Here is a 70,947-nt window from a genome sequence, read left to right as displayed (position 1 = left end):
AAAAGATAGGGAGAAAGAAAAAAAAAAAGATTAGGGAAGAGAAGAGGGTAAAGGGAAAGAAACGAAGGAAAGAGAAGGGTAGCGAAAAAGGAAGGGGGAGAGAAAAGTGAGAAAAGCAGGAAGAGAGGAAGAGAGAGAGAGACTGTAAGAGACGCTGTGACCAGGTGTCCTGGCGAGCTCCCCCTCCCCCCCACCCCCACTGCACAAACCTTAAAAAAAAAAAAAAACTTATCCACCACTTTCTGATTTAAGGCCATTGCTGCCGCCTCCGTTTGCGCCTTCCAGGGCCCAAGAGTTCCCCACTTTGCCCCCAAAGCCTCTCAAAGTGTTGCCTAAGCCTGAGGAAGATAAAAAGTTTTTTGAACAGTGGAGATTTTAAAACAGACTGCGTGCACAATATGCAGAGCACGCTCTTTGGAGAAAACCCCCTCAGGGGGGGTCTCACCCAGGCTAAGAAAAAAGCGGACCGGTAAGGGGATTTAGCAACAATTTTAACCCCAGACTTGCGGTTGCTCCGATTCCAATGGGAGTGGCTGGCCCCCTGCCTGAGGGCATTGTAGGACTTGTGCTAGGGTATAGCTCGCTTTCTTTTCAAGGAATTTGGGTGGTGTATGGTGTAGTAGATTCAGATTATATTGGAGAAATTAAAAGTTTTGATCTCGCTGCCTACCAAAACTGTGCAAATTAATAAAGGTCAAAGAATAACACAGTTTTTGCTTTTACCTTATCAGGCAGGAAAAAACTTGACTTCTCAAGCTAAGAGCCACAGAGCATTTAGATCTAGTGATCTAGCCTTTTGGGTGCAGGAAATTACAGCTCCAAGGCCTTTAAAAGATCTTTTAATTCAAGAAAATAAACTGTCAGGGCTATTAGACACAGGAACAGACGTCTCTTAACATTGCTGGGAAAGACTGACCCAGCTCCTGGCCAACACATACTACTGAAAATGAGTTGAGATTAGAGAAAGTGATATGCGGGTTGGGAATGCTGTAGAGAAAAAGGTGAGGGAGAGTTTAAAACCTTGAAGAATAGTGAGTTCCCCGTTGCTGGAAGTATTCAAGCAAAGATTAGATGGTTGCTTGTCATCTAAAAAGCTATAGACCAGATTTAGGTTACAAAACGATAACTGGAGAAGCTTATTAAGATGTTGTGCAACACCTGTTTACTTGCTTCTCATATTTAGGTCGGCCAAAAGTTTTAAAAAACTGATAATGCCCCTTTGAAGCTGTGGAGAGATTGTTTACTAACTTTAAATGATTTCCAAAAATTATTAGGGGACATTAATTGGATATGCCCACATTTAAAACTGACTACTGCAGATTTAAAGCCTTTGTTTAATTGCTTAAAAAGCGATCCTAATTCCAGTTCTAAGAGAAAGTTGACTAATAAGACAGACGGCTTTTGTTAAAGTAGATGAGACTTTAAATGATCAGTTAATTAGGATTAATATTACCAAAAGATGAGATTAAATTATTCTTCCCACAAAACATACACCTACAGGATGCTTGTGACAAAAAGGCCCATTGGTTCCATCTACCAGTGACCCCAAGAAAAATAGTTTTATCTTATCCCAGCTCAGTGGCACAATTAATTATAAAAGGAGGAAAAAAGAAGTGTGGAACTTTTTAGAAAAGAACTAGCAAATATAATAATTCCATTCAATAAGGATCAACTACAAGTCTTTTACAATATAGTGATTGGCAAGTTGCCCTGATAGATTTCAGGGGTCAAATTTTGTTTCGTTTGCCCTCAAGCCCCCACAGTCGTTAAAAGTTCAAAAATGTTAGATTGGCAGTTTGAGGATACCTGTGGAACTTTCCAACCGTATGTAGTTCCTACGCTCCCCTTTACCCTATGGGGGAGGGACGTGCTGTCTCAAATAGGAGATACTCAGAGAAGGGTTTTCTCAATTTCTTAGTTATCAACAGGTGGTACAATTAACAATACTTTATATATTGTTATAAATACGTAATATAAATATATTTGCCTAACTACAGTTTGCCTAATTAGGTATGGGTATAAATAAAACATAATAAAGGTATACCTAATTCTATTTATAGATCTATACTTACTTAATTTGTATATAAATCAATATATGTATTATATATATACTGTATAAATGTATATTGCAGTAATATAATGTGTGTGGCTGATATTAGTTGGTATGGATTGATGTGCTGTGATGATATATGTTCTGTATGCTGTATAATTATATATGTGTGACATGTATTATTGCAGTACATTGGTTTGTGTTGGTTGGTACTGGCTGTGTGCGTGTTGTATTGCTGTAATATATATGAATTAATATATTAATTATAAGATTAATTCAAGTATATTGATTTATATATATTGTATGTCAATAAGTTTATACTTGTTGCCATATATAAATACATTTTACATTTAGGTATATCTGTATACCAAAATGAGATAAGGAGGTTATACATTTATTATTTAAATTTATAGAGACCTAAACTAAACATTAGACCTAAATTAACATATCTCTAAATTTATGTTGTTAAAATGTAAATTTTAAAAAATTTTAAAAATTAAATTGACAACTGCTTGATAATTCCTTTGCAATAAAACCCCCATAGGTGTAATTGGGGTGGCCAGACAAAAAATTGGTTTTATAGCAAAACAGCCCCCTAGAGTGGGTACATCTTCCTGCTCAAACTAAAACTGTAGTGGCTTCTTATCCGGGATTGATAGCTACTTTGATATTAAAGGAAAAAAGCGGAACATTGAATTATTTGGTAAAGAGCCATCAGAAATTGTAATTCCATATAATAAGGAACAACTTGATGCTCTTCTAATGTTTGAAAATTGGCAGATTGCTATAGGAAACTATTTTGGTCAAAATTTTTGCATCATTTACCCTCGCATGTTTTGCTGAATTTTATATCCAGACATCCAGTTATTTTTTCTGTCAGATGTAAACAATCTCCTATTCCAAATGCTCAAATAGTTTTTACTGATGGGTCAGCAAACGGTAAAGCCTCCATAGTTACTAAAAATCACCAAAAAGTTTTAGAAACACGGGAAACTTCATCTCAAAGCGCTGAAATAACAGCAGTCATAGAGGCTTTTCCTATGTTTGCAGATGAGGAATTTAACCTTTATTCTGATTCTCAGTATATTGTCAGGTTGTTTCCACATATTAAAACTGCGGTTTTGTCTGAAAATAAAACTACCATATTTCATTTGTTAACTAAATTACAGCAACAAATTTGGAAAAGAAATAAAATATTTTTCATTGGACACATTCGGGCTCATTCCAGATTGCCCGGCCCTTTAAATGCCTTTAATGATTTGGCTGACTTGTTAACCAGAAATACAGTGGCTACTGTGATTGAGGAGGCCAGAGCCTCTCACTCACTTCATCATCAAAATGCTACTGCTTTAAGATATCAATTCCAAATTCCCAGAGAGACTGCTCTAGAGATAGTGCGTTCTTGCTTACACTGCCCCACTGTTTATAATAGTCTACCTATGAGAGTTAATCCTCGCGGTCTTAAGCCCAATGTACTCTGGCAAATGGATCTAACTCATGTTTCTTCATTTGGAAAACTGTCCTCTGTTCTTTAACGGTAGACACCTTTTCTCATTTTATTATTGCAACTGCTCATACAGGGGAAGCAATTAAAGATGTAATACAACATCTCTTTACTTGTTTTTCATATTTGAGCCTGCTAAAAGCTCTGAAAACTGACAATGCTCCTGCGTCTAAGTCTTTTCAGGAATTTTGTATAAAGTTTCAAATTAAACATAATACAGGCATCTCTTATAATCCCCAGGGACAGGCCATTGTTGAAAGAGAGCATCAAACATTAAAAATCCAAATTCAAAAACTAAAAGAAGGGGAGTTTAAGTATAGTTCTCCCCATCAAATCTTGCAACATGCTCTTTTCGTAATAAATATTCTAAATACTGATCTAGCTGGACTACTGCAATGCTTCGTCATTGGTGCCTGGAGCAATTAAATGCAAAACCATTAGTCAAATGGAAGGACCTCCTCTCAGGACAATGGAAGGGTCCTGACCCATTATTAACTAGCGGTCGAGGATGTGCTTGTATTTTTCCACAGGATGCAGATTCTCCAATTTAGATCCAAGACAGGTTGATTCGCCACGTTGCAGACCCCCAGACATCCAGTTCCCCCATTGCTTCGATCACAAAAGAGAAGCCCGCCAGAAGGGGAGGCAAGATAAACATCGAGATCCTGGCACGACCGACGGGGCTGCTGCAGTGCGAACTCCAACCAGAAAATAATTCTACTTATTCTGTTTTGGCTTGTCTACCCTCTCCTTATGTTTTTCTCTTTACCAATGATTCTGGAAAACTTAATGTACATGTGACTTTCACTGGTGGACCCAATGTAGTGACTTGTGAACAATGCATGCTCTTATCTTGTTTAAACCCTCAATATAATGTTTGCTCCTTTGTAGTGTTACAACGTCCACCTTATCTTATGATGTAACCACTTATTGATATGTTAACTATAGTCTTGCTGTGTTACAACAACTACAAGATTTAATGTGATCATGACAATTTGTGGGTACTTATTTTAGGAATATCAGCTTTAATAGCAGCAATTACTTCTGTTACTGTGGCAGCAACATCATTGACTCAACAAGTGCATACTGCCCAATATGTTGATACCATGTCTAAAAGTGTTTCTTTAACTCTAGCAACACAGGAAGCTATAGATAAGAAATTAGAGATGAGAGTAGACGCCTTAAAAGAGGCAATAATGCATATTGGGACTGAGTTACAGGCTTTAAAAGTGAAAATGGCTCTGTCTTGCCACGCTGATTACTGGTGGATATGCGTGACACCTTTAAAGGTAAACGAGACAGATTATGAATGGGAAAAAATCAAAAATCGTATCTCAGGTGTTTGGAACAGCTCTGACATTGGCCTGGACTTAGGGAAATTTCATAATCAAATACAGACCCTGGAACACTGTCGACTGGATTTTACCACCGCTGGAGCAGCTAATGACTTTTTTCTCACCTTCTCTAACTTTTATTTCTGGAAAAAACATTCTGTCTAATATCTTTAGTTCTGCTTCTCATAATCATTCTTCCTTGTATTGTCAGGATTCTTCGGCAGAACATTCAAAAGCTCGCGACTGAGCTGCATCTGGCTGTTTTAAGAAATAAAAAAGGGGGAGATGCCGGGAGCCGGCATATTGCATATTGAGTGCATATTGCATATTGAGTGCAGCACTTTTCAGGATCTGGAATAGCTCAACTGGAATTCTATCACTGCCGGTAGCCAGCGTGAGGAACTCCGCCCATGACAAAGGTCATGAGGAAGGAGGCTCGGCATACGCAAAGGCGGGATCGAGCTTCAGGAGTCCCCCTGGAAATTCTCGAGCATATACCCCCAAAACCAGAATCTGCCCACTTTCTGCTTTGTGCTTTCACCTACACCTCTGACTTTACGCGGGGCTGTCCCCCACTACCTCTCTGAAAAAAGTTAGCTTACAGCTCCAGTTAATAATTCCTGGGTGTGACAGTGTTTAACCTACAAACTCCTTTGGAAATCCTCTAGCCTGCCTGAATAGGTTTTTCCGGCCTCATGTGATTGTTCAGAGCCTCCCAACTGTGAGAGGCAGGAGATGTTCTAAACTGTCTAAACACAGATTCTTTTGAGTAGTTAAAAGATTGATTAGAAATTGTATTGGTGAAGGGATTTTCACTTGTTGGGCCAATGTTTGCTGCTAAGTTTCCATATCCCTTACCTGCTGTGTCCCTGGCAGTGTATTGGTTAATATAATTGGTGTAAATAGTAGCTTTAATGTTTGTAACCTGGGACCCTTGAGTTAATTCTTTTTCTTGTTGTAGCCCACCACACCTTTGCGCTGTAGGAATGCAACTGTATCTAATGCTTTTGGAGGGTGGCTCCTGACCAATCACCTTTAGAGAAAAATAAGTTTTCTGAAGAAAAGGTCTTAAAATGTTAACAGGCCTCCGGGCCAGAAGATGATGCAAATCACCTAAGCTTTTGCATATGATAAGTTTGCAGGAAGAAAGCCTGGTTTGCTGCAAGACTCTACCCCTTCCCCCATTATCCTCTGTGCATAACTTAAGGTATAAAAACTACTTTGAAAAATAAAGTGCGGGCCTTGTTCACCGAAACTTGGTCTCACCATGTCGTTCTTTCTCTTACCTTCTGGCTGAATTATTCAGCCTCTTTTCTGCACTAAATTTCCTCACTGAGCTATCCTTATTTCAGCCTCTTTTCTCCACTGAATTTCCTCACTGAGCTATCCTTATTTCAGCCTCTTTTCTTCACTGAATTTTACTGAGCTATCCTCATTCTATTACTCTTTATATCCTTAATTAACATTTAATTAAGCAATTGTTTCCTGATCTTCGCCTACGCCGTCTCTCCTTCGAATACCCTGGATCAGCCGGGGCTGGTCCCCGGCAGAACAGATAACATTTTTTTTAAAGATAGCTACAAGAATTAAAAAAAAAAAAAAAGAAATTTTTAAAGAGGTATACTTGAGTAGCAAGGTACAAGAAGGTCCTTACAAAAAACAGCCATATATTATTATTGCTCTCATAATATTATAGTGACTCTCACACTAAGGGGAAAGGGCCAGTGCACAGTTTGGAAAAGCACATTCTTGGGTTGGTGAGAGCCAAGGAGGGTGACAGCTATCAGCAGATGAAATTAAGCAACTTATAGTTTGGTTTTTCCAGTAGTCAAGTATGGATGTGAGCTTTGGACTGTGAAGAAAGCTGAGTGCTGAAGAATTGATACTTTTGAACTGTGGTGTTGGAAAAGACTTTTGAGAGTCCCTTGGACTGCAAGGAGATCCAACCAGTCTATTCTGAAGGAGATCAGCCCTGGGATTTCTTTGGAAGGAATGATGCTAAAGCTGAAACTCCAGTACTGTGGCCACCTCATGTGAAGAGTTGACTCATTGGAAAAGACTCTGATGCTGGGAGGGATTGGGGGCAAGAGGAAAAGGGGACGACAGAGGATGAAATGGCTGGATGGCATCATGGACTCAATGGCTGTGAGTTTGAGTGAACTCCGGGAGTTGGTAATGGACAGGGAGGCTTGGCGTGCTACAATTCATGGGGTCGCAAAGAGTCAGACAGGACTGAGCGACTGAACTGAACTGAACTGAACTGATAGTTTGATTTATCTGTGTAGCAAATGAATGTCCAAGAGGAGAAAAAGAAGCTAAGAAATGTTGATATAAATCATCAGATTTATCCAGTAAAGGTAGAATGGTTTTCCTCAGAAAAAAATGAAATAAATAGTGTTTAGTTTGAAATATTTTATTTTCATGTTCTTTGTAAAAACATCAATAAATATTTAGATTTCTCTTTTCTCAGACATAGAAAAGCACTGCATAATTAACATGAAACAAGGCATTGTGCCTTACAAGAAAGACATAAAATGTCCAAAGGGTATTTAGAACATTGTAGCTCTTAAAGTTTCAACATGAGAAATGCTGACAACATACTGTGAAATCATTTCAATAAATAACTAACATTCTTTTAAACATTTACAAACACATGCATTTACAAAAACATTCACAAAAACATGTATCCCCCCACCCGACAATGAGTTCACTATCTGTTTCGATCCTCCAGCTTCTGCCACAAGGGCTGGCATAATGTGGGCTCCTCAGAAATATTAATTTCATGACTGGCAAACATTTGCAAACCTTCTACTTCAAACTCAGTAAGAATCAGGACTAAATAAACTTTTTTTCTCATAAAATAAATAATACCAATAATGACAGGATGTGCAAGTAGATTTGATCACATCCTTAATCATGTCACATGTAAATATTAACATAGAATCTTTGAAACCCAAGCAACACATAAATAAATAAATAAGTAAATAAGTGGAAGAACCCTCCTAAGAGATGTTCAAACATATTAAGCCTGATCCAGGTGGCCTTAGGAGCTGGTGATTCCTCTTTTCCCTCTTTGATTTCTGTAGGGGCAGGGTCTACTTCTGGAACAGCCATCCAAGAGCTTCTGTTTTCCACCTGGTCAGTTAGAGCTGGCCCTGCAGGAAGAAAAGGTTTTCCTTAGTAGCTGCTCCAGAAGACTGAAACAGCACTCTTCTCCTTTCCCTCTCCCTGGGTTCCAGAGATTTCTGAGTCCAGTCTTCCCAGCCTGGCATCAAGTGGTTACTGCCTGCCACCTGCTATACTGTGTGGCAGATGCCTCTAGGCTCTCTGATACTCTTATTTAGGAATGGAGGTGGGGCCTGCAGTACTCACTGTATTATTGGCTACAAATAGCCAATTCTATTTGATGCTGAAGCTGACACTCCAATACTTCAGCCACCTGATGGGAAGAGCTGACTCATTTGAAAAGACTCCGATGCTGGGAAAGACTGAAGCCAGAAGAAGGGGATAACAAAGGATGAGATGGTTGGATGGCATCACGGACTCAATGGACATGAGTTTGGGTAAACTCCGGGAGTTGGTGATGGACAGGGAGGCCTGGAGTGCTGCAGTCCATGGGGTTGCAAAAAGTTGGACACCACTGAGCGACTGAACTGAACTGTCCAACAGCAGTGAGAATTTTCATGAAAGCAGTTTAACCCACATTCATTTGAATGGGGAGAGTCAAAGGCCATGATGGAAAGCATTGGCAATGTTCTTCTGGCATCAGAGCAGATTAATGACCTTAATGGCAAATTTAATTCTGAAATAGTGGTTTTTCATTCCTTCAGCTAAATCCTAGGTTTCTCTGATATAATTTTCAGCAGGCAGAATGACTCTAGTCACACGATGAATAAAAACCACAACTCACTAGTTTAGCATCTTATCGATGATTTTCTTAACCATGGGAGCGGCGGGGTTGAGACACACTTCCTGACCAGTCTTGAGAGTGGCTCTGCAGAGAGAAGGAAGAATCTACGTGAGTTGGGTGGCCCATTTGGGGGTCGGGGTGGGGGCATCGGCACGGTGGGTGGTGATGACGAGGACAGCAACGGAAGTGACACTTACATGACTTCGGTTTGGTCGCAGTGGGGGCCGGGGGTTGTCACCTTCACGCTCTGGATGTTCTTGAGGTGAATCCCCTGCAAGGTCTGCAGGCACTGGCAGCGCAGTTCGTTGACCACGGGCGCCCCTGCGGGAAGGACAGAGTGGGTTAGGGGCTGTCCTCACAGGCACCCACCCACCCCCGTCCCGCCCTGGGGATCCGGGTCTCACCTGCTGCGCGCCGGCCGGCGGCCACCAGGAGCAGGAGCAGCATTGCTGCGCGGAGGAGCCGGGGGGCGGAGCTCGCGGCTGGAGCCATGGGTGTCTGCTCGGAGGGTCTGTGTCTGCGGCGGCGGGAAGGCTGGCGGGAGCGCTGGCTGAGCGGGCTCTGTGGCTCCCCGAACCGAGTGAACCCCTTTTATCCTGATCAGAAGGGCGTTGCTAGCCCCGGGGTCAGGGAAATTCCCGGTCCGGAAGGAAGGGGGCCCCGCCCGCCTCACGCGTAGTCAGCGCACTGAGGTGTCATCCCTGTACCCAAATCCCCACGCGACGGTGAGTCTCCCTCCACCACGCTGGGGCTCCAGCCCAGATGGGGGCTGTGCGTCTCAGGCCACCCTGGTCGCGGGGCAGGGAGAGGGGAAAGCTCTGGGAACACTGGGGAGAGACCCCCACAGGGTTGGGGAGGTGGTCTTAGAGACTTCGTTTTCTTTACTTCAGACTGGGGGAATTAAAGAGAAGTAAGCATGTAGATATTGTTTAGTTATCTATCCTCTGCTTCTATATATTTCTGCCTCTCTATATTCAATTTTGCTTATTTCATACATGAGAACTGGGATCAGTGTCAAAAGCTGAATTCTGGGTTAATTTCAGTGAAAGTTGAGGGCTGTAAAACGATCTAGTGTTTTGTGTTCTGTTCAACTCAATATTCTCTTAGCAACACTGGAACTTCCAAAATTTGAGGCAGATCTCCTTTTCCACCTAAGAAGGGTTCAGAGTTGGTCTGGGAATATGGGGTTGGTGGTCACTCTGAAGCTGTGGGCGAGCTGGTCGGGGTCTCCTCTTCTGGTCTGTCTTTGGACAAAATAGCGCATGGACACAAAAGAATGCTTTCTGCAGCATAGCACCCTTACACGGATGTGTGCTGATGAAATAAAGAGGAAAACACACATAAAATCCTGTTCCATTCACTGAAGGGGGAACATCAGTGTTGGTCCTCCTTTTTCTTGAAATATTGATGTCTCTCTTTTCTGACCAGAAATTTCAGTTTTTTCACCTGATGCCTTTACTATTTTTTCATCAGAAGTTTTAGAGCTCTTACATTGACTCAACATGAAGTCTAGAGGTTGAAGTGTAGTTATCCAGGTTGGCTGAAGATGCTTTCAAACTATAGTGTTGGAGAAGACTCTTGAGAGTCCCTTGGACAGCAAGGAGATCAAACCAGTCAATTCTAAGGAAAATCAATCCTGAATATTAACTGGAAGGACTGATGCTGAAGCTCCAGTACTTTGGTCACCCTATGTAAAAAGCCGACTCATTGGAAAAGACTGATGCTGGGAAAGATTGAGGGCAGGAGGAGAAGGGGCACTAGAGGATGAGATGGTTTGTTGGCATCATAGAGTCAATGGATATGAGTTTGAGCAAACTCTGGGAGATGGTGAAGAACAGGGAAGCCTGGCAGGCTGCAGTCCATGGGATTGCAAAGAGTTAGACACAACTTAGCAACTGAACAAAATTTCCAGATTAGATTCAGACCTCCTGGAGACATGGAATACTATAGGAGTGGGAAAAGAAGAAAAAAGTGGCCTCTGGCCTAGGGACAGGCATCTAGGAACAGGGCTCTGGGCAGCCCAACTCAGTGGGTGATAACTCACATCCCACAGCCAGCCAGCCTATAGCGACAGCACTTTCATCGCTATCTATTACCTACACACAAGGCTGTATATTGTGCTTATTTAACTTATATGCTTATTTAACTTATATGCAGAGTACATCATGTGAAATGCCGGGCTGGATGAAGCACAAGTTGGAATCAAGATTGCCAGGAGAAATTTCAATAACCTCCGATATGCAGATGACACCACCCTTATAGCAGAAAGTGAAGAAGAACTAAAGAGCCTCTTGATGAAAGTGAAAGAGGAGAGGGAAAAAGTTGGCTTAAAACTCAACATTCAAAAAACTAAGATCATGGCATCCAGTCCTGTCACTTCATGACAAATAGATAGGGGAACAATGGAAACAGTGACAGACTTTATTTTGCAGGGCTCCAAAATCACTGCAGATGGTGACTGCAGCCATGAAATTAAAAGACACTTACTCCTTGGAAGAAAAGCTACGACCAACCTAGACAGCATATTAAAAAGCAGAGACTTTACTTTGTCAACAAAGGTTTGTATAGTCAAAGCTACGTTTTTTCCAGTAGTCATGTATGAATGTGAGAGTTGGACTGTAAAGAAAGCTGAGCACCGAAGAACTGACGCTTTTGAACTGTGGTGTTGGAGCAAACTCTGGGAGACGGTGATGGACAGGGAAGCCTGGTGTGCTACAGTCCATGGGGTCACAAAGAATCAGACACGATTGAGAGACCGAACTGAACTGAACTAAACCTACACAGTGTTAAACGTTTCCTTGCTCACCTCACAGTGGTTATGAGAAGTGAGTTAACATGTGTGAGAGTTGACTGGGAATAAATGCCTTATAAATATTTGTAAACATTTAAACAGATAAAATAGAAATAGCTTTTTTCAATATAACCTAAACACAAACTCTGTTTTAAATCTTACGATAAAGAAAAAAAAGGTAATAGAAATGTTCACCTCTCAATTTTTCTTTTTATATTTAAAAAATTTCTGTATTAGTTTTTTTGAAAAGAATGCACAGTTACACTCTATTAGGAGATGCACGTACATGGGATTTGGGTGGTTTTGCTTGTTTGCTTTTTGTTGCTACTTTTCAGATCTATCATTGCTTTATTCTGTAGCCTTGTTTTCAATCACTTCATCTGTTAGAAAGGAGTTTGAATTCAATACTCTTCACCTTATTTATTGGAAAAGTCTTATTAAAATAAACAACTGTCTTTAAAAATATTCTAGTGTTTTTCAGTATGATCCTGAAAGAAAAACCTGGGACATTAAAGGAGTATTAACATTTGTATTGAAAGTGAAAGTTGTTCAGTCTGTCCAGCTCTTTAGGACTGCAAGGACTGTAGCCTTCCAGGCTCCTCTGCCCATGGAATTCTCCAGGCAAGAATACAGGAGTGGGTAGCCATGCCCTCCTCCAGGGGATCTTCTCAACACAGGGACTGAACCCAGGTCTCCCGCATTTGGGGCAGATTCTTAACTGTCTGAGTCATAATATTTGTTTTAAGCAATAGAAATGAAAAACAATATAAAGGCTATAAAATATGGTGACAAGCTCAGGAATAATTGAGAATTTGTGTTATTTCTTCCCTTGTTATCAATTATTTTGGGGGATTTCATGGGAAACAAGCCAGGTATACAAAAGTTAGGCTTTAAAAGTTGTAAAATGTATTGTTTTGTTTTCTAATTATAAGTAATGCAGGCTCAGTTTCTAGAGTTTATAAAAGTCAGAAAGGCATGAAGAGATTATTTTTCCTCTAATCTCTCTTAATTTTTGTCTACAGCACAAATTTAACAAGTCACTGAAAATTTGCTTTTTTTCTTCAACAAACATGGTAGCTGACAAGTTATAAGAGTACACAGGGTTCTGGGTGAATACGAAAGCGGCTGTTTAATTTATTTAGTTGTCACATACCATTGCCAAGTTACTAAGCCTCTGTACCCACCCCAAAATGCAGCACAATGATTTGGTGCCAAATTCCAGGCTCTCTTCTAAGAGTTATACAAATATTGACTCATTCAATCTTTCAAACATCTCTGTGAAGGTATTTGTTATTATCTTTGTGGTACTTTTTAAGGTTACAAATAAGGAAACAATTGGAAAGAGATTAAGGAACTTCCCAAAGTTCACAAGATATTGAAACTTGGGACTCTAACCCAGAGGAAATGACTTTTAACCATTGTGCTATTATAACAATGCTCTGTGATATATAATTTAAAATTTTCAGGGGATTTCCCTTGTGGTTCAGTGGTGAAAATACCTCGCTTCCAATGCAGGGAACATGGGTCCCATCCTTGATTGGGAAACTAAGATCCTGCATGCTGAGTGGTGTGGCCAAAAAAAAAAGTTATTTAATTAATTAACTAAATAATTTTTTGGACTTCCTTGGTGGTCTAGTGGTTAAGAATATGCCTGCCAATGCGGGGGGCATGGCTTTGACCTCTGGTCCCGGAGGATTTCACATGCTATGGGGTAACTAAGCCTGTGCTCCACAAGAGAAGCCACCGAAATGAGAGGCCCACACACCACGACTAGAGATAGCCCCTCTTACTGCACCTTGAGAAAGCCTGCATGCAGCAACGAAGAATCGGCGCAACCAAAAAACAAAAACATTCAGAGAGGAGTGGTTTTAAAAAATTTGTTTATAATTCCACTAGCTGAATGTTTCAAATTTACTTATTCTGAAATGCAAAGACAGTATACGACAAGATACCTCCACAGTTTGATTTCACTAACAGCGTAACTGTCTACTGTGGCATTGATCTAGCCTGAGTGTCCAATTCTGGTAAAAATAGTAACTTTACCATAGAGAAATCTGGCAAACATTTTCTTATCTAAACAATTATGTTGAAGGTTAATATCATCAGTGTGATGTCATGTGGATATCATGGATTCTCTGATATGATGTGATGAGAAAGGCACTTCACCTCTTTGGTCTTCCTTCCAAAGGGTCACATGGTTTTCAATCATAAGGAAAACATTTTTCAAACCTAAATTGAGGATTATTAAATAGCAGACTAGCATTCTCCATAAATTTCAAGATCATGAACATTGGGAAAGACGGAGAAACTGTCACAGGCCAGAGGAAAATATAGAGACGTGACAACCAAATGCAATGTGGTAACCTGCATTGACTCCTGGGACAAAAAGAGGACAATAAGTGAGAAAACTGTTGAAATTCATATAAATTAGTAGTAGTGTGCCAATGTTGGTTTCTTAGCTTTGACCAGTGTACCACAAGGATGTAAAAAATGGTACAACAAGGGAAAAATGAATGAAGGGTACCCCAAAGCTGTATTATCTTTACAACTTTTTATAATTCAAAATTATTTCAAAATAAAAAGGTTATTAAAAAAAATTATCTTTCTAGATACCACTACAATGTTAGAATAGTTAGAATACCACTACAATGAAATCAGTAGATATGTATACTTTACCTGATAGCTTCCTAGAAAGGGAATTAAATTTTTTGCTGAGTTCGTATTTGCTTAAATGTGGGAATCCAGAATATCTGCTGTCCTGTTTTTGACACTTCATCATGTTTCACTGACTTAAAAAGTTTGTATTCAGCATTAATCATGCTGTCCAAATCTCTCATCTATTTCTTGTAACTGATGAAAAACAGTAAGTGTTTGCTATAATGGTCTCTGGACCCAACCCAGAACTGACGTAAATGAATGTGTTCAGGGGAAGTGGGACTCCAGTTTATCTATGCTGCTGCTGCTAAGTCGCTTCAGTCCTGCTGGACTCTGTGCGACCCCTTAGACGGCAGCCCACCAGGCTCCCGCGTCCCTGGGATTCTCCAGACAAGAACACTGGAGTGAGTTGCCATTTCCTTCTCCAATGCATGAAAGTGAAAAGTGAAAGTGAAGTTGCTCAGTCGTGTCCGACTCTTAGCGACCCCTTGGACTGCAGCCTACCAGGCTCCTCCATCCATGGGATTTTCCAAGCAGGAGTACTGGAGTGGGTTGCCATTGCCTTCTCCTCAGTTTATCTATGCTAAGTCACTTCAGTTGTGTCCAAGCCCACCAGGCTCCCCCGTCCCTGGGATTCTCCAGGCAAGAACACTGGAGTGCGTTGCCATTTCCTTCTCCAATGCATGTAAGTGAAACATGAAAGTGAAGTCGCTCAGTCGTGTCCGACTCTTCTCGACCCCATGGACTGCAGCCTACCAGGCTCCTCCATCCATGGGATTTTCCAGGCAAGAGTACTGGAGTGGGGTGCCGTTGCCTTCTCCACAGTTTATCTATAGGAGCTGCCAAAAAAAAAAAAAGGCGGAGGGGTAAAGTAAATGAAGCATGCCAAGAGGTAGCCAGCATCTATAAATCATATAGAATTTGACTTCTGGGAATGACAATCAAAATCACTTGTTTTTGGAAATGAAGTAAAAAGATTTCTTTTGTGGTTGTTATTATTTTCTCCTTCATATGCCACTTGAATTCACGAGATCCTTATCAACCCAAATGCAGAAATATTTATAAGCAAAGGAATGCTTAGTCTAGTACAATAAACAAATTTATTTTCTTGTTTGAACAAGTGCCTCTTTAAGCCAATTAACTTTTGCAAAAGTTGAAGACCAGGTTTTTATGCACAGTCTTTAAACCCATGAAAGCCACGACTCCTAAATAAATAAAATGAATTTTAAAATGGAAGCTTCAATGGTGAAATTCTACACCAAGCTCCAGAAGATGATGAAGGACAGGGAAGCCTGGTATGCTGCAAAATATGGGGTCGCAAAGAGCTGGACATGACTGAGCGACTGAACAACAAAGCAATACCAGCATTTTGCAAATATGTTTTATATTTTTTAGTAGGATACATTTCCTCACAATATAACAATGTTTTAAAATGTAGCAGAAGATATAATCATTAAAAACGAAATATCTTTAGTTTTTCTGTAATGAGAAGCCAAAAGTGGACAAACCTAGGTTTAATAATCAATGTGTCTATATTTTATCTTATTTGGAAATGATCTAGGTAGTCAATGAAATTTTATCATTCAATTTAACATAGCAAAACTTTCTTTTTTATTAATTTTTATTGGAGTGCAGTTGCTTTACAATGTTGTGTGAGTTTCTTCTGTACAGCAAGGTGAATCAGCCATATGTATACATATATCCCCTCTTTTTTATATTTCCTTCCCATTTAGGTCACCCAAAAGCACTGAGCAGAAGTCCCTGTACTATATAGTAGGTTCTCATTAATTATCTATTTTATACTTAGCAGTGTGAATAGGTCAATCCCAATCTCCCAATTCATCCCACCAGTCCTCCCCCCACGCCCAGTATCCATACACCCATTCTCTGTGTCTCTATTTTGGCTTTGCAAATAAGTTCATCTTTATCATTTTTCCAGATTCCACATATAAGCAATATTACATGATACTTGCTTTTCTCTTTCAGACTTATTTCATTCTGTATAACAGTCTCTAGGCCCCTCCACACCTCTGCAAATTGCACAATTTGATTTCTTTTTTATGGCTGAGTAATATTCCATTTTCTGTTTTTGTTTGTTTTTTTCATCTTGTTAAAGGGGTCTTAAAGCTGGTCGTTATATTGCACTTCTTTATATCCATTTATAATATGGTCTCTATAGGGTAAGACAATTGCTTAGGATGAGAGCACTCAAACAATTCTTTTTTCAAATATGGAAGCTTTTCCAGTTCAAAAGATCCATCATCTGGCCATTGATGAGTGGGATATAGTAATCTCAATAGTGACTCAGACCAATAACCCTTTTTATGGCTTAACCAAGGAAACAAGAGGCATCCCACAATACAGTGGGGAAAAAAAAGTTGCTGTCCTCACAAGATCCAGAAAATTAATTTCCAGTTAGCTTAAGAAAGAGGAGGCCTTCCTTGTCACAGGTGGTAAGAACTATGTGGTGAAGGGACTTCCCTGGTGGTCCAGTGGTTAAGAATCTTCCTTGCAATTCAGGGAACATAGATTCCATCCCGTTAGGGAACTAAGATCCCCATGCTGAGGGGTGACTAAGCCTGTACACAGCAACTAGAGAGAAACCTGCATGCTTCAACAAAAGACCCGGCATGCCACAGCTAAGACAAGTCACAGCCAAATAAATAGATAATTAAAAAAAAAATTATATAATGGAAACAGTGTCTCTGGTCATTCATGGGAATGTGAGATGCCTTCAACTGTAGATGCATTAATCTGTGACAGGGGGCAGGTGCTACTGGAATGGGACTTTTCCAGTACTTGACAAAGCAATGAAGATTTAGACAACAAAGGCCACCTATGGACTGGGACCCTTTAAGACAAGCTCCTAATGGCTAGAATGGCCAGATGAAGAGAATGCTGCTTGTGACTTCATGTCTTGGAATCCCAGTCTGGGATGCACACTGGTACATGTACCTTCTGGATGGTAGAGGTCAGAGACAACACTCTCCATGGTCACAAAGCCATGTTCTCTGGCAAGAAGAACAAAAGGAAAGGAAAACCTCATTGCTTTTTACATAGGGGACTCACAGCAAATTTGCCTAAATAGATGCTAGTCTGCTGAGCACGGTGAACTCATCACAGTTCTATTCTATTCATTGCATTTTTCTGTTCACTGCATTTATTCTGTCTATTCATTTATCTCTTCAACATTTGTCTTTCACTCATAAGTATGTGTATGCTCAGTTATGTCTGACTCTTTTGTGACCCCATGGACTATAGCATGAAGCTCCTCTGTCTGTGAAATTTTCTAAAAGAGAAAACTGGAGTGGGTTGCCATTTCTTCCTCCAGGGGATCTTCCCAACCCAGAGATTGAACCCATGTCTCTTGCATCTCCTGCATTGGCAAGCGTGTTCTTTACCAACAGTACCACCTAGGAACTAAAGTAGGTTCTAAATTAGTTTGCAAAGATGAGAATAACAAAAAAACAAAAGCAGATACTCCCACTACCAAAAACAGTACTCTCCCACTACCAAACTCAGTCCATGGGAGTATAAAAAGGAGTCGCCTGGGAGTCTGTGATAGCACTGTATAGAACTTTATAGGAACTCAGAGGAGGGAGTATCTGACTCTCCTAATTTTTTTTAATATTTATTTATTTATTTTGTTGGGCCAGGTCTTTGTTGTAACCTGGAGTTTGTCATCAAGGCCGGGATACATAGAGAGCAGGAGGACAAGCATGGCCCAGACACCCGTCACTCAGGAGCCGTTTCAAATGTCCTCTCCATCAGAAATCTCACAGTTCATCTAAGTGTTTACCTTGGCCCTGGATACAGATCACATTGTGGGGACCACTGGTTCACAAGCTGGGTTCTATGCTCTCCAATAATACTATCATACCTTTTACTCTTTCTATCCACATCTCCAATGTGAGTTGGGTCCATACTCATACTAAACATTCAGTAAATGTTTGCTGAAATAATGCATGAATAAAAGGTTTTAGGCCACTATCCCTGAGAGCAGGACACTGGGAAACTATCCTTAAATGATTGCAACAGCCTAGATTTTCTTACTTGCTTTTACCTGATTTGTTCACTCAGCATTTGACCACTCAGCCTTTGAGTTTAACCACTCTGGACATTTGGCAAACCAGGATGGGCCAGAGTTTGTATTCCAGTGAAAGAACTTGGGCAGCCAGAAAAATGAGTCTGAACCAAAGACTGTAGAAAGTCCTGAGCCCACATTCTGCCATCAAGTCCAAAGAACACAAGTAAGACCCATCAATATGTTCAAAGTCAGAGGGCCTGAGCTGCTCAGATCTGGAACAAAATGGGAGCAATGTCAAGAATATATCAAAAAGACTTCCTTGTCAGCCCAATGGTTAAAATTCTATGTTCCAAAGGTGGGGGGCATGGATTCTCCTGGTCAGGGAAGATCCCTCATGAAGCACAGTATGACCAAAAAAAAAAAAAAAGAATACAGCAAGGGAGGTCCTGATTAATTGCTACAAATAGAAGTGTAGTATGCTTGGCCTTTATGGGCCATTGGCCTGAAGGTAAATGGGAGGATCCAGGTACTTAAAGTTACAAGGTCTGGTTAGGAAGTGAGTGTATAATAGCTATTTATTCCATATACTTTCTTATTCAATTTGTTTATAAGATAGTGATAGGTGTAGTAGGAGATATAAAGCTGGAAAAAGTCCAACTTCTAAAATAAAATTCTTTTTATAGCTTATCTGTTTTATTCTGCAGTGGTTCAGTTCAGTTCAGCTCAGTCGCTCAGTCGTGTCTGACTCTTTGAGACACCATGGACTACAGCACGTCAGGCCTCCCTGTCCATCACCAACTCCTGGAGTTTATTCAAACTCATGTCCATTGAGTTGGTGATGCCATCCAACCATCTCATCTTCTGTCATCCCCTTCTCCTCCTGCCTTCAATCTTTCTCAGCATCAGGGCCTTTTCCAAGGAGTGAATTCTTCACATCAGGTGGCCCAAGTATTGGAGTTTCAGCTTCAGCATTGGTCCTTCCAATGAATATTCAGGACTGATTTCCTTTAGGATTGACTGGTTGGATCTTCTTGCAGTCCAAGGGACCCTCAAGAGTCTTCTCCAACACCACAGTTCAAAAGCATCAATTCTTCAGTACTCAGTTGTCTTTATGGTCTAACTCTCACATTCATACATGATCACTGGAAAAACCATAGCCTTGACTCAGATATGATCAGAACAGATCAGTTGCTCAGTCGTGCCTGACTCTTTGCGACCCCATGAATCGCAGTACACCAGGCCTCCCTGTCCATCACCAACTCCCGGAGTTCACTCAGACTCATTTTCTTTATAGTCTAACTCTCACATCCATACATGCCCACAGGAAAAACCATAGCCTTGACTAACCGGACCTTTGTGGGCAAAGTAACGTCTCTGCTTTTCAATATGCTATCTAGGTTGGTCATAACTTTCCTTCCAAGGAGTAAGCATCTTTTAATTTCATGGCTGCAGTAACCATCTGTAGGGATTTTGGAGGCCAGAAAAATAAAGTCTGACACTGTTTCCACTGTTTCCCCATCTATTTCCCACGAAGTGGTGGGACCGGATGCCATGATCTTCGTTTTCTGAATGTTGAGCTTTAAGCCAACTTTTTCACTCTCCTCTTTCACTTTCATCAAGAGGCTTTTGAGTTCCTCTTCACCTTCTGCCATAAGGGTGGTATCATCTGCATATCTGAGGTTATTGATATTTCTCCTGGCAATCTTGATTCCAGCTTGTGTTTCTTCCAGTCCAGCGTTTCTCATGATGTACTCTGCATATAAGTTAAATAAACAGGTTGACAATATACAGCCTTGACGAACTCCTTTTCCTATTTGGAACCAGTCTGTTGTTCCATGTCCAGTTCTAACTGTTGCTTCCTGACCTGCATACAAATTTCTCAAGAGGCAGATCAGGTGGTCTGGTATTCCCATCTCTTTCATAATTTTCCACAGTTTATTGTGATCCACACAGTCAAAGGCTTTGGCATAGTCAATAAAGCAGAAATAGATGTTTTTCTGGAACTCTCTTGCTTTTTCCATGATCCAGCAGATGTTGGCAATTTGATCTCTGGTTCCTCTGCCTTTTCTAAAACCAGCTTGAACATCAGGAAGTTCACGGTTCACATATTGCTGAAGCCTGGGTTGGAGAATTTTGAGCATTACTTTACTAGTGTGTGAGATGAGTGCAATTGTGCGGTAGTTTGAGCATTCTTTGGCATTGCCTTTCTTTGGGATTGGAATGAAAACTGACCTTTTCCAGTCCTGTGGCCACTGCTGAGTTTTCCAAATTTGCTGGCATATTGAGTGCAGCACTTTCACAGCATCATCTTTCAGGATTTGAAATAGCTCAACTGGAATTCCATCACCTCCACTAGCTTTGTTCGTAGTGATGCTTTCTAAGGCCCACTTGACTTCACATTCCAGGATGTCTGGCTCTAGATGTGTGATCACACCATCGTGATTATCTGGGTCGTGAAGATCTTTTTTGTACAGTTCTTCTGTGTATTCTTGCCACCTCTTCTTAGTATCTTCTGCTTCTGTTAGGTCCATACCATTTCTGTCCTTTATCGAGCTCATCTTTGCATGAAATGTTCCTTTGGTATCTCTGATTTTCTTGAATAGATCCCTAGTCTTTCCCATTCTGTTGTTTTCCTCTATTTCTTTGTATTGATCACTGAAGAAGGCTTTCTTATCTCTTCTTGCTATTCTTTGGAACTCTGCATTCAGATGATTATATCTTTCCTTTTCTCCTTTGCTTTTCGCTTCTCTTCTTTTCACAGCTATTTGTAAGGCCTCCCCAGACAGCCAATTTGCTTTTTTGCTTTTCTTTTCTATGGGGATGGTCTTGGTCCCTGTCTCCTGTACAATGTCACGAACCTCATTCCATAATTCATCAGGTACTCTATCTATCAGATCTAGGCCCTTAAATGTATTTCTCACTTCCACTGTATAATCATAAGGGATTTGATTTAGGTCATACCTGAATGGTCTAGTGGTTTTCCCTACTTTCTTCAATTTCAGTCTGAATTTGGCAATAGGGAGTTTATGATCTGAGCCACAGTCAGCTCCCAGTCTTGTTTTTGCTGACTGTATAGAGCTTCTCCATCTTTGGCTGCAAAGAATATAATCAATCTGATTTCGGTGTTGCCCATCTGGTGATGTCCATGTGTAGAGTCTTCTCTTGTGTTGTTGGAAGAGAGTGTTTGTTATGACCAGTGCATTTTCTTGGCAAAACTCTATCAGTCTTTGCCCTGCTTCATTCCGTATTCCAAGGCCAAATTTGCCTGTTACTCCAGGTGTTTCTTGACTTCCTACTTTTGCATTCCAGTCCCCTATAATGAAAAGGACATCTTTTTTGGGTGTTAGTTCTAAAAGGTCTTGGAGGTCTTCATAGAACCATTCAACTTCAGCTTCTTCAGCATTACTGGTTGGGGCATAGGCTTGGATTACTGTGATATTGAATGGTTTGCCTTGGAAACGAACAGAGATCATTCTGTCGTTTTTGAGATTGCATCCAAGTACTGCATTTCGGACTCTTTTGTTGACCATGGTAGCCACTCCATTTCTTCTGAGGGATTCCTGCCTGCACTAGTAGATATAATGGTCATCTGAGTTAAATTCACCCATTCCAGTCCATTTCAGTTCACTGATTCCTAGAATGTCGACATTCACTCTTGCCATCTCCTGTTTGACCACTTCCAATTTGCCTTGATTCATGGACCTGACATTCCAGGTTCCTATGCAATATTGCTCTTTACAGCATCGGGCCTTGCTTCTATCACCAGTCACATCCACAGCTGGGTATTGTTTTTGCTTTGGCTCCATCCTTCATTCTTTCTGGAGTTATTTCTCCACTGATCTCCAGTAGCATATTGGGCACCTACTGTCCTGGGGAGTTTCTCTTTCAGTATCCTATCATTTTGCCTTTTCATACTGTTCATGGGGTTCTCAAGGCAAGAATACTGAAGTGGTTTGCCATTCCCTTCTCCAGTGGACCACATTCCTGTTGGCAAAGTAATGTTTCTGCTTTTTAATATGCTGTCTAGGTTGGTCATAGCTTTTCTTCCAAGGATCAAGTGTCTTTTAATTTCATGGCTACAGTCATCATCCGCAGTGATTTTGTAGCCCAGAAAAATAAAGTCTGACACTGTTTCCACTGTTTCCCCATCTATTTGCCATGAAGTGATGGGACTAGATGCTATGATCTTAGTTTTCTGAATGTGGAGTTTAAGCCAACTTTTTCACTCTCCTCTTTCACTTTCATCAAGAGGCTTTTTAGTTCCTCTTCACTTTCTGCCATAAGAGTGGTATCATCTGCATATCTGAGGTTACTGATATTTCTTCTGGAAATCTTGATTCCATCTTGTGCTTCCTCCAGCCCTGGGTTTCTCATGATGTACTCTGCATATAAGTTAAATAAGCAGGGTGACAATATACAGCCTTGACATACTCCTTTTCCTATTTGGAACCAGTCTGTCCCAAGTCCAGTTCTAACTGTTGCCTCCTGACCTGCATACAGATTTCTCAAGAGGCAGGTCAGGTCATCTGGTATTTCCATCTCTTTAAGAATTTTCCAGAGTTTGTTGTGGTCCACACAGTCAAAGTCTGCAATAGTAGATCATTTATTTTTCTGTCAGTGGCATGATTATCTGATGTTATGATCAGTCTATAAATATTTAAAATCATTTAGTTAACACTGAAAACTATTCAATATATTAACTTTTGGCAGGGATTTTTTTTTTGAGGTTTATTCGGTTTTAAGAATGTTTTTGTAAATTTCTTTTTATCTCTATTTTCTTAAAATTGTTTCCTGAGCTTTCTGAAAGTAGTACTCACTAAATAAATGACAATAGGATTGCCAAAATTGCAAAAGAATAAGGAAATGAGAAAACTTTTCTTAGAAAGAATCACATAAGAAATTTATTTTGGAAATGAAATCATCATTATGACATTAAGGTATTAACGGAAACAAAACTTAGGAAGCCAGAAGATGAATGTAAGTAAATTGCAAAAGAAAATAGCACGCATAGCAGAAAGATTTCAACTAGGAAAATTACGACTCATCATAAAAACTTGACATTGAGAATAATGTCCATGGTATTTTCCAGTGTTCATTATTTTCCAATTTTTTAGCCAGAAATATTTTTGCTTTTATTTTCACTTTCCAGGCTTCTTCCATATACTCAGGTAATCTTGGAGACAGAGGATTCTGAATGATATTTATTTCACAGAGGTGGCTCTGCTACTGTATGATCTAGCTAGTTCATTGATTGACATTTCTGAAGTGGTTGACGGTATTAAAGAAATATGAGACCCAACTAGGTATGGTGGAAATTATGGCAGATGTAGAGAAAGTATGGCTTTGCTGTATTTTAAATATGTGTATATTACATATATGTATGTTACATATGTTTATCTTATGCATCAAATGTGAATATCAATGATCAATAATGTCTAATAGCACATATTATAGCATCTGTGTGTTATTGAACCATGTAGATGTACAGATGAGGGGAACTCTTAAAAGTTTCTCTAACAGTTATAAATGCAACTAACAAAAAAATTTTATAAATCATTTACTGGGCAAATGCATGAGTGTGTTATGATGTCTGTGGATAGTTTAGTGAAATCTCTGAGGTTAACAAGGTCAGGAGTTGGGAAGATTCAGCCAACTCTCTATTGGAAGGTGCCTTATCCAGCACCCCGCTGCACCATTACACAATAGTACTAACTGTGCTTTTGTTTCCTCCATGCAGTTAATATCTGACAATCATTTATTTAGCACCAACACAGTCAGGCATTTTTCTGGAAGTGGGAATGAAGAGAGGTTAATGGGCATGACCCTTACTCCTTAATCTAAAAAAGGGAAACAGATAAATAATCACAGTGCAGTCTGGTTGTAATTCTAATGAGAGTGTACATAAATTGCTTTACTTCTTTTTGCCCAGAAGATCCTATCATCATCCCTAGAATTACCAGAAAAAGAAGACTTTTTCCCCAAACAGCTGATAAGTGCGACCTGATTGTCCCCATGCAGCTCATTCACCGCCCTCCTTGCAAGTTTATTACCTCTCACCGTAACACAGGCTAGTAATACCATAATCTCTTTTTTATGTTTGCCTCAGCAAGGAAATAAATATTTGACAAGGTTGTATCCAAAGTTTATTCCTTTACCTTGCTTTCTTTACTAAATAGACAGTGAAGCCAGATTCCCAATCAATAGATGTTCTGTGGATTTTATAATCTTGTAGATATGCTGGTTGATAAACATTATGGTTTTATTATTTGATTTTCTTTTAGTTGTTACCACACAGGGAAAATACAACTTGTGCCTATCATATTAACAGGTTGCTATGCTATACTGCAAGGAGATCCAACCAGTCCTTTCTGAAGGAGATCAGCCCTGGGATTTCCTTGGAAGGAATGATGCTAAAGCTGAAACTCCAGTACTTTGGCCACCTCATGCGAAGAGTTGACTCATTGGAAAAGACTCTGATGCTGGGAGGGATTGGGGGCAGGAGGAGAAGGGGATGACAGAGGATGAGATGGCTGGATGGCGTCACTGACTTGATGGACGTGAGTCTGAGTGAACTCCAGGAGTTGATGATGGACAGGGAGGCCTGGCGTGCTGCGATTCACGGGGTCCCAAAGAGTCGGACACGACTGAGCGACTTATCTGATCTGATCTGATGCTATGCTAAGTCACTTCAGTTGTGTCCGACTCTGTGTGACCCCATAGACGGCAGCCCACCAGGCTCCCCCATTCCTGGGATTCTCCAGGCAAGAACACTGGAGTGGGTTGCCATTTCCTTCTCCAGTGTATGAAAGTGAAAGTGAAGTCGCTCAGTCGTGTCCGACTCTTAGCGACCCCATGGACTGCAGCCTACCAGTCCATGGGATTTTCCAGGCAAGATCTGCACTCAAATTTTGGATTATGGTTCTGTGGGGGAGGGGCGGGCAGGTACAGCTTTTTGACCACATTCTTAATGGGTTGCTTCTTAGTTCAAGGATTGTGGCCACCACTGTTTGCAAATGATATGTGCTCTAGGGGTAAAACTCTAAAGAAAGGGAAGAAAAGTAGCTTTTACTTATTAAGTTCCAATTTTGACTCAGGCCTGGGATGGTCCTTTCCAGAGTCCTGTGGGGTGGACATTACTACCCTTGTTTGGCAGGTGAGAAAACTGGGGAAACTCAGGGTCACACAGAGTCAAAAGATGTAACCCAGACTGTCTTATTCAGAAGCTTGCTGGGTTAAAACCAGCAACCACAAAAATAAAGAAGAATCACACAGGATGAAGAAATAAGTATGAAACCACTAATTAAATTCAGTGAATGTCTTTGCTTCTTTCCCAACATGTTCTAGAAAGCAGGTACTTTTGGCCCTCAATTCAGTTTTCATTAGACCCCCAAACCAAGATGCATGTGGCTGAAGCAGAATGGACAAGGGATATAAGTAGAAGCTGTAAAGGACATAGAATCTCTACAATACAGAAAATTACCTACTTGGTGCTACATCTTCCCCTCAAATACTGGCATTCTCATGGGCTTCTCTGGTGGCTCAGATGGTAAACTTATCTGCCTGCAATACAGGAGACTCATGTTCGATCCCTGGGTTGGTGAGATCCCATAGAGAAGAAATGCAACCCTCTCCAACATCCTTGCCTGGAGAATTCCATGGACAGAGGAGCCTAGCGGGCTACAGTCCCTACGGTTGCAAAGAGTTGGACATGACTGAATGACTAAACTAATACTTTCACTTTCATGGCATTCCCAAAGACTTCATTACCAGATCAGGCCTGGAGACAGAGATTGAAGGCAGATGAGGCAAGGAGATTTAACAGTTCTGCTGATTCTGAGCTTTCTTGACCCTACTGACTTGCCAAGGCATCTTGAGAAGCACAAATTAGAGTGTGGAATGTTAAAACTTGACTGTTTAATCAAAGATCTAGACAATGTTTTTCGGAGAAGGCAATGGCACCCCACTCCAGTACTTTTGCCTGGAAAATCCCATGGACGGGGGAGCCTGGTAGGCTGCAGTCCATAGGGTCGATAAGATTCGGGCACGACTGAGTGACTTCACTTTCACTTTTCACTTTCACGCACTGGAGAAGGAAATGGCAACCCACTCCAGTGTTCTTGCCTGGAGAATCCCAGGGGCGGCGGAGCCTGGTGGGCTGCCATCTATGGGGTCGCACAGAGTCGGACACGACTGAATCGACTTAGCAGTAGCAGCAGACAATGTTTTTAAACTACAAGTTATGATCCATCAGTGGATTATGAAATCATTCTATAGGCTTGTGACCAACATTTTTTTAAGTGGATAAAATAGGATAGGGGTTTCAAAGAGCAAGACATGGGGTCCTCCAAAGCACAAATCCTTTCTGTGCCCCCTATTCTTGTTTGTAGGAAATAGGTTTCATTCAGCCTCCTAGACCTTCCCTGAGTTCCAAAGTTCAGATTCCAACAAATGTTTACGGGCATGGGAGGGGATGCAGAAACAAAGGAGGAGCAGTCAAGAAACAATAATGCAGTCATGGGGCAGGGTCCTGGTTCCTCTTCAAGTAATATATATATATAAATACCTTTGAGTTCTTCTGCAGGAACTAAGGCCCCCACCCAGGTGGAGGATGGTAACTTCATACTGAACCCAAGATTCCTGGAACACCACCATGCTAACTCACCACTGACCAATTGGAAGAAAGTCCGCACACAGGGGAAGATAATGAAGACTTTGACCTCCTTCCTCAAATGATTCCTCCTCCCTTTAGAATCTTCAGAGCTGATTTTTGAACACAAGTTCACCTTCTCTGCAGGTTGCCAGACTCTTGAATGAAGTAACCTTTCCTTTTCCAACCAACACTCGACTCTCAAATATTGGCTTTTGAGCAGTAAGCAGCCAAACCTGAGTTTGGTGAGAAGTATAGAAAATAAAACATCAAAATACAATACTTGTACAAAACAAGTATAAGTATTGTAATGTAAACTTATTTTAGGCACTTGTGTCTAACACTGAATACATGCATATACAGTCTGCATGTGTGTAAATATAGTGAAAGTGAAAGTGTTAGTCACTTAGTTGTGTCCTACTCTTTGCACACCCATGGACTGCAACCCCATCCTCTGTCCATGGAATTCTTCAGGCAAGAATACTGGAGTGGGTTGCCATTCCCTTCTCTGGGGATCCTCCTGACCCAGGGATCAAACCCAGGTCTCCCAGATTGCAGGCAGATTCTTTACCGATTGTCTGAGCCACGAGCATTGCCCCATTTGTATATAAATCGATGCCAGATCACATAGGTGTATTATTTCCCTGGCCATGTAAAAACTTATTTTATTACCCCAAATTGAAATAAGAATACTTCCTAACAAATTTCAACATGATGAAGTAATTATTGTGTTCCTTTTATGATTGTGTACAATAGTATTTTATTGAAAATTAACATTTTACGTTATAACAGTATCAAATAACTAATATTTTGAAAAATAGAAAGAGCATCTTTGAGTAGTGAAATTACATAAAAAATTTTTTTTCTCCTTATTTCCTCTGTATTTCTATGTTATCTACAGTGAGCATGCATTCATTGCCTTTTATAATGATAAAAAAATATGAGTATATCTTTATAACCAACTAAGACCTCAATACTCCGTGCACTCAAGAGGAAGTATTTTTTACCACAAAGGCCTTAAAAGGGAAAAAAAATGCAAAAGAATATCCCAGAGCCAAATACCCTTTGGTGGCTTTGTTTGTTGATAGGGTCTATGGCTGTAGTAAGCGCCTAGTTTGTGGACAGTTTCTGCTGACTAATTCCTGTCAGAAAAAAAAGAAAGAAAGAAAAAAGTTCAAGTCCATTCAATCTTTATCACTCCATGAATGTTTGAACAGCAGGTAGCTACAGTAAATTGTTACCTGATTGCGACTTCCTGGCAGGAAAGCCCTCTCTCAGCACCATTGCTGATAAAGGCGGCAGCTTGAAAGTATTTTCAGGATGGTTAGCCACGGTGATTCTGAAGGGAGGATTAACTAGACCCCAGAACTGGAGGACTTTGTAAAATTGTTTTGGTCCTTTGGCCCTTTCAGTCATACTTAGGAATTACTGAATCCAACTATCTATGTTTTTTGAAGCAAGCAGTAAAAGAAAAACAGGCAAAAAAAAAAAAAAAGTATTTTACCATGAACACCTCATTTCCAATGTATCCTCTCCCAAAGTTCATTTAGCTTCAGAAACATGTTGCTCTTACAACTTGTTTTTATAATTATCACCAAGAATCACTCTGTTAAATGCCTTATTCGGCACTCCAAGCTGACGGGAATTGTGTGTTAAGAGCAATATTGATAGAAATAATAATATCTGTAATAGTTGCTAATTTTTAAGTACAGACTACATAAGAGGAGTTATGCCAAGTGTTCGCATCATCTATTTGGTCCCCACAATAATCTATGAATTAGACATTCACCCCATTTCATAAATGGGGAAACTAAGGCCTAGAGGGCAAGTGAGTATAGCACATCCTGTGGACCGTGCTAAGGACTTTGGACCTGGAAGATAATTTGGGTGAAGATGCACAAGGTGGACCAAAAATGAAAAGCACCAAATGAGTGAAACTAGTTGAAAGACCTCTCCTTGTGGACACTCTAGTTCTGCAGAATGATAAACATGCTGAGGACCTAATGGTCCTGTGTCTTTTTTATTTTGTCATCTTGTGACTGTTTCATTCTTCCTTTTTCCCCTTGGCAAATACCTATACCACCTCCAAGAGCTGGTTCTGGGGTCAGTTCCTCTCTGAAAAATGTGCTTGTGTGAGAGGCAGCCCACCATGAAAGCAAGAGCACAGAGTTGGAAGTCTGACCTGCTCAGACTTCAGCAAAGTGGTCTTGAGAGACTCAGTCTTTCTGAGACTGTTACCACAACTCTAAGATGGAAATAATATTACCTAGCATGCAAAGTGGATATGGAAATTTAGATGATACTCTGAAATACTTTATAAACCTCTGTAAATAGTATCATTTGTGCTAAATTGCTTCAGTCGTGTCCAATTCTTTGAGACCCTTTAGCCCCTTAGGATCCTCTGTCCATAGGATTCTCCAGGCAAGAATATGGAGTGGGTTTCCATGCCCTCCTCCAAGGGATCTTCCCAACCCAGGGACTGAGCCTAAGTTTCTTGCTTTTCCTGCATTGGCAGGTGGATTCTTTACCCCTTGCACCACCTGGGAAACCCAGTGTCTGTTTAAGGAGGTTGATATCTCAAAGCCTTCTCACTTCCCCCACCTCAAGAAGACTGAATAGGGCATTCTCCACTTTCTCTTAGCAGTCTAAGCCTGCCTCTACACAAACACTGCCACCTTAGGTTGAAATGGCATTAGGTCATGAGGCAGAGGAACCAGAGATCAAATTGCCAACATCTGCTGGATCATCAAAAAGCAAGAGAGTTCCAGAAAAACATCTATTTCTGCTTTATTGACTATGCCAAAGCCTTTGACTGTGTGGATCACAATAAACTGTGGAAAATTCTGAAAGAGATGGGAATACCAGACCATCTGACCTGCCTCTTGAGAAACCTATATGCAGGTCAGGAAGCAACAGTTAGAACTGGACTTGGAACAACAGACTGGTTCCAGATAGGAAAAGGAGTACGTCAAGGCTGTATATTGTCACCCTGCTTATTTAACTTATATGCAGAGTACATCATGAGAAATGCTGGACTGGATGAAGCACAAGCTGGAATCATGACTGCTGGGAGAAATATCAATAACCTCAGATATGTAGATGACACGTACAGAGGTTTACCCACTGGGCTCCCAGGGAAGACCCCAAGAACTGTTTTTTAACATTTCATTTTTGTGAAATGTCAACATTATCAAAGGACCAATAATGAGTAAAATATCTTAATTTCATGCTCTGAAATATATTTCCATTAAGTAGTAGAGAATTCTAGTTTCATTTTTATCAATTTTCTATCCTAGAGTGCAGTATAAATTTTAAGGGGATAAAAGCAGAGTCCACTATATTTAATTTTTTTTAGAAAAGCAGCCCAGAAAGTTTAACTGCAATTAATATTTATTGGCAAAGTTAATTGTGACATTAATAGGTAAATAAGTAGTTATTAAGAAATATAATCATGGAAATATGCAAATTGTATCAGCCAACATATACTAAGTAAAATCAGTCTTTATTAAACCAAATCTTCTTTCAAAATATATTTTTGCTTAAAATTCTGGAGATTTTTCTTCATATGAAATTGTGATGTCAACGTTATTTCTTTGCTCTATTGAGGCATGCTATCAAAACTTCATTTCTTTTATTTATGTAGAGTTTCAAGGACAATAAAAACATTAGATGATTTGTTTTCCACAAGTAGATTGAAAATTTAAAAAAGAAGAAGAAACATTTTCTATAGCAAAAGTAGAGATTTAGGCAACTAACTCTTCAAAAGCCTCTTGATTATTTTCTTATACAGAGGATTCTGCTGGTCCAGGCAAATTTTCCTTCCCGTCTTCAGCGTAGCTCTGTCAGAGAAAGAAGAGAGGTGCGTTTCAGTCCTCGGGGTTTGAATTTAGAATTAGACTGGCGGGGAGGCGGCGGGGTTTAGAGGGACGGTAGGGAAGGGGAGAGCAGAGGGTGGGCACGAAAGCAACAAGTTCCAGGACTCACATCAGTTGGGGGCTGGGGCAGTGGAGCCCGGCCCCGATCACTTCCAGGCTGGAGATGTGCCTGGGGTTAATCCCCGAAGTGGTCTTCAGGCACACGCATTGGAGGTCCTCAGACTCTCCACCTTCAGAGTCCGCTGGGAGCGGGACGAAGGTGGCAGGGAATGAAGACTCTGTGAATAGTCAGAGGGACCTTGGGGATCTTCTCACTGCCTTGGACCTTCATTTCCTCACCCACAAACCACATCCCTCTGAAAGAGTGTTGCCGGCTAGGTGATCGAGCGCACCGGCCAGCACGTGGCACCGCGCCTTCACACGTAGCAAGCGCTCGGGAAATCCTAGCTGGGATCCGGAGATTACGGACTCCGTTCCTGGGACTTCCCGGACTCTCTGCTGCCCTGGACCTCTCCCCGCCCTGCTTCCATCAGCGCTCACCTTGGGCCAGGGCGATGGCCGGCAGAAGCAGCAGCCCCAGGAGCAGCAGCCCCGGGCTGGACCGCGGGCGGCAGGCGCGGGGTCCGACTGCCTGGTTCATCGCGCTCAGGAGTGCCAGCCGGAGCCGAGAGCCAGCGCAGGGGCTGCAGGGCTGGAGCTCCGCAGACTCGTGGTTCCCCACCCTCTCCAGACCCGTTTTATCCCCGCCATCTGCACGCTTCTTCGGAAGCTTGGGGTGGAGGGTGGGGAACCGCGGTGCGGAAACAGACACTTCTGCAGAATTCGGCTCTGGACAGACAAGATTAAGCAAGAAAAAAGAAAAAAAGCCAGAGACCAGCAGTCTTACTGGGAGCTGGTGGCAGGATCCGACCCCCACCCTGAATTCACATACATTCGTACAGTCAGAAACAGTACTTCAACCTTATAAAAATGTCTTTATTATTCATCTATTTATTGGCTGTGCTAGATCTTCCCTTGCTATGTAGGGGCTTTTGCCAGTTGAGAGCAGGGGCTACTCTTCCTTGCAGTGCTGGGGGAGCCTCTCATTACAGTGGCTGCTCTTGTTGGAAAGCACCAGCCCTAGACACAGGGGGCTGAGTAGCTGCAGTGCACTGTGCGTAGTTGCCCTGCAGCATGTGGAATCTTCCTAGATCAGGGATGGAACCTGTGCCCCCTGCATTGGCAGGTGGATTCTTAACCGCTGGATGACCAGAGAAGTCCCTAAAAGAGTCTGTTTTCTTTGTTATGCGCAATAGTAGAGTCACTCTGCAGTCACTGTTTTGCAATTTGTGCAGCAGGAGTTTCTGTTTCCTTCTCCCAACTGCCTCCTCAAAAACTGCTCCTTCACTTCTGTTTCTTGTGGATGACCATTGAGTTGAACCTGGCAGTTGTATGTCTGCAAGATGTGTGTTTTGTCATGGTATTCTGCTGCTAAAAAGTTGAATTTGGTCTCTAGGTGAGGACTTGGTTCCAGAAGTTAGGTGGATGTGGAAAACTTCCTCAGACTCTTGAATGGGATCTCCCCAGCTTTATCAACCATCAGCCAATACATCCTAGGAAGCAAAATCTGTTGTTCTCATAAGTCCTCTTATTCTAAGAAGAATTGTAACATGACTATTTGGATTCATTCTTTATGTAAAAACTTTACTGCCCAGGTATTTCATCATTTTGCTCACCCTGAAAGAGAGACCAAGAAGAGTGTTCAGGTTTTCCAGCTCCTGCTGCCCCCAGGGACAGGGTGAGGTAGGCTGCACCATTGGCGGGAGTAGTGGTGCTCTCAGGAGGACACAGAGCATCTGGGAGCTGACTGTGGAAAAGAATGCACCAGAATCCTGCACAGAAAAGTTCAGGGATCCATGTGGACTGATCTCTGCTGGCCTCAGCCTGCAGCAGCTTGAAGTAGGGTTTCAGTTCCTGGCCAGAGATTAATCAGGTGGTGGTGGGGAGAGCATCAAATATTTGGTCAGTGACAAGGCACTGGCTTTTCAGCTTTGCACAAAAAAATTCCCACAAAGAGGAAAAGTAGTGAAACAAGTGAAGTGTTTCTTAGGAAGAAAAAAAGAGTAGAGTATATGTGGATAGACACACAGGTGGACTCAGTGAGAGGGTCTTGCTCTCCTGGTAGTTTAAATCACTTACATGGGGCATTTCTTCCAGGTTTATTTTGGCCAATCATTTTTATTTTCCTGGTTCAGAGTCTGTATTTGGTATATCTCACAATCCTCCCATGTGTATGCATGCATCAATTAACCAAGATGGATTCTGCTGAAGATGTCTATGGGTAGTTAGCATCACTTAATATGGAAGGGCACCTCCTCCCTTTTTGACTTCCAAGGAGCCTTTCTGTATATGCTGCTGCTGCTAAGTCACTTCAGTCGTGTCCGACTCTGTGTGACTCCATAGAAGGCAGCCCACCAGTCTCCCCCGTTCGTGGGATTCTCCAGGCAAGAACACTGGAGTGGGTTGCCATTTCCTTCTCCAATGCATGAAAGTGAAAAGTGAAAGTGAAGTCGCTCAGTCATGTCCAACTCTTTGGGACCCCATGGACTGCAGCCTACCAGGGTCCTCTGTCCTTGGGATTTTCCAGGCAAGAGTACTGGAGTGGGGTGCCATCGCCTTTTCCTTCTGTATATGACTGTAGCTCAAATCATAAACTCTTATTGCAAAATTCAGACTGAAATTGAAGAAAGTAGGAAAAACCACCAGACCATTCAGGTATGACCTAAATCAAATCCCTTATGATTATACAGTGGAAGTGACAAATAGATTCAAGGGATTAGACACAGTGCCTGAAGAACTATGGATGGAGGTTCATGATATTGTCCAGGAGGCTGTGATCAAAATCATCCTCAAGAAAAAGAAATGCAAAAAGGCAAAATAGTTGTTTGAGGAGGACTTAAAAATAGCTGAGAAAAGAAGAGAAGTGAAAGGCAAAGGAGAAAAGGAAAGATATATCCATCTGAATGTGGAGTTCTAAAGAATAGCAAGGAAAGATAAGAAAAACTTCCTAAGTGAAGAAATAGAAAGGAAAACAATAGAAAGAAATAGAGGAAATGCAAAGAAATAGAAGAAAACAATAGAATGGGAAAGACTAGAGATCTCTTCATGAAAATTAGAGATAACAAGGGAACATTTCATGCAAAGATGGGCACAATAAAGGACAGAAATGGTAGGAACCTAACAAAAGCAGAAGATATTAAGAAGAGGTGGCAAGAATACATAGAAGAATTATACAAAATAAGATCTTAATGACCCAGATAGCCATGATGCTGTGACCAGTCACCTAGAGCTAGACATCCTGGACTGCAAAGTCAAGGCATCACTATGAACAAAGCTAGTGGAGGTGATGGAATTCCAGTTGAGCTATTTCACATCCTCAAAGATGATGCTGTGAAAGTGTTGCACTCAATATGCCAGAAAATTTGGAAAATTCAGCAGGGGCCACGGGACTGGAAGAAGTCGGTTTTCTTTCCAATCCCAAAGAAAGGCAATGCCAAAGAATGTTCAAACTACTGCACAGTTGAGCTCATTTCACATGCTAACAAAATAATGCTCAAAATTTTCCAAGAAAGGTTTCAACAGTAAGAGAACTGAGAACTCCCAGATGTATAAGCTGGATTTAGAAAAGGCAGAGGAACCAGAGATCAAATTGCCAATATCCATTGGATCATAGAAAAAGCAAGAGAATTCCAGAAAAGCATCTACTTTGCTTCATTGACTATGCCAAAGGCTTTGACTGTGTAGATCACAACAACCTGTGGAAAATTTTTCAAGAGATGGGAATATCAGACCACCTTACTTGCTTCCTGAGAAATCTGTATGCAGGTCAAGAAGCAGCAGTTAGAACTGGACATGGAAAAACTGACTGGTTCCAAATTGGGAAAGGAGTACCTCAAAACAGTATATTGTCACCTTCCTTATTTAATTTATATGCAGAATACATCATGCATAATGCCAGACTAAATGAAGCACAAGCTGGGATCAAGATTGCTGGGAGAAATATCAATAACCTCAGATATGCAGATGACACCACCCTTATGGCAGAAAGAGAAGTGGAACTAAAGAGTCTCTAGATGAAAGTAAAAGAGGAGAGTGAAAAAGCTGGCTTAAAACTCAACATTCAAAAAATGAAAATCATGGCATCCAGTCCCATCACTTCATGGAAAATAAATGGGGAAAAAATGGAAACTGAGAGACTTTATTTTCTTGGGCTCCAAAATCACTGCAGATAGTGCCTGCAGCTATGAAATTAAAAGACACTTGCTCCTTGGAAGAAAAGCTATGACCAACTTAGATAGCATATTAAAAAGCAGAGACATTACTTTGCTGACAAAGTTTCGTCTAGTCAAAGCTATGGTTTTTCACATGTATAGATGTGAGAGTTGGACCATAAAGAAAGCTGAGTGCCAAAGAATTGGTACTTTTGAACTGTGGTGTTGGAGAAGACTCTTGAGAGTCCGTTCAACAGCAAGGAGATCAAACCAGTTAATCCTAAAGGAAATCAGTCCTGAATATTCATTGGAAGGACTGATGTTGAAGCTGAAGCTCCAATACTTTGGCCAGCTGAAGCAAAGAACTGACTCATTGGAAAAGACCCTGATGCTGGGAAAGATCGAAGACAGGAGGAGAAGGAGACCCGAGAGAATGAGATGGTTGGATGTTATCACCGACTCAATGAACATGAGTTTAAGCAAGCTCCGGGAGTTGGTGATGGACAGGGAAGCCTGGTGTGCTGCAGTCCATGGGGTTGCAAAGAGTTAGACACGACTGAGCGACTAAACTGAACTGAGTTCAGGCAGGGCTCCTGACTTAGAGAATGAGAAATATGTGGCCTCTCATCTTCTATGTGGGCAGGGCCCAGCCTCCTCCCTTCAGCCTTCTTGCTATTTTTGTCTTGGGGTATCAGTCCACAGAAAACAAACTCTAACTGTTTGCTCCAGGGCTTTTCTATCTCCTGCCTCAAGACCATCTTCCCTTCCCTTAGAAAGAATGACTTTGGTTTTGATTAGGGAAAAACACACCCTCATCTCAAAGCCAGAGGCTCTCTGTCATACTGATTAACTGTGGTGAACGGCCTTGGAAGCCCACTGCATGGACCAAGCTGACCTCTTAAGGCTCAGCAGGACCTGACCTCTGCAGGGATGTGCGCTTGAATTCCTAGACCTGGAATGTGCTTTCTCTTACTCTCTCTCTTACTCTCTCATCTAGCTAAGTTCTACTCATATTTCTAATGTCAGCTGAAATATTACCTCCCCAGAGGGATCTTCCCTGACAGCTAAGCAATTCATGTTCCCTTTTGTTGTCATGTAGCACCCACTGCTTCTCCTGTTTGTCACAGCTCGTATAAACACACACACGTGATACTCACACAAGACATGCATATATATTTAAATGTGTTTAAAATGGTTTCTCTTCCTAGATGAAAAGTTCCATGAGCTGTGAGATAGTATTGTCTATCACTATTCTAACTCCCTGTTAAAAGGAAAAGTGAAGTGTTTTTTGCTCCGTCATGTCAAATTCTTTGAGACCCCCCTGGACTATAGCCCACCAGGCTCCTCTGTCCATGGGATTCTCCAGGCAGGCATACTAGAGTGGGTTGCCTTTCTCTTCTCCAGCTCCCTGGTAGGGAATCAATATAAAGCACTGCATTAGTGAAGATGATGAATGTTGAAAACGATAATGATGAGGCTTTGACATATTCAAGTGCCATTTCTTTGTGCAGTAGGAGCATACCTCTATACGAACGTGTGGTTGTAATGATTTGTCAGCCTGTCTGCATCTCCCACCAGACAGTTATCTCTTCAAGGACAATTCTCCATAACTTATAGGTCTTTGAATACCCAGCATCTTCACAATGGCTAGTACAGCATGTGGTGTAAGTCATATGTATTTATGGAACTGAAACTTGAGATCCCATTTGGGTTAGCACAGAGGGAATGGATAGAAGAGTGTTTAGCATACGGATGGGCAACATACTGGATTTGTACAATCTGACCCCCAGGTTTCAATATGTGCAGTGTAAAGAAACTCAGGGAGTAATGGCAGTTAACTCATTCTTTCTCTGCATCTAAATAGAATAATTCAATATGTGCACACAAAAATAAAAGACATATGCACAGTGAAGAGGTATTAGCATAGTGTAAAAACTGTGTCATGTCCCAGAAGGTGGCCCTCCTGGATTTCAGTAGGAGATCCTAGAGAAATGAATGAGTTGCTGAGCTATTTTAAATTATTGGTGAAAAACTGATGACTGTGAGTGCTTTATTTATTAAATGTTTATTTATGTGTATTATTTGTTAACTATTATTTAATAAATGTGTTTATTTTGTACACAAAACATTTAAGGCATTAAATCTATAATGATGAGAACATAATAAAAAGAAACCTAATAATGCATAGACTGTGAACTAAATGCTTCATACATGGGTGCTCCCTAAACTCCATGTGCAGGTTGGGATAGATGAGCTGATGTCTTCTATAATAATCATAGGATGTTTAGTATGCTATTTATGTATCAAGTCTTATTTTCTGTGTCAATACCATTATGTGAAACATAATATAATCTCTTCATTAGAGAAAGAAAAATCAAGCAAAGTGTTAAGATGTTGTGGTTAATAGCACAGTTTCAAATCACCCCTCTGTCACCTATTTAGTTATTAGATTCTGAGGCAAATTTCCTAATTTCTTTGAACTTCGATTTTCTTCTCTGTAGCACTGCTGCTGCTGCTGCTGCTGCTAAGTCGCTTCAGTCGTGTCCGACTCTGTGCGACCACATAGATGGCAGCCCACCAGGCTGCCCCATTCCTGGGATTCTCCAGGCAAGAACACTGGAGTGGGTCGCCATTTCCTTCGCCAATGCATGAAAGTGAAAAGTGAAAGTGAAGTCGCTCAGTTGTGTCCGACTCTTAGAGACCCCATGGACTGCAACCTACCAGGCTCCTCCATCCATGGAATTTTCCAGGCAGGAGTACTGGAGTGGGTTGCCTTTGCCTTCTCCCTGTAGCACTGGGGATGCTAATTATAATAATAATAAATACTAACATTGGCCTATGGATTATTGTGTGACATGGATTATTTTCAGCACTTTGAATTTATTAGCTCTTAATTTTCACATCAACTCCATGAGATAAGCAATATTATTATGCCATTTTAGAAATGAAGAAACAAGGCACGGAGAGTTTATGCAATCTGACCAAAGTTACACAGCTAGTAAGTGGTGGACTAAGTTACCCCGTTATTCTGTCTTTAGAGGATGTGCTCTTAACCACATCATAGCTATATTGTAAGAATTATATAATTCTTTACAATTATTTAATTATAATGCATGCAAAACAATTATTTTATCTGGCATATTAATATTGTTATTAATATTATAATATTAATAGCTGTTAATAAAGTTTTGCTATTACTATAGTACATTAAAAACAGCACAAATCATAAACTAGTGAATTTTGTTGTTCATATTGTTAAATACCAAAGTTTTTAAAAAAGATGTCTTTTCCCCCTAACAATTCTGTTAAAAGTAATAATATAAGACAACAAAGCAATAATAAGTTTGATTTTATGTTAATATTTCTGTAAGAATAGTATATTTTAAGGGATTAGAGTGAAAGAAATTCTGTTGATTATAAAATAATAATTATAGTCTGGTAAAGTTTAAATCCTCTCTTGTCCTTATTTGCAAGGCTGATTCTAATACAGAAAATGTAACCATGTAGATATTAAGTAAACAAAAATGTACAAACATGTTGGGATAAAACATTCAACACCAAGGAGAATCTGCTGTTATTATTGAAAATATTGTATCACTGAAGATATATATGATATCATATGTCATCACATATTGTTTGCTCTACTGGTATTAAATGTGTCTACTTTAAAGTAAATAACCACTGCTCACAAAACTCACATTCTACAATTTTATTATTGTTAGGATTTGAAGGCTAAAGTAAACACTGGAAAAATCTTTCAGCTAATGTTTTGAAACAAGACATCCTAGGACTAACACAATGAAAAATCTATTAAATATCTAAATGTATTAATAAACATTTATTCAGCAAGTGCTCCATGCTGGGCTCTGTGTGGTTTCTAATATCACTGACCGTTACGGAATCATCATGGTCATGTCCAGTCTATCAGTATAGTGGAGCACAATAAGTTAAGACAAATGGTTTTGGAAAGAAACTTTTAAAGAAAGAAATGCAAAACACATTACCACACTTAGCCAAGAGTTAGGGAGTAAAACATATATTGTATTTTGAAACAAGCCTTGGTTACTTTCCTTTTTATTAATTTTTAAAATGTTTATACTATTTTAAAAGGTTACTTTCCATTTAGAGTTATTACAAAATATTGGTTATATTCCTCCTGTTATACAATACATCCTTGAGACTGTCTTACACCCTAGCCATGCTTAATTTTATCTTCTCCCTGTCATCTATTAACCAGCCATCTCAGAGCAAATTGTGACTTTTTGAGACAGAATGGAAAACATATCCAAAGTTTAATACGGTATGACTAGGTATCCTGGATAAATAAGAACTCTAGAAAGCCAAGATTTCAACTTCTGTTCTTCTTGGGAGATAAAAAGGTTTGACAGAAAGTGAAAAAGATTAAGCAGCTAACCCACCATCTTCCAATATTTTCTGGACTATTTTCTTGATTCGGGGGCCTTCCGGATTCAGGCAGATTTTCTTCCCATTCTTCAACTCGGCTCTGCAAGAGAGAGTAGAGTTATCTGTGAGCATCCTGGCCATCATCAGAAGGGATCCAGCAGTGGTGGTAGGGAGGAGGATGGAGGGCTTCCTTAGGGTGGCAATACTAGAGAAGCAGAGACTTACATTACTTCGACTTTGTTGCAGTGGGGTCCTGCCCTGTTGACCTCCAAACTTTGGATGTTACTGGAAGGAATGCCAGAGATGGTCTTCACACACAAGCAGCGAAGTTCAATATGTAGAAATCTCTCTTTACTGCTAACTAGGGCAGAAGATACGATTCTTTTTTTTTTTAGAAGATATGATTCTATTAGTGGTCATAATTATCTCCTAGATCTTATATATTGATGAGTACCTCCTTCGCAACGCCATTGTGAATATGATCGACCTGTCAACCTTTACTAAAGCACCGAGCAGAATTCTTGGCACAGGTCAAGTGCCCACAGAGTGCAGCATCTCCATTTGTAATTATTCATATAGTGCCCTTCTCTAGTCCCAGGGGCACTAAGGCAGTCCCTCCCCCAGACACAGCTGCAGCAGAAGCAGCCTCAGGTTAGGAGAAGCAGAGAGTCTACTATTCACCTCTCCCTAAAGTTTCTCTTACGTTTTCCATTGGTGGAGGGAACCAGCATCACCAGGAGCAGTGACATCAGCAGCAACACCTGTAGGACAGGAAGCGGGCTGGGCACGGTATATGAGGAGGTGGCGTCAGGTCTGAGGCTCATGGTGGAAAAGACTTGTGTTAGAGTTGTTCCCAGGAGGGTGAACTTCTGCTCAGGAGTCTACAGCTAAGTGGTTTTCACAGTTGCCTGATGTCTTTTATACACCCTGCCTCAAGGCCAGTAAGGAGAAAAAGGATAGGGATAGGGGAAGTGAGGGTGTGTGGTAACACAAGTGTAAGAGTGGTCAAGTTGTGCCCAACACAGATAAATGCCAGGCAAGTCAAATTCCTGCTAAATTTCATTTGCTGCATCCCTGCACATGCTCACCCCCCTTTCTCAATATCCATCTCCCTTACACATATTTAGGCAAGAACTAGACTGAAATATTACATATATTTTCTCTGAATAATTATGTAATACACCCTGCCTTTCCTATAATGCAATTCAGAGGCCTTATAGACATTTTAGGTGTATCTGAAAGCATAAAAATGTGGCCCTTGGAAAAGAGAATTATCTTCCCTTTCCAGTTGCCAAGGAAAGCAGAGGTTACTATCTTGGTTGTTGATAAGTGCTGGGATTCATTAGGAGTATGTGGATAAAATAGGAGCCAATTATTATCAAAACAACTTTATGTATTAGTTTATGGATCCTTTCTGTCTTCCAAATGTATTATCTTTTATAATTTCATCCAGAAACTAGAAGCAAACTCATCCTCCCTTGTATTATAAAATAAACTTCTTACTTTTTTCTATCATCTGAGTCCACTTAATCTAACAGAGAAATGTATGATACAATTCACTGTAAAAGATTTATAAACTGTAGATAAAATATACAAGTTCCTCTTCATCATTGCTCCACATTCTGGGTCTCCAGTGGTAACCATTGGTAAAAATTTGGCATTAGTTTTCTATTCTATCTACATTTATATATATACACATATACATAGATCCACATATATAATACATAAAGATATACATATAGAGAGATAGACATAGATCATTTTTTATACAGTTGGAGTTATACAGCTTTTGTTCTATAAAATTATGTCTTCATCATCCTTTCATGTTACCTCAATGTCATTTTTCTCCATTCTTTTCAATGTCTGCATAATGTTCTATAGATAAGCAATTGTCATCCACCCTCTGTCCTACTGGCAACCTTGTAGGTGTTTCTGGTTTTGCACTTATGGATTGCAGTAAGATCTTTATTAAAGTCTCAAACTCTAATTAAGGATCTTGATCTCAAACCCCACGTGATATGGACAAAGCCTGGCAAATGTACAGGAGGGGGCCCACACATCATATACTGGCTGGTGTACGCTGTCATCTGGATCTCTGACTCATCTATAAGATTGCTTCCTCAACAGGACTATACACTTGGTTTTGGGTTTGTTTGTTTGTTTTTTTTTTTTTTTAAGGTTTTAAAAAATGACATTTCTTAAAATTTCAGTTCAGTTCAGTTGCTCAGTTGTGCCTGACTCTTTTCGACCCCATAGATTGTAGCACGCAAGGCCTCCCTGTCCATCACCAACTCCCAGAGCTTACTCAAACTCATGTCCATTCGGTTGGTGATGCTATCCAACCATCTCATCCTCTGTCGTCCCCTTCTCCTCCCAGCATCAGGGTCTTTTCCACTGAGTCAGTTCTTTGCATCAGGTGGCCAAAGTATTGGACCTTCAGCTTCAGCATCAGTCCTTCCAGTGAATATTCAGGACTGATTTCCTTTAGGATAGACTGATTGGCTCTCCTTGCTGTCCAAGGGACTCTCAAGAGTCTTCTCCAACACCACAGTTCAAAAGCATCAATTTTTGGCTCTGAACTTTCTTTATGGTCCAACTCTCACATCCACACATGAATACTGGAAAAACCATAGGTTTGACTAGATGGACCTTTGTTGGCAAAGTAATGTCTCTGCTTTTTAATATGCTGTTTAGGTTGGTCATAACTTTTCTTCCAAGGAGCAAGCGTCTTTTAATTTCATGGCTGCAGGCCATGCCACTGTCTGCAGTGATTTTGGAGCCCCCCAAAATAAAGTCAGCCACTGTTTCCATTCTTTCCCCATCTATTTGCCATGAAGTGATGGGACCAGATGCCATGATTTTCATTTTTTGAATGTTGAGTTTTAAGCCAGCTTTTTTACTCTCCTCTTTCACTTTCATCAAGAGGCTCTTTAGTTCTTCTCTTGCTGCCATAAGGGTGGTGTCATCTGCATATTTGAGGTTATTGATATTTCTCCCGCCAGTCCTTACTCCAGCTTGGGCTTCATCCAGTCCAGCATTTCTCATGATGTACTCTGCATATAAGTTAAATAAGCAGGGTGACATACAGCCTTGATGTACTCCTTTCCTGTTTTGGAACCAGTCTGTTGTTTCATGTCCAGTTCTAACTGTTGCTTCTTGACCTGCATATAGATTTCTCAGGAGGCAGGTCAGGTGGTCTGGTATTCCCATCTCTAAGAATTTTCTACAGTTTGTTATGATCCACACAATCAAAGTCTTTGGAGTAGTCAATGAAGCAGAGGTAAATGTTTTTCTGGAACTCTCTTGCTGTTTCAATGATCCAACAGATGCTGGCAATTTGATCTCTGGTTCCTTTGCCTTTTCTAAATCCAGCTTGAACATCTGGAAGTTCACAGTTCATGTACTGTTGAAGCCTGGCTTGAAGAACTTTGAGTATTACTTTGCTAGTGTGTGAGATGAGTGCAATTGTGTGGTAGTTTGAGCATTCTTTGGCATTGCCTTTCTTTGGGATTGGGAAGAAAATTGACTTTCTAGTTCTGTGGCCACTGCTGAGTTTTCTAAATTTGCTGGCATATTGAGTGCAGCACTTTCACAGCATCATTTTTTAGGATTTGAAATAACTCAACTGTAATTCCATCACCCACAACTAGCTTTGTTCATAGTGATCTTTCCTAAGGCCCACTTGGCTTTGCATTCCAGGATGTCTGGCTCTAGATGAGTGATCACATCATCGTGGTTATCTGGGTCATGAAGGTCTTTTTTGTATAGTTCTTCTGTGTATTATTGCCACCTCTTCTTAATATCTTCTGCTTCTGTTAGGGCCATACATTTCTTAAACGTTAACATGTACATAATAGGCAACTAAAAAACACAAGAAATAGAAAACAGTCATCCGTAATCACAAGCAGCTTACCGCTTGATACTAAGCATCCATTTTTATGTAAATAAGATCATGCAGTTATGTATCATGCTTTCTCACACATCATGAATACTTACCATTTCACTATCCCACAGCTATATGAGTATTTTGATAACCAAGAATATACTATACCAACTCAGTGCGGGAAAAAAATGCAATCCTGCTTTAGCAATAAATATTTCATAAGAGACAAAAATAGCAACAGCTCTCTGCTGCTGCTGCTGCTGCTAAGTCGCTTCAGTCGTGTTCAACTCTGTGCGACCCCATAGACGGCAGCCCACCAGGCTCCCCCCGTTCCTGGGATTCTCCAGGCAAGAACACTGGAGTGCGTTGCCATTTCCTTCTCCAATGCATGGAAGTGAAAAGTGAAAGTGAAGTCTCTCAGTCGTGTCCGACTCTTAGCGACCCCATGGACTAGATAAAGATATTGGTAGAGTTATGATTAAAATACTACATTCCCTTAGTGCTCAATTAAAAATGGGACACAGAGCAACAGAGTACACGAAGTATAATGCTTCTAAGAGGATTCATTATCCACGCTAAACTATTAAAGTATTAGCGAGGAAGTATGTTTCCATTGAATTTCTTAACAAAATGTTCCTGTGATACAGCCTAGAGATGTACACGCATCAGCGGTTATCATCTAAATACAAGTATGACACACCCATATACATCCCTCCTTTTATACTTCCTTCTGCTCATCTGCTGCCAACCTAATGAACAAGTCCCGACATACATTTCTTAGAGATGGTTTAACAATTCCATATCTAAATGATTTATTTTTATCAATTATAGCAAATATATTTGGACTTCCCTGGTGGCCCAGAGGTTAAGATTCTGCTCTCCAAATGTAGGGGCCAAGAGTTCAATCCATGGTCAAGGAAGATCCTGCATGCCTCATGACATGCCAAATATATATATATATATACATGGGCTTTCCAGGTGGCTGAGACGGTAAAGCATCTACCTACAGTGCGGGAGACCCAGGTTCGATCCCTGGGTCAGGAAGATCCTCTGGAGAAGGAAATGGCAACCCACTCCAGTACTCTTGCCTGGAAAATCCCGTGGACGGAGGAGCATGGTAGGCTGCAGTTCATGGGGTCGCAAAGAGTCGGACACGACTGAGCGACTTCACTTTCACTTTTCACTTTTCCAGGTGGTACTAGTGGTAAAGAATCTGCCTGCCAATGCAGGAGACACAGACAGGGGTTCAGTCCCTGGGTTGGGAAGATCCCCTGGAGAAGGACATGGCAACTCACTCCAGTATTCTTGCCTGGAGATTCACCATGGGCAGAGGAGCCTGGCGGGCTACAGTCCATGGGGTCCAACAGAGTCCAACGTGACTAAAGCAACTTAGCATGTGTGTGTATATATATATATTTGAAGTGAAAGTTGCTCAGTCATATCCAACTCTTTGTGATCCCATGAACTATACAGTCCATGAAATTCTCCAGGCCAAAATACTGGCGTGGGAAGCCATTCCCTCCTTCAGGGGATCTTCCCAACCCAGGGATCGAACCCAGGTCTCCTGCATTGCAGGCGATTCTTTATCAGCTGAGCTATATATATGTATATATAATATACATTATATATATATAATTATACATTATATGCATCATATAAATAATATATATAAATATATATATATATACACATATATATTTTGTTTAGTCGCTGAGTTGTGTCTGACTGTGACCCCATGGATTGCAGCCCGCCAGGCTCCTCTGTCCATGGTAATTCTCCAGGTAAGAAACAAAGATATTTACAAATTGATTAATTCATTAGCTCTACTTTTTATCATACACTGTCACCTCAGGATATCTAAAAATCTTAGATGTTGCAAAATAATGAACCTTGTCCACAATAAACATAGGTAGGTACTTTACAAAAATGAACATATAAATCTATGGTTACAACCTAAAACTGTCTTCGAGATATGGAAACGTTAGCCAGGAACCCTTCCCTTCACCTTTCCTCTTACCTCTCCTCCAGCATTCTGGGGGACAGCACTATATCTAGCTCCAAGAGGTGATTAACAGAGACACCCCCAGAAAACTTGGGCTTCTCTGGTAACTCAGCTAGTTAAGAATTTGACTGCAATACAGGAGACCCTGCTTCAATTCCTGGGTTGGGAAGATCCCCTGGAAAAGGGAATGGCTACCCACTTCAGTATTCTGACCTGGAGAATTCCATGGACTGTGTAGTCCATAGGGTTACAGACAGTCGGACATGACTGAATGACTTTCACTTTCACTCCCAGAAAATACAGCCCTTCCTAAAAATTAAGGAAAGGGTATCAGTTAAGGGGTTATTTTACTACCTCTGCTTTTAATATACTTTGGGCATTCAGTCATTTCAGTCGCTCAGTTGTGTCCGACTCTTTGTGACCCCATGAATTGCAGCACGCCACCAATTCCTGGAATTCACTCAGACTCACGTCCATCGAGTCAGTGATGCTATCCAGCCATCTCATCCTCTGTCATCCCCTTCTCCTCCTGCCCCCAATCCCACCCAGCATCAGAGTCTTTTCCAATGAGTCAACTCTTCGCATGAGGTGGCCAAAGTACTGGAATTTCAGCCTTAGCATCATTCCTTCCAAAGAAATCCCAGGGCTGATCTCCTTCAGAATGGACTGGTTGGATCTCCTTGCAGTCCAAGGGACTCTCAAGAGTCTTCTCCAACACCACAGTTCAAAAGCATCAATTCTTTGGCGCTCAGCCTTCTTCACAGTCCAACTCTCACATCCATACATCACCACTGGAAAAACCATAGCCTTGACTAGCCAGACTTTTGTTGGCAAAGTTGTCTCTGCTTTTGAATATGCTATCTAGATTGGTCATAACTTTTCTTCCAAGGAGTAAGCGTCTTTTAATTTCATGGCTGCAATCACCATCTGCAGTGATTTTGGAGCCCCAAAAAATAAAGTCTGACACTGTTTCCACTGTTTCCCCATTGATTTCCCATGAAGTGATGGGACCAGATGCTATGATCTTCGTTTTCTGAATGTTGAGCTTTAAGCCCACTTTTTCACTCTCCACTTTCACTTTCATCAAGAGGCTTTTGAGTTCCTCTTCACTTTCTGCCATAAGGGCATTAGGGCTTACTTATTTTTTAATTCACAGCAGTATTAACTAAAACGCACAAGTAGAATAATGATTACATAATCTGAATGTGTGTGATTCCTGAGCACTGACTGACCCTTCTCTGTCCATGTGGAATGCAGAGGCATGTGGAAGGTTTCTTTGAATGCCTCATGTATCCTGTAGTGTGTAGGATAACGCACTGTACCGTAGGTCATAGCTAAATAGTGTTCGTGAATAAATCAGCTATTCTCATTAAAGGAAAGTTTCTCTTTCCTTTCTGATCATTCACAGTTCTCAAACTAGACTTCACATGAACCCCAAGTGCAAGTGGTATAAAAAAGTGATTTGGGAGGCTGGGAAGAAAGGATGGACCCCCCAGACACAGGTCATCTTCCTCTTACAGCTTTGTAGAAATCTTACATAATATTTAAGCCTCCTATTTTCCTTTCTGCTTATTTATTTATACCTTCAAAATTCTAGAAGGAAGTCTTAAAATGTTAAGTGTATCAAATTACCTTTTATCATAAAAATGACTATGTAAATAATTTTTCCAACTTTAAAAAAAATTTTAAGCCACTTTTTCCTGTTTATCAGTTCCTGACTATGTCTGTTTAAGTTCTTAGTTCCTGCTTTACTATGTATTCCTTATTTTTCTCCACCCTAATAGTTTTCTTCTTATAACTTGCAGTCTAGCAGTAGAACATATTAAATTAACATGACTTCCCCCCTTTTAGTCTAAAATTCATAGTCTAGCAGGTAAACTAGAGGAAAATTCATAATCTAGCAGGTAAACTCAAGGAAAATCTTAAACTGAAAATTAGTATTCTTGTAAGAAGGACCATGTGAAGTGAATTACAGAGAGAATTTCAACAGGAAACAGGACAAGGGGAATAAATTTCCTTCTAGTTCTTCCTGAGTGATGACTGTATAACCTTTCCCCATTATTGTGATTAAAATGTTGCAATATTCACAAATACTGTGAATTAAAAATAAGACACAAAGCAACGGAGTACACAGAGTATAATGCTTCTAAGAGGATTCATTATCCGATCTAAACTGTTAAAGCAGTAGCAAGAAAGTATGTTTTCAGTGAATTACTTAACAATATATTTCTATAGTACAGTCAAGAGACGTGAACGCATCAATGTGCCTGCATTGACTCACAAATCAGATCTATCTGTATTCAAATGTAAGTTCAAAACCATTTCCAGAGTAAGACATAAAAAGTTTTGGCATTATTCATAATCTCTTTCTTTTTCTGTCCTTCTCATCTCTTCCCTCCACTACACATGCTGTTTACTCTTCTTTTTAGTTTTAGTGCTTCCCTGGTGGCTCAGAGGGTAAAGAGTCTGCCTGCAGTTACAGGATACCTGGATTTGATCCCTGGGTCGGGAAGATCCCCTAGAGAAGGAAATGGCAACCCACTCCAGTATTCTTGCCTGGAGAATCCCATGGACAGAGGAACCTGCTGGGCTATGCTCCATGGGGTCGCAAAGAGTCAGACACACCTGAGCGACTTCATTTTCTTTTTTTCTTTTCCTCCTCTTACGAACACTAACCACATTTCCTTTCTGGTTCGCTTCGATTAGTCACAAGTTCCTAATCCTTTGGGGGAAACTATATGGAATGTCTTCTGAGCTAACAATGCTACTTGAGTTATTTGATACCAGGAAAGAGGTAGCGTATAGCAGAGGATCATCAACTCATTGTCTTAATCAACAAGTGTATTTTGTCACAAAAGACACATTGTCAGCAAGGTTTGTGAGGCAGGATGAACGTATTTCTTGAGTCACTAAAATTTCACAAGCCTATTAGTCAGCATTTGAGGTAAAATGCTTTTTGCTAGTTTTCATTTATTCAATAAATATTAAGTATCTGCTATGTGCCAGGCAAAAAAATGAGACCTCAAATATTTGTGCAAAGCAATGGGATGTAAATACTAATTTTCTCCTACTACGATGCACTACTCCTGCTACTATTGCTAACTGTCCTTACTGTCGTGTGCATAACTTTTTTGATTTCCGTGAAGAGAAACCTAATACTGACACTAATAAGTGGACTGTACAGAAATGGGTAAAAAAAAATTTTAAATCAGTTATTTAAGCAAAAGAAATTAGCTTATACAAAGTTACAATTTAAAAGAATGCTAGAAAATTAGTGTCAGAGCTTCTTCTGTTTAAAAATAATTTGACAGCTTTTTATGAAACATACTTTGTCACCCTGTTTTTTTTGTGTGTGTGTGTGGTAACTTACTTTATCTCTTTTTCCTTTAAGTCATTGTATTATAAATAGCAGTGTCATTCAGGAAATTAGCAAGCTTTCTAAGACTAAAAGCAGAACTTATCTGTTAGCTATTTTAAAAGAAAATGTCTAAAGATACTGGAGGGACATCAGCCTTTAAAATTAAGACATATGTTATTTCTGCTTTATGCAGACTGTTTTAAACTGACATCTCCCAAGTATGAAGGGAATAAGCTATCACCTGCAAATTAGTAATAAAACAATTGATATAGAAGATCTTAGAAATGATAAAATGGAGAGTCAGTTTGTTAAAGCACTTTAATCAATAAGTTGAAATACTAGCCAACAAAATATTTCCTATAAGTGCTGAAATCTAATATGTTTTCTGTATAACTTTAAGTGGACAAAAGTGATCCAGACCTCAAATGTTCTTGTTTTGGTCAACTAAGATGTGTCTGACTCTTTTGCAACCGCATGGACTATAGCTCAGCAGGCTCCTCTGTCCTTGGGATTTTCTAGGCAAGAATACTAAAGTGGGTTTGCATTTCCTTCTCCAGGGGATCTTCCTAGCCCAGGAATCAAGCCCACATCTTCTGCACTGGCAGGACTTTTTTTTTTTTTTTTTTACCACTGAACCACCAGGGAAGACTTGACTTCAAATACTCTGGCACTAATTTAATTGTGCCACGACCCAGGGGTGGTGAGACATGGGGTAGGAGTGGAGGGAGAGGGGAAAGAAGAAGTTGGAGGCGGAATATCTTCCTGGGTGCTATTACACAAGAACATTGCAAAGTTCTGCAGGCATGTGGATTTTTAATGATGTTGATTGTGGCCATTTGTTGAACATTAGATGCATGATGATCATTTTTCAATCCTCTTTTGCTATATAACAGGCCATTCCAAAACTTAGTGGCTTACAACAAGTCTGTCATTTCTGATAATTCTGCGTGCTAATGAGAGGTCGAAGAGCTGACTCATTGGAAAGGAGCCTGCTGCTGGGAAAAACTGTGGAAGAAAGAGGGAAAGACCAAAGAAGAAGGGGGTGGCAGAGGATAAAATGGTTAGACAGCATCACTAACCCAATGGCTTCCCAGGTGGTGCAGTTGGTAAAGATTCTGCCTGCTCAGTGCAGGAGACAGAGATGCGGGTTCAATCCCTTGGTTGGGAATATCCCCTGGAGGATGAGATGGCAACTCAATCCAGTATTTTTACCTGAAAAATCCAATGGACAGAGGAGTCTGGCAAGCTACAGTCCATAGGATTGCAGAGCCTGACAGGATGGAGCATGCGTGTACCCTGCACCAAGTCAATGGACATGAACTTGAGCAAACTCCAGGAGATTAGTGGAGGACAGCAAAACCTGGAAGGCTTCAGTCCCTGGGATCCAGAGTCTGACATGACTTAGTGACTGAACAGCAACAACGAGAAGTACTTCTGCTTTCATCTTGCCTGAGTACACTTGAGTGGGGGTGGTCAGAGGGCAACTGGAAGGGCTGAAAAGTCCAAAATGGCCTCATTCACCCGGAAGGTGGTTCGTCCTGGCGACTGACTGAGATTTCTGCTTCAGCACCTGGGTCCTCCTGTTCCTCCTCCTATAAGTAGTATCATGATATTTCTCAGGAATAAATGAAGGAAGAAGGAAGGAAGGGAGTGGGAGAGAGAAATGAGGGAAGAGAAGAGTAGGAAAGGGAGAGGAAGGAGAAACAAAGAAATGAAAGACAAGAATGCGACTTCCTTGGTGGTGCAGTGGTTAGGAATCCACCTTCCAACGCAGGGAACTCGAGTTCAATTCCTGATGGGGGAACTAAGATCCCACATGCCAAGGGATAACTAAGCCCACTTGCTGGAATTGCTGAGTCCGTGTGCTTCAACAAGAGAAGCCAGTGCACCTCAGTGAACACCCAGCACAGCCAAAACACAAAGAAAAAGAACAAGAGCTTCCACTCTCCTCCCCTTCCCATTCCCTCTCCTTTCTTCTCCTCTTCCTCCTTCTCCTTCCTCATGAAGAACGGCCAGCATGCCTTTTCAGGATCCTCTGAATGGCGCACCATGGCTTTTTTCCGTATCTGTGGTGGCCCCAGATAGCACGAAACAAACATCATCTCTGGGTTCAGCTCACCGCTTGAGGATATTGTCTTGCCCAAAGCTATGCCCACTCAACACAGGTAGCCCACATCAAATGGCTGGCCAATGCGGGTATTCAGGGGTCTGTCTGCCTGCCACAATTCAGAATAACTCTACAAGGCCATCCCAGCTCCAGAGCTTCTCATAAGCTCCCCCTGAATCTCCTGTTACAGCGGCAGTTCTCCATCTACCCACTGCTGCTTCCTTACTTGCTAAGAGATGTTACTTTTTAGAGCAGTCCTAAATACATTTCCCGCAGGTAGATCTCCTCTCAGAGTTTGATTCTAGGCAATGCCACTTAAGATGCTATTTTTCTCTTTAAAAATAATCTAGTTTCTTTTCATGCAACTTTCAAGAGAAGCTTTGTCAGAGAAAACTGAGTATCTTTGCTGCCAAAGGACCTTAACTAAGGTTGAGAGCTTCTCATCTTTGTTATCCTGGCATCATAAGATCCCGTACAAGGTCTGGTATGAAACAAGATTATCAATAAATGTCAATACTGATGATTCATTGATTTATCAATGATAAACATGGGTAAACATTCAATATGGATGAATGTTTATAGAAGGGAAATACATCATACATTTTTTTGATGTTGTCACATCATCGACAGAAAATATGTAGCATTGTTTTCAGAGGATTTCTGAGAAAGACTGGTGGAAAAAAATAAGATTTCTTAAAGCACTAAAAATTAATCATTCACACACATGTAGAAAGGATAGTAATAAATATGAAAAAAAATTTAAAAATTTAGCTTTCAGTTTTCTCACTTAAAGAGGAATTTGAGTTAGGAGACTCGAGAAAGGAACTACATTTATCAAAAAACGACTTTGTTCCTGGTTAGTCCTTATTGCCTGAGAGATAGATATTATTGTACTGATTTTACAGATGAGAAGACTGAGGGATGTAGAGGTTAAATAAATTGCCAAAGTCACATAGCTAAAAATACAAACTAGACTTGAGATACAATTGTTTTGACTTTGCTCTTTATCACAAACTACAAAGGAATATCGCTGGTCTCTCTTACTGGGAATGAATCAAATCAACTATTTTTCTCTTTGTCAAATCTGAGAAGTGGGTCAGAAATAATCATCATACATTTATGTGGTAGTGGAAACACATCCATTAAGAAAATGGATTTTTCAGAGGGTGGGGGATGTTCTTCCAATTTCTCAATATTTAAGAAATTGGAATCTATAGGCTTTGTAGATGTGAAGTTTTGAAATTAACTCTGTTTCTCTGTGTCATTATTTCACTCTACATATTTGAAGTATGAGCAATCCTTTTCAGGAATATATTATTAATTTTTCTGACTAAAAGCCACCAAGGACCATCAGTCAAAATCAGAATCACATGCATGCTCCTTGTCTTCCGTGACTTAGTCAGTGAGGCAAGCTGAAATCCCCAGATGCTTCTGCTGCCTGGTAAATTTCTTAGTGTGTAACATCCAGGAAAGAGTTAGAAGTTATGAACAACATGAGAATTAACCACAACAACTCTTTTCCTTATGCAAGAATTAAAACTATGATAGATAAACTAAACCACTAGTCATATTTTATCATAGATCTTGTCATATCTTCAGGAATTGAAAGATTATGTGAATGTGACACACCCAGAGGCAAACAAGAAAATCTGGTAGAATGAACAGCATTGATTGTACACTGAAAATTGTCTGGATTGGGGGAGTAACATACAGTACATTTTATCTGAGCATTTGTTCAATTCCCAGTGATTTCATATATGACAGTGAATTTCAGAGGGATAACAGAGTGAACATAGTATGTAGAGACTTGAAGGAAATATAAGGTATATCCTTAAAAGACAAATATTAGATTAATTTCCCCTGAATCTGTTCCAGTATTCTTGCCTGGAGAATCCAATGGACAGAGGAACCTGGAGGGCTCCAGTCCACGGGCTCGCAAAGAGTCGGACGTGACTAAGCATCTGAGCATGTGCACGTGTTATTTTTGATCTTGCTAGTGTCTTTGATTGTCTTTGTCTTTGATTTTGCTGGTGGCAGGATCAAAAGTAGCATCAGGGTTGATGAATAGTAGCTGTCACTGAGGTTCTTGTGTAGATTATACTTTGGTAATATACTGTGATCAATTTTATTTGTAGAACGGCCAGTTATGGCAAGCCCATAACAAATACAACTTCAAGAATATTGCAGTGAGGTTGTCTATGATCTACAAGCAAACTAAACTTTTAAATCTTGCTTCCGAGGAAAAAAGATCTTGAATTATGATAAAGAAGTACTTAGTAATGTTTATTTCTTCACATAGCTTGTGTTTTATCCATTCAAAAGGCATTTAATACACTTTCATTGGCCATTATCAAGCACCTAATGAGTATTTTGGAGCTGATATAATAGATGAGGGATTGTTTAAAAGACTGAAATTTATAATTCAAACTTTTATAGTGACCTGGTTTGAGTTTTTAGTGTTTCCTTAGTATAAAGATATAAATCATGGGTTTAAAGGAAAATTGCTATTTGAGAGAGCAATAAAATACTACAGAAGTTTAATTTTTTTTTAATTTGAGGTATTTTGTGCTTTTTAATATTGCTGAAAAAATTTGTCAACAAATTCGTCTCTTTGAATCTACTCTAGGTGCTATCATATCTTTGTATCTCTGCTTGCCTTACACACACTCTATTATATAGATATATTAATATGTAATCATAGAACATCTGTTAATCTAGTTGATATTTTATATATATGGAGAGAGATGAAAAGATATAGAATTACTTAGGTGAAATATGGGTATGTTAATAATACATTAGTATACACTATTAAACATACATACATGTTAATATAAGCATCAGTTCAGTTCAGTTCAGTTGCTCAGTTGTGTCTGACTCTTTGCGACCCCATGAATCCCAGCATGCCAGGCCTCCCTGTCCATCACCAACTCCCGGAGTTTACACAGACTCATGTCCATCGAGTCGGTAATGCCATCCAGCCATCTCATCCTCTGTCGTCCCCTTCACCTCCTGTCCCCAATCCCTCCCAGCATCAGAGTCTTTTCCAATTAGTCAACTCTTCACATGAAGTGGCCAAAGTATTGGTGTTTCAGCTTCAGCATCAGTCCTTTCAATGAACATCCAGGACTGATCTCCTTTAGGATGGACTGGTTGGATCTCCTTGCAGTCCAAGGGACTCTCAAGAGTCTTCTCCAACACCACAGTTCAAAAGCATCAATTCTTCAGCATTCAGCTTTCTTCACAGTCCAACTCTCATATCCATACATGACCACTGGAAAAACCATAGCCTTGACTAGATGGACCTTAGTTGGCAAAATAATGTTTCTGCTTTTGAATATGCTATTTAGGTTGGTTGTAACTTTCCTTCCAAGGAGTAAGCGTCTTTTAATTTCATGGCTGCAATCACCATCTGCAGTGATTTTGGACCCCCCAAAAATAAAGTCTGATACTGTTTCCACTGTTTCCCCATCCATTTCCCATGAAGTGATGGGACCAGAAGCCATGATGTTAGTTTTCTGAATGTGGAGTTTAAGCCAACTTTTTCACTCTCCTCTTTCACTTTCATCAAGAGGCTTTTTAGTTCCTCTTCACTTTCTGCCATAAGGGTGGTGTCATCTGCATATCTGAGGTTATTGATATTTCTTCTGGAAATCTTGATTCCATCTTGTACTTCTTCCAGCCCCGGGTTTCTCATGATGTACTCTGCATATAAGTTAAATAAGCAGGTGACAATATACAGCCTTGACATACTCCTTTTCCTATTTGGAACCAGTCTGTTGTTCCATGTCCAGTTCTAACTGTTGCTTCCTGACTTGCATATAAGTTTCTCAAGAGGCAGGTCAGGTGGTCTGGTATTCCCATCTCTTTCAGAATTTTCCACAGTTTATTGTGATCCACACAGTCAAAGCCTTTGGCATATATAACATATTAATATAACATATTAATATAAGCATATATAACATACTAATCCAATTAGAGTTTGTGTGTATGTATACTAATTGGATTAGTTGCTCTCTTTTTGTTTTCTTGCTTTTCCTCAGAATGAGCTATTTATGTTAAATTGCTCTTTCCATACCAGCGAGACAGTGGGATTTGCTTAGGTCGCTAACCTGTTTAAGCCCAATGTGTTACTGTGTGTTAGTCACTGTCTTAAGAACAGAAGCGAATATGATAAATGTAGTCCTCCCCTTACGAAGTTTACAGTGAAGTTGGAATGCTGCTGCTGCTGCTGCTGCTGCATCGCTTCAGTCGTGTCCGACTCTGTGCGACCCCATAGACGGCAGCCCACTAGACTCCTCTGTCCCTGGGATTCTCCAGGCAAGAACACTGGAGTGGGTTGCCATTTCCTTCTCCAATGCATGAAAGTGAAAAGTGAAAGGGAAGTCGCCCAGTCGTGCTTGACTCTTAGCGACCCCATGGACTGCAGCCCACCAGGCTCCTCCGTCCATGGGACTTTCCAGGCAAGAGTACCGGAGTGGGGTGCCATGTGTATAGTCTCCATAGGCTCTACAGTCCTGTTGGTGACAAAATGTTATGAAGGAAAAGAACAGTCATATGACAGGATATAAAAGGGGCTTTAATCTAAGTGGGAGAGAAGGGTCAGAGAGGCCTTAAGTGACAGGTAAACTGCCTTTGGAAAAAGGACGGGAGTTAGTCAGGTGAAAGTGAGTGTTCTGTGTTATAGGTTGAAAGGACTATGCTTACCAAAGCTCTCGTTGGATTATTTGTAGACAAGAAAGGGAAAAGGGTAAAGGAATTACAGTTTATTTAGCACTTACAATGAGCCAGGTGATTGATTTTAGGATACTATCTACAACCTGAGTTTCAAGATAACTTATTTAATTAAGTCAATCTGTATCAGGTATTGAAGATACAGAGATGAATGAAATGTGGGAGATGCTCTGGGAGAACTCTAGTAGAGTAGGGTAAAAATCCTTTTAAGCAACTAAAAGCAATGCAATATTGGCTATTCCCGTGAATTCAGATACTTAGAAGACACTATGGGAACATCAAAATGGAAACCATAAATTCTGCTGGTAGTGCCAAGGAAAACTTGAAGGAAAAAATGAAGGAAGTATTGTTTGAATAGAGCTTTGAAGGGTGAATAAGCTTCCTTCTATAGAGAGAAAAATATGAAGGCCTTTCCAGGGACAGGTCCTACCAAAGGCATAGACCTGGAAGGAACATGCCCAGTAGGGAAACTAAATTCTTGACTGCAATTATGCTACGGAAAAATGACTTTGAGGTAGTAATCAGGAGTCATAAGACAGAACCTGATTTGTCATGCTTTGCAACTTGTATTTCATGTTTAGGAAACAGGGAGTCAGTAAAGGATTTAGGGTAAGGAAGTCTCACCTATTTGTGTTTTCGAAAGAGCCCAAAGGTTGTTGGTGCTATGAAGGAACTGGAAGGGAAGTGAGCTTGGAGATAGGTTGAACTAACACAAGGACATTGGGAAATGAGGGTCCTGCTGCTAGTCAGAGAGGAGCATGGTTAATTTTTACAATTTGGTAATGTAGAACCAGGGGCTTCCCCAGTGGCTTAGCAGGTAAAGAATCCACCTGCAAGGCAGGAGACACAGGAGATGCAGGTTTGATCCCTGAGTTGGGACAATCCCTGGAGGAGGGCATGGCAACCCACTCCAGTATTCTTGCCTGGAGAATCCCATGGACAGAGGAGCCTGGCAGGCTATAGTCCAAAGGGTCTCAAAAAGTCAAATATGACTGAAGTGACTTAGCAAGCACATGTGCAATGTAGAATTAAGGAGGAATGACATTTTTGTAACAGTACAATAAACTATGAACTTGAGTAAATTTTATAAATCTTTTATTTTTTCCAAAGAACAAAAGAAGCACTATAAACCATTGAGATACATTTAAAAAGTACAATTTTAACATAGTACTTGTGATGCATATGTAATTCTTTGTAACAAAATGGTCAAACACTTAAAAAGATACAGTATATATGTCTGCACATTTTAGCAAGGCTGTGCATTTTTTATAAACTACATGAGTTTATATTCAAAGACCTTGAATATGCTTTCAGAACTTTCAAAGTATAGATCATTGTTAAGATTGCCTTTACTCTTAAAAACCTAAAGGGATGTATTTCTATAAAAACTAGAAATAAGGAATTTACCTAGTTCCTAGATTATTTATTAGTCAAAAATACATGCTTAGTGGCTAGAAATACAATACTCCTGATAAAATAGCTAATAAATACCATATAAAATCAAAGGTTTAATGAGTAAGTCATGACATTATGCCATACTAGGAAGACATCAAATGTCTAAATTTACAGAAAAAGAATATATTAGTCCTTATAGAACTCATATATTTAGAAATTCTAAATAAGGAAATATATTCTACACAGATAACTGTATAACACTCATATTTCTAATGCAGTATAACTTAAATATCTTCCAAGGGTCAAGAGTAAGAAAATTCTCTAACATATTCCCCAAAAAACAATACTAAAGTTGTTCCTATTTCATAAGAGAGTGAGGATAACAATTTATCTCCATATACAGCATTCCAATGAAATTCCATTCACTCTCATACAGCTTTTCCCATGGCAGTATAAGAACTACATTCTAGAAATAACAGTAGTCACATTGAAAGGATTAACAATCAGTGATTTCTTAATTCACAATTTAGTCAACTCTTAAAGATTTCAATAGCATAACAGTTAAAATAACAGCAAATAAGGAGCAGGAAATAATATGCTAAACAGGACATAAACTGAGCAGAAAGCTGCAAGGGCAAGCATAGATTCCCTCTTCCTTTCTCTCTTTCATAGTAGGGAATTCGTACAGAAACCTAACTCATTGGAGAAAATGAGCCCTTGCTTCTTGTCTTCAGTGGGTCCAGAGGTCCCCAGAAAATTCTGCTGAAGAACTGGGCAACTTTTCTAACACATGGTCTTTTCTTTCAATTGTTCTTTCCACTGTTGAAAAAAAAAAAATTATATCAGTTTAACCAAATTTCCACACACTTGTCTACCCCAACTCGTTTTCAAAACAGGATTTAGGATCAATAAAAAGCAGAGGGTGGAGTCCTTAACAAACAAAATACATCTCAATAATGAGTTCTGTGTAACCTCCTAGGCAATTCTTGTTGAGATTCATGATAAGAGTTTCCCCAGGACCTTCGAAAACAACTTTCCCTTCTTCTCCGGAACATCCTTTTTATTTTAAACATGGTCTGAAATGTGGTCGCCAAATCTCAGAGAGTAAGGACTTCGAGAAATCCACACTCCAAGAGAGATTAAGAAACCAGAAAGAGCAAAGTGACAGATACCTGTCCAATATTTTCTGAACGATCTTTTTGATCAAAGGAGCTTCTGGGTCCAGACAGACTTCCCTTCCATTCTTCAAGGTGGCTCTGCAGAGGGAAAACGAGGATGCACCCGTGAACGTGGGGGCTGAAGACTAAGGCCGGCGGGGGGCGGGGGGGTGCAATGTGGGGGGAACCTTCCCTCTTGCAAAGATCACGGTGGACAACGCCGCGCACCAGGACTTACATCACTTCCACCTTGGAGCACTGCGGTCCCGCGGCGATCACCTGCAGATCACTGACCGTTTTGGGATGAATTCCCGGTGTGGTGGTTAAACACACACAACGCAGCTCTCTCACAACGGCCGCGACAGGACCGGCTGGGATAGGAGAGACACCGTTATAGGGCAGGTTGCGGGGAGAGCTCTTCCCCAGTCCGCCCGCCCGGGACACTTCCCCACGCCCGGGACGCCGCTCCGCTCCACCCGCCGGGTGCGCTCGGCTGATCTAGCGCTCTCACCGCTGGCGAGGGGCCCGGGCGGCGTCAGCAGCAGCAGCGCGAGCAGCGCGCACAGGGAGCCCGAAGGGCCGGAGACGCGGGCAGCGCGGCTGGATAGCAGTCTCATAGTGGCGAAGAGAGGACTGCAGAGGGCTCCGAAGGAGGGAGAAGGCGCGGGATCCGAAGCCAGAGCGCTTGTGACTGCCTCGGGTCTTCAGCGTAGCTTTTATAACCCTGGCCCCTTCCTCCAGGCAGGAAACTCAACCTTTAGGATGCTTGGGAAATTCCCTGAACTAAGTGGGGGGCGGGGAGAGGGGGCCGGGTGGAGGGGCCTGGAGGAGCGGGGTTTGAGGAGAGTGGTTGGGAGGAGCAGCCCGCAGCGGATCTGTTAGGTCGCCCAGCGGTGGCTGGAGTGGATGCTGCTTTCGCTGGAAGTAAGAAGCAATCCTGCGCAGATTTTGTCCACCCGGGCCAGCCCGGGCGAGCGAAAGCTAGCTTCTCCTGGGTGACAGGTGTCTTTTCAGAGATGCCCCTCATCTTCATCTAAACAGAAAGACTAGGCACAAAGTAAGCCGCTGGAAGGATTCTTTGGGGGGAGGGGGTTGTTTTTGTTTTGTTTTTCTTTCTGTTTTTTTATTAATTTGGCTCTGCCCCAGGCGAGGTTTGGGGCGGGGGGGGGACGCGCGGGCATGTGGTATCTCTGTTCCCTGACCAGGGATCCAACCGCAACCCTGCATTGGAAGCATGGAATCTTAGCCACTGAACCTGCAGGGAAGTTTAGCTGGGAGGTTAGATTTTAGAAAAATTTCTGAACTCTTTCCCAATTATTATTATAACTGTAATAATTGTTACTATTCAGTTAATGTAAGCTGTAACTCAAACTACACCAAACTGAAAAACCTTTCACTCCTGCTTGCCGGCAAACCGTTCTAGCTTCTTCAGATTAGTTTATAATTCTCTGGACTTCAGCCAGCAGTTAGAAGCCAAGATAAGATGATGAAAGTATCTATCTGTACTCCCACTTGAAGTCAGTGGCAGGAACAGGCTGCAAAAGCAAGTCCACTTTCTGGGAATTCTATACATAGTTTTGCAAACATGCATATCAAGGTAGTTTAACAAAAATCATCAAAAAATCACCCACCAAATTGCCCTGGGAAAAAATGCCTTGCTTTCAGCAGTTCAATACACTATGGAATTGGAAGACTCTATGGTCTTGGTTGGGGGTGGGATGAGTGCAGACTACAGCAATGCCCCAGAGCCCATCCTCTTGGTATGGCTCCAAACCTAACCAGATGTGTAATTGCCCCAGTTTGGAGAAGCCCTGGAGTCTAATGAGTTTAAGGGGCTCATCTGGAAGTTTGGTTCTAGGGATCTGAATCAGTTTGGCAGTGAGATGGCAACCCACTCACTTCACTCAATCAACTTCATGGGATGGGAGGATGACTCACACACACAGGCTTCTGGAACCATCTAGCTTCATAAGCAGTGGTGTGACCAAGCCTGTTTCCACAATCCTGCTCTAGTCCCAGTGAGCCTACAGCTGCTTCCTGAAGCTGTGGGTGAGGTAGCTTATTATCTCCTCTGTAGAAGCAGTTAGCTTTTTTACTCGTTTTCGTTTTTGGCTGCACCATGTGGCATGTGGGATCTTAGTTCCCTGACCAGGGATTGAACTCACATCCCCTGCACTGAAAGTGTGGTCTTAAGCACTAAACTGCCAGGGAAGTCCAAAGAACTCTGAAGTTTTAACAGCTGGGTCTTTCACATGTCCAGTTTCATGGCAGGCATGGCAACGATATTGGAATGGCATGTAGGCTTTCTTTCATGGAAATCTCACTAGATCCTATTCTGGATTGTTCTCAAGACTTGTGTCCTTACAGCTGGCAAGCCAAGGCAATCAGTGAGCATGATGACAATCAGAAATCAGTCATGGAACAAAATTCTTTTCCTTGTCTCCCATGACCCTGGAAAATTTTCTTAACACCTCCACACATCTTCCTTGGTAGGCTATCACTTCCATTGATGAGCAGGGAGGAGGTTTCATAGACCTTTAGAACTTTTAGTCTAGAAGAAAACTTAGCAAATTCCCTAAAGAGGGCTGAGAGGTTTGACCTCATTTTGTGGGAAATTAAATGGGAAGTTCTCTATCCTGCGTAGCTTCCTGATCCCATCAGCATCATACCTGACTCAACTAATGCAATCCTTCATCCTTCTAGGGAGTGGTGACCTGGGAAAATAGCTTCAGACTTATTATATCACCTTTTTAGACATTGTGTGTATGTGTGTGTTAGTCACTGTTTTGTCCGATTCCTTGCGACCCCATGGACTGAAGCCTGCCAGGCTCCTCTGTCCATGGAATTCTCCAGGCAAGAATCTGGAGAGGGTTGCCATTCCCTTCTCCAGGGGATCTTCCCCACTCAGGGATTGAACCTGGTCTCCTGCATCGTAGGCAGTTTCTTTACCATCTGAGCTACTAGGGAAGCCCTTTTAGACATTAGACTGTATCTAAAGACAAAAGCTTCACTGATGTGGATCAGATAAAACTTCAAAAATGTAATTAAAAATCTTGGGAAATTAAATTCAACTTAATCACGGGGGGGGGGGGGTGGTGATGGTGGGGAAACATACACGGTATAAGATTTTGTGGGAGGAAATTGTTTAATGACTCAAATAGGTTATTGAGTTTTTATAAATGTGTGTGTGTGTGTGTTTCAGATCCAAATAAGCTGTTTTAGGTATAAAGGAACACATGAATTAGTTTTGGCATCAAATGGTAAGATCACAGAAAGGTCATGAAATGTAATTTCCATTTCCTCTGAACACTCTTACAGATTGTATGCTTCACCTGGTTTGCACCCTGAATCAACTTACCTTGGGTTGCTTACAGAATATAAGGCAAAAATAAATATTAATATAGCTAGAAAGCAGGTAATAGGAAGTCCTCACTAGAAATTGGCTGTTGGGTTGCCAAGAAGCATCAGGTAACTTAACCTAAGTTCTCACTGAAGTCATTCAGGTGCATTGCCCATTCTGGCTCCTGTCTAGGCATTCCCGATGTAGACCTTGTGCAAAGGCAGATAGAATGTGGCTGGTCTGAAGACTTCCTACAGTTGACAATGACACTCAGTACCACAGGAGGTGGAGCACTTCAAAAGTAATTGCTTCTTTATTGCAAGTCTAAAGGGAAGCCATTTTGGCCTGCCTGCACCCATGGGCAGGTAGTAGAGAAAGACACTGTGTTACTTTTCTCTCAAGGTATAACAAAACAATCCACAAAATGACATCCTGCTAGCCTGAAAGGTTGACTGTTTGTCAAAAGCAACCTTTAGTCATAACACCACAGAGGAATGTGAGGGGAATTAAAACATCCTTGATGGTTTGCAGCTCTCAAAACACGTTCATGATCTTTCAAGCCTCATATTGCTTCTCAGAGGCAGGTAAGAAATATTTTCTTATCATTTTTCAACTTGGGATAGAAAGGCCAGAGAGTTAAGAAATAGAAAATTTAAGATTGGAAGTCAAGCACTAGAGAATCCACCTCACGAAAATTTTAATAGTTTCCAGATTACGAAGCACTTTCTTCATAGTATTGGCAAACACTCTGTGGCTCTCCACATCTGGTTAACCTCTTTACTTTATTGCCCAATAATCATATTTTAAGCTGTTGAAATCCACAGTGTATCTACTCTTGAGGTCACAATGATGTCAAACATCCAAGAGGCTTTTAGGCTAACCAGTCAAAAACTGCTGCCTGCTTTCTAAGTCTTTTCTTTCTTCATGACCAGTTCAAAGTCTTAGCTTCTCAGAGAAGGTTTATATGATAAGGCCATTGGAAATGTATTCCTTCCACTTTTGATCTTTGAACAATTAATGTACTTGTAAACCTATCTCCTGAGACAGAGTTAATTATTAATTATTCCATAATTTTTCTCTTGTCTCTCCCAAGTTAACCATAAACTTTAAAATCAGCCCTGATGTTTTATATTTCTCCCATGACGTCCCATAATTCCAAGTTCAGTAGCAAGCAGTCTGTGAATATTTGATGGCAAATATTGATAACTTTTAAATTTTGTAGTGTTAAGTAGATCTTAAAGTTAATGAGGAAAGAATAGGGTGGTTTACTGTCATTAATCATTTGAACTTATCTATTTGGAATTGGCTTTTCTTGATGTTGGAAATTGTTTCTGCTTAGGGACTATACAGATGGTATTTTCAGTCTTTGGACTCCGAACTATTCAAAAGAATGTTCAGAAACCAGCAGGATATTTGATATTAAAAGAAAAAATATACTCAACAAAAGTATTGACCAAAATACATATTTTATGTAACTTAGTGATTGTCGGAGATAAGTGATCAGAGAAGATTCTGACTAGGTTATACTGTGTTGAATGTTAACAGTATGGGGATATTATTCTAAATTGATTTCTTCCAACAAATCAGAGAGGCCTTTAATGATTTAGTATATGACTTAGGCCATTTAGTTTGTGACAGGCCGTTTCACATATTTTTCTAAGTTTCTATTTTTTTAATGTCTACTATTCTTTGTATTACCTTTAAGAAATGGTATATATTGCAGTAAGAAAAGATGTAGACATATCATTATCAAGTTAAGCACATCAAAGATAGCAGTTTATCAATCAGTAAGAGCTGAAGTGGAAAATAGTTACTTGTTTGCATGCAAGTAACAAAAGAAAAGGAAAAGGCCAGTTACTTTGGGGTTAACTTGGCAACATCAATGCAGTTCGTCTCCTTCCACATTAGGCTTGACAGACCAATGAAAAAGGAGCATCATTTAGGGATTAACTTGGCTTCAAAGTTGCCCCAGAATTACTATATGTCAAGAATGTTTTCCCTACTTTTGTTCATGATATAATTTTCCTGCTACCCATTTACAATTAAATCTGCTTGCTGCTGCTGCTAAGTAGCTTCAGTCATGTCCAACTCTGTGTGACCCCACGGATTGCAGCCTACCAGGCTCCTCCATCCCTGGGATTCTCCAGGCAAGAACACTAGAGTGGGTTGCCATGTCCTTTTCCAATGCAGGAGAGTGAAAAATGAAAGTGAAGTTGCTCAGTCATGTCTGACTCTTCGTGACCCCATGGATTGAAGCCTAGCAGGCTCCTCCATCCATGGGAGTGTCCAGGCAAGAATACTGGAGTCGGGTGCCATTGCCTTCTCCTGGGGTAAATTAGTACTGAATTTTGATTGAGTCTAGACTAAGCAAGGCTCCAAATAACAGTAGGTGGGCTTTTCCTTGCCATCTCCTGGGCATACGGGGTAGCTAGTTATTTTTGTTCAGCCTTGCAATCCTGGCCTGCCAGAAATTTTTTGACAAGAGATGACTACACAGGAAATAAAGAAAAGATAAGCATTAAAATGTTAAATGTTGTCAAAAGCTTTCGGCTTCTCAGAAATGGGAAGTTTTCAGAAATTTGGTCTGGGCTCAGCAAGAAAAGAAAATCTTAGAGGGGATCAGCTAGTTTAAATAGCTTCATTTTTTTGATACTACAGAGATCCTTTGTGGAAGTTAGACTTCTAAGATTGCACTTAATGATGGTCATTTACTATACTGTTTTTGAACACCATTATCTTCGTAACATTTTTAAGGAGAATATCCACTTCTGCATGAACTTACAATATCATTCATTCTTATTTAATATATATTAGAACATAATTGATTGCTGTTTTAATAAGAATAATTGTGATGTGCTTATATGTGTGTAATTTATGTACTTCCTAGAGAATCAGAACTCTGTTGGCCTCCCTTGTCACTACTTGAACAAATACTGAAAGACTCAACATTTGACAAGTAATACTTTGGACACCTGATGCAAAGAACTGACTCATTTGAAAAGACCCTGATGCTGGGAAAGATTGAAGGCAGAAGGAGAAGGGGATGACAGAGGTTGGATGGCATCACTGACTCAAAGGACATGAATTTGAGTAAGCTCCAGGAGTTGGTGATGGACAGGGAAGCCTGGCGTGCTGCAGTCCATGGGGTCCTAATCCTGAATATGATGGTATTAGGAGGTCAAGCCTTTGGAAGGTGAGGAGGGCTGATCTATCATGAATGGGATTAGTGTGTACATAAGAGAGGCTCCACACTGCTTCCTTACTCCTTTTCATTGTGTGATAACACAATGAGAAGGCACCATCTATGAACCAGAAAACAAGATCTCACCAGACACTGAATCTTTCAGGACCTGGATCCTAACCTTCCCAATGTCCATAGCTGTAAGCAATAAATTTCTGTTGTTTCTGAGCTACCTAGGAACTTTGTTATAACAGGCCAAAGGGACTAACACAAACAGTAGCAACACCAACAAAACAAAATTAAAAACAGAAAACTAGGAATGGACTATATAGTGACATTTACCACAAAACTTTCCATAAACCTTATCATGAATAAGCACTTTTATGCATTTTTGAAATATTATTTTCATAAAAATTGGGAATTAGGAAATTGAGCCCAGTGACATAAGAGGTGTTGCAATGCCAAACCAAAAGTCACAAAATCCTAGAAATTCTGGCTAATGATGGACTATGAGTAGCTTACTAACCTGTTGGGGTTTTAAAGCATGGCTTCCTCTGGAGGGTAAACTGACCAGACCATTAATAAAATGTTTTGCTTTGAATCATTTTGGTTAAAAAATTTTTTTCAGTTTTAGTAAATCAGACGGAAGTAATTTTCTTTGGAACAGAATGTTCCTTGGGAACAACTTTCATTTTTCCCTAGTTTAAATTTGAGAACTAAACTGGTGAATGCTATGACCAAGGACTATATCATAGAAAAGAAAAAATAATAGTGGGTAAGATATTAGAAATAGACTAAAGCTGGTTTTGCTCACAATATGATTATGCACCAGTAATTTTTTAATAATAAATGACAGTTTTGAAAGTTTTATATGAAGTATATCCAATTAGCTTTCCATGAAGATTTGAAAATAAAATCATAACTTAGATTGAAAGAGTACAGTTAATGAAGGGAAGAATTGACAACCTGTATTTCATTAAAATGAAAACTTTATTTCTGCAAAAGACATTACCAAGAGAAATAAAAGTCAGACCACGGACTAGGAGAAAATATTTGTGAAAAACATATTTGATGAAAGACAATTGTCAAAAATACCCAAAGAATTCTTGAAACTCAAAAATAAGAACACAAATAGCATGATTAAAAAATAGGAAAAAAGATTTTAGAAAAACTTTACCAAAGAAGATATACAGATAGCAAATAATAGGAGATACTAAATATTATTAAAAGATATTCTATATTATATATCATCAGGGACATGCAAATTAAGACAACAAGAGTGAAATACCACTACACATCTATTAAAATGATCAAGATCCAGACACTGACACCACCAAATGCTGGTGAGGATGTTAAGTAATAGGAACACCCGCTCACTGGGCTTGGGAATGCAAAATGGCATAACCAGCTTGGAAGATAGTTTGGCAGGTTCTTACAAAACAAAACATATTTTCTGTTTACAATCTCTCAATCATTCTCCATTACCTAAAGAAGTCAAAAACTATGTCTACACAAAAACTTGCACACAGGTATATACAGCAACTTTATTTGTGATTGCCAAAACTTGGAACCAACCAAGATGTCCTTCAATAGGCAAACGGATAGATAAAGTATGATATATATAGACAGTGGGATATTATTCAGTGCTTAAAGGAAATGATCTATCAACCTACAAAAATAAGGAAACTTGAATGCCTATTATGGAAAGAAGCTAACCTGAAAAACCATACATACTGTATATTCCAACTATAAGACATTCTCACTGGAGAAGAAGAAGGCAAACCATCACTTCATGGCAAACTGTTGTTGTCGTTCAGTTGCTCAGTCGTGTCTGACTCTGCAGCCCCATGGACTGAAGCACATCAGGCTTCCCTGTTCTTCACCATCTCCCAGAATTTGCTCAAACTCATGTCCATTAAGTTGGTGATGACATCCAACCATCTTTCACCCCCTCCTCCTCCTTTCCTCAATCTTTCTCAGCATAAGGGTCTTTTCCAATGACTTGGCTCTTTGCATCAGGTGGCTGAAGTAGTGGAGCTTAGCTTCAGCATCATCCCTTCCAAGGAAATCAAGGGGTTGATTTCCTTGAGGATGGACTGGTTTGATCTCCTGGCTGTCCAAGGAACTCTCAAGAGTCTTCTTCAGCACCACAGTTCAAAGGCATCAATTCTTCAGCACTCAGTCTTTTTTATCGTCCAGATCTCACATCTATATATGACTACTGGAAAAACCATAGCTTTGACTATATGGACCTTTGTTGGAAATGCTTTTTATTTATTTATTTATTTTATTTATTTTTTTAAGGTTTTTCATTTCATGTTTATTGTCAGTGCTTTGATACAGAACATTCTGTAATAATTAGTGACATGTCGATACCAATGGATATTTTTCAAACATCAAGTACCAATATTTTTTGGTAAATACTGATTTTTACCAAACAAAAGAACTAAACATAAGTTTTAGGAGATGATTAATACCATCAGCGTAATTCACCCAAATTATAAAAATAACAACACTTAAAATCATGCACATTATTTCATTATTTCATAAAACTTTAAAAACTTCTACAAACTTTCCCAATATAAAAAGATTCCTCGAAAATGTCATAATAACATTAAGCTACAAAAGTCATTCTGGAAATTTAGGGAGTTATTTTTCCAATTTTAGCTCTAAGAATTTTTTAAAATCTGTTAAAAAATATATAGTGAGGAGTGTGTTGAGAGAGGTGGAGAAATAGGAACTTCCAGTTGATGGATTCAACAAATCTGAAAATACTTCAGTAATACAGAGGAAAAACTTCAAGAGCAAGAATATATTATAAATAAAAAAAGTCTTTTAGCCAGATGAACAGATGAGCAGCTCTTTCATCAATTGCACCCATGGCCGAGAGGTCTTCTTGAAGAATGGTTGTTTATAGAATCTTCTGTAAGATAGAGTTGGCTACATCCAGTGATTCATCTTTTACTAGAACAATATCATAAGAGTCCATGTACTTTTCTAAAAGCTCATCCACTCTATCATTTAGATACCCAATTTTCAGGATGTGTTCCACATTGGCTACTCCATCTGCCATTTTTAAGTCCCCTTGGGAGTCTCCCAGGAGAATTATGTTGCTATTGTTTTTTAGTTGATTGAAATATTCTGTATTCTTCAAGGAACCATCATGTTTGTTAAACACATGAATTAGTTCTCCTTTAAATCCTTTGAGCAGCCCATTGTCATCAAAATCCATGAAGTTGGACACCACTTTGACATTTGGGTAATATACACCAGCTTGACGGATAACTTCCTCCAGCACATCACCGATACCAGCCGAAAATATGAACACAGGAATACTGTATTGTTGCAGCTTATCAAAGAAATTCTCATATCCTTCCTTGAGCATAATGTCAGATTCTTCCACAATTTCTTTAAGTTTGGCTTTCGGTAAAGCCTGTTCAACAAGCAAACTATGTGATTTAGTATACCATTCTACTATATAAGGGTACTTCTCTTCTATAGTAAGAACAGGATCAACTTCAATAGCATAATATTTTTCCTTTAGTTGCAGTAACTTTTCTCGACATTCATCTGTGATTAGCTTATAGTTGTCAATGACATTATGACATGATGGGCATCTTTTTCCTTTGTAGGAAAATTGACTCAGTGTCATATCAAAGTCTGTTATTATCTGAAGTTTAGCAGCTCCTCCTTTGATAAGACCACAGATAATTTCTTCTATTCTTGTAGGGTTCTTGATGTGAACTGAATTTTTCTGGATTTCCGGCATCATTTCGATGATCTTGGTCTTCCGGCCTGTCTTTCTCTTCAAGGTGAATATGTACTGGGCCAGCACCACCCCCGCCACCAGGGCGCACACGCTGGCGCTCGCTACCTCGCCCACCCTTGCCACCGCCGCTCGATCCACGGACCTGGCCTCTTTTGCCTCGCGGTTCGAGAAGAGCTGGAAATGCTTTTTAATAATGTCTCTGCTTTTTAATATGTTGTCTAGGTTTGTCATAGCTGTTCTTCCAAGGAGCAAGCATCTTTTAATTTCATGGCTGCAGTCACCATTTGCAGTGATTTTGAAGCCGAAGAAAATAAAGTCTGTCACTATTTCCATTGTTTCCCCATTTATTTGCCATGAAGTGTTGGGACCAGATGCCAGATCTTCATATTTTGGATGCTGAGTTTTAAGCCAGCTTTTTCACTCTCCTCTTTCACCTTCATCAAGAGGCTCTTTAATTCTTCTTTGCCTTGTCATAAGGACGGTGTCATCTGCATATCTGAGGTTATTGATATTTCTCCCAGCAATCTTGATTTCAGCTTGTGATTCATCCAGCCCAGCACTTCACCATGATCTACTCTGCATATAAGTTAAACAAGCAGGGTGACCACACAGTCTTGATGTATTCCTTTCCCAATTTGGAACCAGTCTGTTGTTCCATGTCCTGTTCTCACTGTTGCTTCTTGACTTGCATACAGGTTTGCAGGAGGCAGGTAAGATGGTCTAGTATTCCCATCTCTAAGAATCTTCCACAGAATTTTCATGGTAAATTGATGGGGGAAGTGGAAATAGTGACAGATTTTATTTTCTTGGGCTCTGCAGCTTTTAAATCACTGTGAATGGTGACTCCAGCCATGAAATTAAAAGATGTTTGCTCCTTGAAAGGAAAGGTACGACAAACCTAGACAGCATATTAAAAATCAGAGACATCACTTTGCCAACAAAGGTCCATAATAGTCAAAGTCATTGTTTTTCCAGTAGTCATGTATGGCTGTGAGAGCTGGACCATAAAGAAGGCTGAGTGCTGAAGAACTGATGCTTTCAAATTGTGGTGCTGGAGAAGACCCTTGAGAGTCCCTTGGACTGCAAGGAGATCCAGCCAGTCAAACCTAAAGAAAGTTAAACCTGAATGTTCATTGGAAAGACTGATGCTGAATCTGAAACTCCATTACTTTGGCCACCTGATGCGAAGAGCCAACTCATTGGAAAAGACCCTGATGCTGGGAAAGATTGAGGGAAGGGAGAGTAGGGGCGACAGAAGATGAGATGGTCGGATGGCATCACCAACTCAGTGGATGTGGGTCTGAACAAACTCTGAGAGATGGTAATAGACAGGGAAGCTTGGCATGCTGCAGTCCATGGGGTTGCAAAGAGTCAGACATGACTTAGCAACTGAACAACAGCAATATTACATTCTGGAAAAGACAAAACTATGGAGACATTAAAAAGATCAGTGGTTGGCAGAGGTTGAGGGGCTGGGTAGGGAGAGCATAGAGCATTTTCAGGGCAGAGAAAATGCTCTGTATGATATTGTAGTGATGGATACTTGTCATTATGCATTAGTCCACACCATAAAATATGTAATACCAAGAGTGAATCCTATTGTAGACCAAGGATTCTGAGTGATAATGATGTGCCAGTGTAAGTTCATCAGTTGTAAAAAATGCATCACTCTGATGGGAGAATTTGTTAATGGGGAAAGCTATGCTTGTGTAGAGGCAGGAAATTTCTATACTTTCCTCTCAATTTTCTGTGAACCTGAAACTATTAAAAAAAATAAGCTTTTTTTTTAATTAGAAAAAATTTTTGAACAAAGTGTTTTTTAACCATGATTGTTGCCCTATCTAGATTCTACTTATATATCAATGCCACTAACTTTCTGTGACATCTTAACTTATTACTTTTTTAAGTGAAAATACCAAGACCATCTTCTTCTTCATATGACTGTTGAGAAGAAGAAAGAGGATAGCTATGAACCTTTTATTTTTTATATTTCAAATTGAGGTAAAATTTACATGTGAAATGCATACATCTTAAGTGTGCAGTTCAATGAGTTTTGAAATATGTAGACAAGTAATCAAGATATAGAACATTTCATCACCTCAGAAAATCTGTGTTCTTTTCCATGCAGTCTCTCTTCTCCAGAGGAACCCATTACTGTTATTAGTTTGGCTGTACTTGAATTTCACATGAATAAAATCATTCAATATGTATTCTTTTGTGCCTTGTTTCTTTTGCTTGACTTACTATTTGTGATATACATCTGTGTTATTGTCAATATTAGTAGCTACCAGGGTCCAGCTCTGGTTGGATCCAGGGATTCCCTCGGGAGAGCAGCGTCGGCGATTAAAAGAATAGAGAAAGAGATAAGGAAAGAATTTTGCAGTTAAGAAAACAGAGGAGAGAAAAGAGGCTGATATTCCTTGGTTTATGCAGAAAGCCAATAAAGCCCCAGCACGGGACTTGCTCTGTTCACGTAGGCCGCAGTTGCCCTCTCAAATTGCTGAAGGTGCCCCATCTTAGGCACCTTCTTGAGTGGTTCTTAGAAGCCCAGGCAGAAAAGTGAACACAAAGAGCCCC

General features: G+C 40.4%; 4 protein-coding genes and 1 pseudogene across 6 annotated transcripts; all 5 read right to left on the bottom strand.

Moving 5' to 3' along the window:
• Positions 1–7,285: 7,285 nt before the first annotated feature.
• On the bottom strand, positions 7,286–9,378 carry LOC113894381 (growth-regulated protein homolog gamma). 2 transcript variants are annotated; one of them, XM_027544734.1, is made up of 4 exons: positions 9,203–9,378; positions 8,996–9,119; positions 8,799–8,882; positions 7,286–8,043 (listed from the first exon to the last, which is right to left on the bottom strand). In XM_027544734.1, coding segments are annotated over exons 1-4 (297 nt in total). In that variant the 5' UTR covers positions 9,291–9,378; the 3' UTR covers positions 7,286–8,042. The 2 variants fall into 2 exon arrangements, with proteins under 2 accessions (XP_027400535.1, XP_027400536.1); XM_027544735.1 differs by lacking the exon at positions 7,286–8,043 and having other exon boundaries at positions 8,798–8,882.
• Positions 9,379–30,290: 20,912 nt separating this feature from the next.
• Positions 30,291–31,522, bottom strand: LOC113894380 (platelet factor 4). Its single transcript, XM_027544733.1, has 3 exons — positions 31,334–31,522; positions 30,903–31,071; positions 30,291–30,757 (listed from the first exon to the last, which is right to left on the bottom strand). Exons 1-3 carry the CDS (start codon positions 31,431–31,433, stop codon positions 30,670–30,672), a joined length of 357 nt encoding a protein of 118 aa, XP_027400534.1. The 5' UTR covers positions 31,434–31,522; the 3' UTR covers positions 30,291–30,669.
• A 7,215-nt stretch (positions 31,523–38,737) lies between these two features.
• On the bottom strand, positions 38,738–40,368 carry PPBP (pro-platelet basic protein). The gene is made up of 3 exons (XM_027544732.1): positions 40,151–40,368; positions 39,673–39,808; positions 38,738–39,547 (listed from the first exon to the last, which is right to left on the bottom strand). The coding sequence occupies exons 1-3, from the start codon at positions 40,269–40,271 to the stop codon at positions 39,445–39,447; spliced, it is 360 nt and encodes a 119-aa protein (XP_027400533.1). The 5' UTR covers positions 40,272–40,368; the 3' UTR covers positions 38,738–39,444.
• Positions 40,369–56,606: 16,238 nt separating this feature from the next.
• Positions 56,607–58,865, bottom strand: LOC113894378 (C-X-C motif chemokine 6). The gene is made up of 4 exons (XM_027544731.1): positions 58,592–58,865; positions 58,319–58,451; positions 58,096–58,179; positions 56,607–57,742 (listed from the first exon to the last, which is right to left on the bottom strand). Exons 1-4 carry the CDS (start codon positions 58,695–58,697, stop codon positions 57,727–57,729), a joined length of 339 nt encoding a protein of 112 aa, XP_027400532.1. The 5' UTR covers positions 58,698–58,865; the 3' UTR covers positions 56,607–57,726.
• Positions 58,866–67,246: 8,381 nt separating this feature from the next.
• LOC113894377 lies at positions 67,247–68,538 on the bottom strand (annotated as a pseudogene). Its single transcript, XR_003511550.1, has one exon. The product of XR_003511550.1 is annotated as a cytosolic 5'-nucleotidase 3A pseudogene (transcript).
• Positions 68,539–70,947: the final 2,409 nt, after the last annotated feature.

Source organism: Bos indicus x Bos taurus, chromosome 6 (genome assembly GCF_003369695.1).
Source record: "Bos indicus x Bos taurus breed Angus x Brahman F1 hybrid chromosome 6, Bos_hybrid_MaternalHap_v2.0, whole genome shotgun sequence".
NCBI classification, from domain to species: Eukaryota; Metazoa; Chordata; class Mammalia; order Artiodactyla; family Bovidae; genus Bos; species Bos indicus x Bos taurus.
This window is presented reverse-complemented; position numbering and strand designations above follow the sequence as displayed.

Excerpts from the sequence above, each read along its gene's own strand:
- LOC113894380 (XM_027544733.1), bottom strand. The coding sequence starts at position 31,433 with ATGAACCAGGCAGTCGGACCCCGCGCCTGCCGCCCGCGGTCCAGCCCG. Across the intron at positions 31,072-31,333 it reads GGCCATCGCCCTGGCCCAAG|AGTCTTCATTCCCTGCCACC; the intron begins GTGAGCGCTGAT and ends GACTATTCACAG. Across the intron at positions 30,758-30,902 it reads TGCCCCAGCCCCCAACTGAT|AGCTACGCTGAAGACGGGAA; the intron begins GTGAGTCCTGGA and ends TTTCTCTGACAG.
- LOC113894381 (XM_027544734.1), bottom strand. The coding sequence starts at position 9,290 with ATGGCTCCAGCCGCGAGCTCCGCCCCCCGGCTCCTCCGCGCAGCAATG. Across the intron at positions 9,120-9,202 it reads CGCCGGCCGGCGCGCAGCAG|GGGCGCCCGTGGTCAACGAA; the intron begins GTGAGACCCGGA and ends TCCTTCCCGCAG. Across the intron at positions 8,883-8,995 it reads TGCGACCAAACCGAAGTCAT|AGCCACTCTCAAGACTGGTC; the intron begins GTAAGTGTCACT and ends TTCTCTCTGCAG.
- LOC113894378 (XM_027544731.1), bottom strand. The coding sequence starts at position 58,697 with ATGAGACTGCTATCCAGCCGCGCTGCCCGCGTCTCCGGCCCTTCGGGC. Across the intron at positions 58,452-58,591 it reads GCCCGGGCCCCTCGCCAGCG|CCGGTCCTGTCGCGGCCGTT; the intron begins GTGAGAGCGCTA and ends CTCCTATCCCAG. Across the intron at positions 58,180-58,318 it reads TGCTCCAAGGTGGAAGTGAT|AGCCACCTTGAAGAATGGAA; the intron begins GTAAGTCCTGGT and ends TTCCCTCTGCAG.
- PPBP (XM_027544732.1), bottom strand. The coding sequence starts at position 40,271 with ATGAGCCTCAGACCTGACGCCACCTCCTCATATACCGTGCCCAGCCCG. Across the intron at positions 39,809-40,150 it reads TCCCTCCACCAATGGAAAAC|TTAGCAGTAAAGAGAGATTT; the intron begins GTAAGAGAAACT and ends CTTCTGCCCTAG. Across the intron at positions 39,548-39,672 it reads TGCAACAAAGTCGAAGTAAT|AGCCGAGTTGAAGAATGGGA; the intron begins GTAAGTCTCTGC and ends TCTCTCTTGCAG.